The sequence below is a fragment of the Mobula hypostoma genome, chromosome 6, assembly GCF_963921235.1.
Source record: "Mobula hypostoma chromosome 6, sMobHyp1.1, whole genome shotgun sequence".
Classification (NCBI taxonomy): domain Eukaryota; kingdom Metazoa; phylum Chordata; class Chondrichthyes; order Myliobatiformes; family Myliobatidae; genus Mobula; species Mobula hypostoma.
Genome location: NC_086102.1, coordinates 90,363,300 through 90,435,388, shown reverse-complemented (window position 1 = coordinate 90,435,388; position 72,089 = coordinate 90,363,300). Strand labels below are relative to the sequence as shown.

The 72,089-nt window shown below is 45.6% G+C and overlaps 1 protein-coding gene across 1 annotated transcript; it reads right to left on the bottom strand.

Moving 5' to 3' along the window:
* Window positions 1-12,965: 12,965 nt before the first annotated feature.
* On the bottom strand, window positions 12,966-68,933 carry epsti1 (epithelial stromal interaction 1). Its single transcript, XM_063049943.1, has 10 exons — window positions 68,678-68,933; window positions 56,141-56,199; window positions 54,877-54,960; window positions 43,620-43,693; window positions 33,405-33,562; window positions 31,821-31,914; window positions 25,256-25,339; window positions 22,588-22,661; window positions 21,347-21,558; window positions 12,966-13,847 (listed from the first exon to the last, which is right to left on the bottom strand). The coding sequence occupies exons 1-10, from the start codon at window positions 68,845-68,847 to the stop codon at window positions 13,720-13,722; spliced, it is 1,137 nt and encodes a 378-aa protein (XP_062906013.1). The 5' UTR covers window positions 68,848-68,933; the 3' UTR covers window positions 12,966-13,719.
* Between the last annotated feature and the right edge of the window lie 3,156 nt (window positions 68,934-72,089).

Sequence of the window (72,089 nt, the reverse complement as noted above, 5' to 3'; positions counted from 1 at the left end):
TCCTGTAACCTCTTTCGCTCCCTTCCCAACGCTGTCACACCCGTCCCGTAACCTCTTCTGTACCCTTCCCAACGCTGCCACACCCTTCCCGTAACCTCTTCTGTACCCTTCCCAACGCTGCACACCCTTCCCGTAACCTCTTCCCTACCCTTCCCAACACTGTCACACCTTTCCCGGAACCTCTTCTGTTCTCATCCCAACGCTTCCACACCCTTCCCGTAACCTCTTCTGTTCCCTTCCGAACGCAATCACACCCTTCCCGTAACCTCTTCTGTACCCTTCCCAACGCTGCGACATCCTTCCCGTAAACTCTTCCCTACTCTTCCCAACGCTGCCACATCTTTCCTGTAACCTCTTCTGTACCCTTCCCCACGCTGCCACACCCTTCCCGTAACCTCTTCCCTACCCTTCCCAACACTGTCACACCCATCCCGTAAACTCTTCCCTACCCTTCCCAACACTGTCACACCCTTCCCATAACCTCTTCTGTTCCCTTCCCAAGACTATCACATGCTTCCCGTAACCTCTTCTGTACCCTTCCCAACGCTGCCACACGCTTCCCATAACCTCTTCTGTACCCTTCCCAACACTGCCACACCCTTCCTGTAACCTCGTCTGTACCCTTCCCAAGGCTGCCAGATCCTGTCTGTAACCTCTTCTGTACCCTTCCCAACGGTATCACACCCTTTCCGTAACATCTACTGTACCCTTCTCAACGCTGCCACACCCTTCCTGTAACGTCTTCTGCACCCTTCCCAACGCTGTTACACTCTTCCCGTAACCTCTTCTGTACCCTTCCCAACGCTGCACAGCCTTCCTGTAACCTCTTCCCTACCCTTCCCAACACTGCCACACCCTTCCCGTAACCTCTTCTGTACCCTTTCCAACGCTGCGACACCCTTCCCGTAACCTCTTTCCTACCCTTCCGAATGCTGCCATACCCTTCCCGTAACCTCTTCTGTACCCTTCCCAACGCTGCCACATCCTTCCCGTAACCTCTTCCCTACCCTTCCCAACATTGCCACACTCCTCCAGTTAGCTCTTCTGTACCCTTCCCAACGCTGCCACACCCTTCCCGTAACCTCTTCTGTGCTCTTCCCAATGCTGCCACACCCGTCCCGTAACCTCTTCTGTACCCTTCCCAACGCTGCACACCCTTCCTGCAACCTCATCTTTACCCTTCGCAACGCTGCCACACCCTTCCCGTAACCACTTCCCTACCTTTCCCAACACTGCCAGTTCCTTCCCGTAACCTCTTCCCTACCCTGCCCAGCACTGTCACACCCTTCCCATAACTTCTTCTGTACCCTTCCCAACACTGCCACCCCCTTCCCGTAACCTCTTCTGTACCCTTCCCAATGCTTCACAACCTTCCTGTAACTTCGTCTGTACCCTTTCCAACGCTGCCACACCCTTCCCGTACCCTTTTCTGTACCCTTCCCAACGCTGCCAGATCCCTCCCGTAACCTCTTCCCTACCCTTCCCAACGCTGTCACACCCTTCCCGTAACCTCTTCCCTCCCCTTCCCACCGCTGCCAGATCCTTCCTGTAACCTCTTCTGCACCCTTCCCAATGCTGGCACACCCTTCCCGTAACCTCTTCTGTACCCTTCCCAACGCTGTCATACTCTTCCCGTAACCTCTTCCCTACTCTTCCCAACGCTGCCACATCTTTCCTGTAACCTCTTCTGTACCCTTCCCCACGCTGCCACACCCTTCCCGTAACCTCTTCCCTACCCTTCCCAACACTGTCACACCCATCCCGTAAACTCTTCCCTACCCTTCCCAACACTGTCACACCCTTCTCATAACCTCTTCTGTTCCCTTCCCAAGACTATCACACCCTTCCTGTAACCTCGTCTGTACCCTTCCCAAGGCTGCCACACGTTTCCCGTAACCTCTTCTGTACCCTTCCCAACGCTGTCACACCCTTCCCGTAACCTCTTCCCTCCCCTTCCCAACACTGTCACACCCTTCCCGTAACCTCTTCCCTCCCCTTCCCAACCCTGCCACACCTATACCGTAACCTCTTCTGTACCCTTCCCAACACTGCCACACCCTTCCCGTAACCTCTTCTGTACCCTTCCTAACGCTGCCAGATCCTTCTTGTAAGCTCTTCTGCTCCCTTCCCAACGCTGTCACACCCGTCCCGTAACCTCTTCTGTACCCTTCCCAACGCTGCCACACCCTTCCCGTAACCTCTTCTGTACCCTTCCCAACGCTGCACACCTTTCCCTTAACCTCTTCCCTACCCTTCCCAGCACTGTCACAGCTTTCCCGGAACCTCTTCTGTTCCCTTCCCAAAGCTATCACACCCTTACCGTAACTTTTTCTGTTCCCTTCCCAACGCTTCCACACCCTTCCCGTAACCTCTTCTGTTCCCTTCCGAACGCAATCACACCCTTCCCGTAACCTCTTCTGTACCCTTCCCAACGCTGCGACATCCTTCCCGTAAACTCTTCCCTACTCTTCCCAACGCTGCCACATCCTTCCTGTAACCTCTTCTGTACTATTCCCAACGCTGCTACACCCTTCCCGTAACCTCTTCCCTACCCTTCCCAACACTGTCACACCCATCCCGTAAGCTCTTCACTACCCTTCCCAACACTGTCACACCTTTCCCATAACCTCTTCTGTTCCCTTCCCAACGGTATAACACCCTTACCGTAACTTTTTCTGTTCCCTTCCCAACGCAATCACACCCTTCCTGTAACCTCTTCCCTACCCTTCACAACGCTGCCACACTCTTCCCGTAACTTCTTCCCTACCCTTCCCAACACTGCCACACCCTTCCCGTAACCTCTTCTGTACCCTTCCCAACGCTGTCACACCCTTCCCGTAACCTCTTCCCTCCCCTTCCCAACACTGTCACACCCTTCCCGTAACCTCTTCCCTCCCCTTCCCAACACTGCCACTCCTATACCATAACCTCTTCTGTACCCTTCCCAACACTGCCACACCCTTCCTGTAACCTCGTCTGTACCCTTCCCAAGGCTGCCACACCCTTCCCGTAACCTCATCCCTACCCTTCCCAAAGCTGCCACACCCTTCCCGTAACCTCTTCTGTACCCTTCCTAATGTTGCCAGATCCTTCCTGTAACTTCTTCTGCTCCCTTCCCAACGCTGTCACACCCGTCCCGTAACCTCTTCTGTACCCTTCCCAACGCTGCCACACCCTTCCCGTAACCTCTTCTGTACCCTTCCCAATGGTGCCAGATCCTTCCCGTAACCGCTTCCCTGCCCTTCCCAACGCTGTCACACCCTTCCCGTAACCTCTTCTATCCCCGTCCCAACGCTGTCACACCCTTCACGTAACCTTTTCCCTCCCCTTCCCAACACTGCCACACCCTTCCCGTAAACTCTTCTGTACCCTTCCCAACACTGCCACACCCTTCCTGTAACCTCGTCTGTACCCTTCCCAAGGCTGCCACACCCTTCCCGTAACCTCATCCCTACCCTTCCCAAAGCTGCCACACCCTTCCCGTAACCTCTTCTGTACCCTTCCTAACGCTGCCAGATCCTTCCTGTAACCTCTTTCGCTCCCTTCCCAACGCTGTCACACCCGTCCCGTAACCTCTTCTGTACCCTTCCCAACGCTGCCACACCCTTCCCGTAACCTCTTCTGTACCCTTCCCAACGCTGCACACCCTTCCCGTAACCTCTTCCCTACCCTTCCCAACACTGTCACACCTTTCCCGGAACCTCTTCTGTTCTCATCCCAACGGTATCACACCCTTACCGTAACTTTTTCTGTTCCCTTCCCAACGCTTCCACACCCTTCCCGTAACCTCTTCTGTTCCCTTCCGAACGCAATCACACCCTTCCCGTAACCTCTTCTGTACCCTTCCCAACGCTGCGACATCCTTCCTGTAAACTCTTCCCTACCCTTCCCAACACTGTCACACCCATCCCGTAACCTCTTCCCTACCCTTCCCAACACTGTCACACCTTTCCCATAACCTCTTCTGTTCCCTTCCCAACGGTATCACACCCTTACCGTAACTTTTTCTGTTCCCTTCCCAACGCTGCCACACGCTTCCCGTAACCTCTCCTGTTCCCTTCCCAACGCAATCACACCCTTCCTGTAACCTCTTACCTACCCTTCACAACGCTGCCACACTCTTCCCGTAACCTCTTCCCTGCCCTTCCCAACACTACCACACCCTTCCCGTAACCTCTTCAGTACCCTTCCCAACGCTGTCACACCCTTCCCGTAACCTCTTCCCTCCCCTTCCCAACACTGCCACACCCATACCGTAACCTCTTCTGTACCCTTCCCAACACTGCCACACCCTTCCTGTAACCTCGTCTGTACCCTTCCCAAGGCTGCCACACCCTTCCCGTAACCTCTTCCCTACCCTTCCCAACAATGTCACACCTTTCCCGGAACCTCTTCTGTTCTCATCCCAACGGTATCACACCCTTACCGTAACTTTTTCTGTTCCCTTCCCAACGCTTCCACACCCTTCCCGTAACCTCTTCTGTTCCCTTCCGAACGCAATCACACCCTTCCCGTAACCTGTTCTGTACCCTTCCCAACGCTGCGACATCCTTCCTGTAAACTCTTCCCTACCCTTCCCAACACTGTCACACCCATCCCGTAACCTCTTCCCTACCCTTCCCAACACTGTCACACCTTTCCCATAACCTCTTCTGTTCCCTTCCCAACGGTATCACACCCTTACCGTAACTTTTTCTGTTCCCTTCCCAACGCTGCCACACCCTTCCCGTAACCTCTCCTGTTCCCTTCCCAACGCAATCACACCCTTCCTGTAACCTCTTACCTACCCTTCACAACGCTGCCACACTCTTCCCGTAACCTCTTCCCTACCCTTCCCAACACTACCACACCCTTCCCGTAAACTCTTCTGTACCCTTCCCAACGCTGTCACACCCTTCCCGTAACCTCTTCCCTCCCCTTCCCAACACTGCCACACCCATACCGTAACCTCTTCTGTACCCTTCCCAACACTGCCACACCCTTCCTGTAACCTCGTCTGTACCCTTCCCAAGGCTGCCACACCCTTCCCGTAACCTCATCCCTACCCTTCCCAAAGCTGCCACACCCTTCCCGTAACCTCTTCTATCCCCGTCCCAACGCTGTCACACCCTTCACGTAACCTTTTCCCTCCCCTTCCCAACACTGCCACACCCTTCCCGTAAACTCTTCTGTCCCCTTCCCAACACTGCCACACCCTTCCTGTAACCTCGTCTGTACCCTTCCCAAGGCTGCCACACCCTTCCCGTAACCTCATCCCTACCCTTCCCAAAGCTGCCACACTCTTCCCGTAACCTCTTCTGTACCCTTCCTAACGCTGCCAGATCCTTCCTGTAACCTCTTTCGCTCGCTTCCCAACGCTGTCACACCCGTCCCGTAACCTCTTCTGTACCCTTCCCAACGCTGCCACACCCTTCCCGTAACCTCTCCTGTTCGCTTCCCAACGCAATCACACCCTTCCTGTAACCTCTTACCTACCCTTCACAACGCTGCCACACTCTTCCCGTAACCTCTTCCCTACCCTTCCCAACACTACCACACCCTTCCCGTAAACTCTTCTGTACCCTTCCCAACGCTGTCACACCCTTCCCGTAACCTCTTCCCTCCCCTTCCCAACACTGCCACACCCATACCGTAACCTCTTCTGTACCCTTCCCAACACTGCCACACCCTTCCTGTAACCTCGTCTGTACCCTTCCCAAGGCTGCCACACCCTTCCCGTAACCTCATCCCTACCCTTCCCAAAGCTGCCACACCCTTCCCGTAACCTCTTCCGTACCCTTCCTAATGTTGCCAGATCCTTCCTGTAACCTCTTCTGCTCCCTTCCCAACGCTGTCACACCCGTCCCGTAACCTCTTCTGTACTCTTCTCAACGCTGCCACACCCTTCCCGTAACCTCTTCTGTACCCTTCCCAATGGTGCCAGATCCTTCCCGTAACCGCTTCCCTGCCCTTCCCAACGCTGTCACACCCTTCCCGTAACCTCTTCTATCCCCGTCCCAACGCTGTCACACCCTTCACGTAACCTTTTCCCTCCCCTTCCCAACACTGCCACACCCTTCCCGTAAACTCTTCTGTCCCCTTCCCAACACTGCCACACCCTTCCTGTAACCTCGTCTGTACCCTTCCCAAGGCTGCCACACCCTTCCCGTAACCTCATCCCTACCCTTCCCAAAGCTGCCACACTCTTCCCGTAACCTCTTCTGTACCCTTCCTAACGCTGCCAGATCCTTCCTGTAACCTCTTTCGCTCCCTTCCCAACGCTGTCACACCCGTCCCGTAACCTCTTCTGTACCCTTCCCAACGCTGCCACACCCTTCCCGTAACCTCTTCTGTACCCTTCCCAACGCTGCACACCCTTCCCGTAACCTCTTCCCTACCCTTCCCAACACTGTCACACCTTTCCCGGAACCTCTTCTGTTCTCATCCCAACGCTTCCACACCCTTCCCGTAACCTCTTCTGTTCCCTTCCGAACGCAATCACACCCTTCCCGTAACCTCTTCTGTACCCTTCCCAACGCTGCGACATCCTTCCCGTAAACTCTTCCCTACTCTTCCCAACGCTGCCACATCTTTCCTGTAACCTCTTCTGTACCCTTCCCCACGCTGCCACACCCTTCCCGTAACCTCTTCCCTACCCTTCCCAACACTGTCACACCCATCCCGTAAACTCTTCCCTACCCTTCCCAACACTGTCACACCCTTCCCATAACCTCTTCTGTTCCCTTCCCAAGACTATGACATGCTTCCCGTAACCTCTTCTGTACCCTTCCCAACGCTGCCACACGCTTCCCATAACCTCTTCTGTACCCTTCCCAACACTGCCACACCCTTCCTGTAACCTCGTCTGTACCCTTCCCAAGGCTGCCACACCCTTCCCGTAACCTCTTCCCTACCCTTCCCAACACTGCCAGATCCTGTCTGTAACCTCTTCTGTACCCTTCCCAACGGTATCACACCCTTTCCGTAACATCTACTGTACCCTTCCCAACGCTGCCACACCCTTCCTGTAACGTCTTCTGCACCCTTCCCAACGCTGTTACACTCTTCCCGTAACCTCTTCTGTACCCTTCCCAACGCTGCACAGCCTTCCTGTAACCTCTTCCCTACCCTTCCCAACACTGCCACACCCTTCCCGTAACCTCTTCTGTACCCTTTCCAACGCTGCGACACCCTTCCCGTAACCTCTTTCCTACCCTTCCGAATGCTGCCATACCCTTCCCATAACCTCTTCTGTACCCTTCCCAACGCTGCCACATCCTTCCCGTAACCTCTTCCCTACCCTTCCCAACATTGCCACACTCCTCCAGTTAGCTCTTCTGTACCCTTCCCAACGCTGCCACACCCTTCCCGTAACCTCTTCTGTGCTCTTCCCAATGCTGCCACACCCGTCCCGTAACCTCTTCTGTACCCTTCCCAACGCTGCACACCCTTCCTGCAACCTCATCTTTACCCTTCGCAACGCTGCCACACCCTTCCCGTAACCACTTCCCTACCTTTCCCAACGCTGCCAGTTCCTTCCCGTAACCTCTTCCCTACCCTGCCCAGCACTGTCACACCCTTCCCATAACTTCTTCTGTACCCTTCCCAACACTGCCACCCCCTTCCCGTAACCTCTTCTGTACCCTTCCCAATGCTTCACAACCTTCCTGTAACTTCGTCTGTACCCTTTCCAACGCTGCCACACCCTTCCCGTACCCTTTTCTGTACCCTTCCCAACGCTGCCAGATCCCTCCCGTAACCTCTTCCCTACCCTTCCCAACGCTGTCACACCCTTCCCGTAACCTCTTCCCTCCCCTTCCCACCGCTGCCAGATCCTTCCTGTAACCTCTTCTGCACCCTTCCCAATGCTGGCACACCCTTCCCGTAACCTCTTCTGTACCCTTCCCAACGCTGTCATACTCTTCCCGTAACCTCTTCCCTACTCTTCCCAACGCTGCCACATCTTTCCTGTAACCTCTTCTGTACCCTTCCCCACGCTGCCACACCCTTCCCGTAACCTCTTCCCTACCCTTCCCAACACTGTCACACCCATCCCGTAAACTCTTCCCTACCCTTCCCAACACTGTCACACCCTTCTCATAACCTCTTCTGTTCCCTTCCCAAGACTATCACACCCTTCCTGTAACCTCGTCTGTACCCTTCCCAAGGCTGCCACACCCTTCCCATAACCTCTTCCCTACCCTTCCCAACACTGCCAGATCCTGTCTGTAACCTCTTGTGTACCCTTCCCAACGGTATCACACCCTTTCCGTAACATCTACTGTACCCTTCCCAACGCTGCCACACCCTTCCTGTAACGTCTTCTGCACCCTTCCCAACGCTGTTACACTCTTCCCGTAACCTCTTCTGTACCCTTCCCAACGCTGCACAGCCTTCCTGTAACCTCTTCCCTACCCTTCCCAACGCTGCCACACCCTTCCCGTAACCTCTTCCCTACCCTTCCCAACACTGCCACACCCTTCCCGTAACCTCTTCTGTACCCTTTCCAACGCTGCGACACCCTTCCCGTAACCTCTTTCCTACCCTTCCGAATGCTGCCATACCCTTCCCGTAACCTCTTCTGTACCCTTCCCAACGCTGCCACATCCTTCCCGTAACCTCTTCCCTACCCGTCCCAACATTGCCACACTCCTCCAGTTAGCTCTTCTGTACCCTTCCCAACGCTGCCACACCCTTCCCGTAACCTCTTCTGTGCTCTTCCCAATGCTGCCACACCCGTCCCGTAACCTCTTCTGTACCCTTCCCAACGCTGCACACCCTTCCTGCAACCTCATCTTTACCCTTCGCAACGCTGCCACACCCTTCCCGTAACCACTTCCCTACCTTTCCCAACGCTGCCAGTTCCTTCCCGTAACCTCTTCCCTCCCCTGCCCAGCACTGTCACACCCTTCCCATAACTTCTTCTGTACCCTTCCCAACACTGCCACCCCCTTCCCGTAACCTCTTCTGTACCCTTCCCAATGCTTCACAACCTTCCTGTAACTTCGTCTGTACCCTTTCCAACGCTGCCACACCCTTCCGTACCCTTTTCTGTACCCTTCCCAACGCTGCCAGATCCCTCCCGTAACCTCTTCCCTACCCTTCCCAACGCTGTCACACCCTTCCCGTAACCTCTTCCTTCCCCTTCCCACCGCTGCCAGATCCTTCCTGTAACCTCTTCTGCACCCTTCCCAATGCTGGCACACCCTTCCCGTAACCTCTTCTGTACCCTTCCCAACGCTGTCATACTCTTCCCGTAACCTCTTCCCTACCCTTCCCAACGCTGCCACACCCTTCCCGTAACCTCTTGTGTACCCTTCCCAACACTGCCACACCCTTCCCGTAACCTGTTCCCTACCCTTCCCAACGCTGCCACACCCTTCCGGTAACCTCTTCTGTACCCTTCTCAATGCTGCCAGGTCCTTCCCATAATCTGTTCCCTACCCTTCCCCACGCTGCCACACCCTTCCCATAACCTCTTCCCTACCCTTCCCAACACTGTCACAGCCTTCCCGTAACCTCTTCTGTCCCCTTCCCAATGCTGCCACACCCTTCCCGTAACCTCTTCTGTACCCTTCCCAATGCTGCCACATCCTTCCCGTAACCTCTTCCCTACCCTTCCCAATGCTGCCACACCCTCCCTGTAATGCAGTGACCAGAACTGCTCACAACAATGCCAAAGATTTATACAGCTGCAACATGACAATCCGATAGTTATACTCAATGCCTCATCTGTTGAAGGTAAGCATTAAAATGTTGCTTCATTATTCAAGAAGGAAACAATAGATAACCGTGGGAACTATGGACCAGTGAGTCTCATGTCAGCAGTAGGGAAGTTACTGGACAGAATCTTAGGGATAGGATTCATGAGAATGTGGAGGGAGCCAGCATGGCTTTGTTCAGGGCAAGTCATGTCTTATTGATTTGATTGAGTTTTCTGACCGGGTCTCATCACCTGGTGAAGGTGGAGCTGCTGATGTTGTCTACATGGATTCGAGTAGGACGTTTAACATGGTCCCTCATGGGAGGCTCATCCAGAAGATTAAGCTGCATGGGATCCATGGTGAGAGTATTGGCCGTTTGGATTCAGAACCGGCTTGCCCATGGAAGAGAGGGTAATGATTGGAGCTCTGTGATTAGTGATGTTCTGCAGGGATCTGTACTTGGACCTCTGCTATTTGTGAGGTATATACTGTAAATGACCTGCATGAAAATGTAGATGGGTGGGTTTGTAGGTGATATGTAGCTGCAGAGCAGGCATAGAGAGGGAGGAACAAATGAGGTACTTATGGAGTATAAGAAATGGAAAAGAACACTTAAAAGGGAAATCAGGAGGTTCAATGAAGGCATGATATTGCCCTAGCAGACAAGGTGAAGGGGAACCCTAAGGGATTTTACTGGTATGTTAAGAGCAAAAGGATTGCAAGGGACAAATTTGGTCCTCAGGAAGATCAGAATGGGAATCTATGTGTGGAACTAAAAGAGAGGGGGAGATCTTAAATAGATTTTTTGCATCTGTATTTACCCTGAAGACAGACACAGAGTCCACTGAAGTGAGGCAACGCAGCAGCACGATCACGAACCCTATACAGATGACAGAGGAGGGGGTGGTTTGCTGTCTTGAGGCAAATTAGGGTAGATAAATCCCTGGGGCCTGACAAGGTGTTCCCTTGGACCCTGTGGGAGGATAGTGAAGAAACTATAAGGGCTCTGGCAGGGATACATAAATCATCCTTAGCAACAGGTGAAGTACCAGAGGTTAGGGGGACAGCTAATATTAGATTAGATTATGAAGACACGTAGTCCTCTTTTATCGTCATTTAGTAATGCATGCATTAAGAAATGATACAATATTTCCTCCGGTGTGATATCACAAAAAACAGGACAAACCAAGACTGAAAAAAACTAACAAAACCACATAAATATAACATATAGTTACAACAGTGCAACAGTACCATAACTTGATGAAGAACAGTCCATGAGCACAGTAAAAGTTCAAAGTCTCTCAAATGTCCCACATCTCACGCAGACGGGAGAAGGAAGAAAAACTCTCCCTGCCATACCCGACCACGGTCCGACTCTAAGTCATCTGAAAACTTCCAGCTCTGATCAGTTTTCCGACACTGAGTACTGAGCGCCATCTCTATCCAAATGATTCGACCTCAATCTCGGTCGCCAACAGCAGGCAAGGCCAGGGATTTTGAGGCCTACCCTCCGAAAGATTCCCGACCACGCAATAACGACAGCAGTGAATGAGCGTTTCAGAAATTTTTCCAGATATTCCTCTGTGCTTTCATGTCCATCTCCCTCAAATCAGAATTGTCCACGCCCCCTATTTAACGAATACGATATCATTTTTCACCGGAGGGCTGTGCACGCGCGGCGCGCTGCTTCTCTCTCCTCCCGCCTTCTACAAGCCTATTATTCTGCTGCTTAAGAAAAGCTCTAAAAATAAACCAGGAAATTATAGGCTGGTGAGCCTCATCAGTAGTGGGAAAGTTATTGGAAGGTATTCTAAGGGACTGGATATATGCATTTTTGTATACACATGGACTGATTAAGGATAGTCAGCATTGCTTTGTGCATGGTTAGTTGTGTCTAACCAATCTTAGAGTTTTTCAAGGAAGCTACCAGGAAAGTCAATGAAGGCAAGACAGTGGATGTTGTCTTCATGGATTTTAGCAAGGCATTTGACAAGGTCCTGCATGGGAAGTTGGTCAAGAAGGTTCAGTCACTCAGCATTCAAGATGAGGGAGTAAATTGGATTAGACATTGGCTTTGTGGGAGAAGCCAGAGGGTGGTAGTGGTTGCCTCTCCTACTGGAGGTCTGTGACTAGTGGAGCCCTGCAGAAATCATTGCTGGGTCTGTTGTTGTTTGTCATCTGCATCAATGATCAGGATGATAATGTGGTTAACTAGATTGGTGAATTTGTGTATGACACCAAGATTGGGGTGTAGTGGACAGTGAGGAAGACTATCAGAGCTTGCAGAGAGATCTGCATCAGCTGGAAAAATGGGCTGAAAAACGGCAGATGGAACTTAATGCAGACGAGTGCGAGGTGTTACACTTTGGGAGGATCAACCAGGGTAGGTCTTACACAGTGAGCAGTAGGGCACTGAGGAGTACGGTAGAACAAAGGGATCTGCGAATACTGGTCCATAATTCATTGAAAGTGATGTCAACAGTAGACAGGATTGTAAAGAAAGCTTTTGGCACATTGGCCTTCAAAAATCAATGTATTGAATACAGGAGTTGGGATATTATGTTGATGTTGTATAAGGTGAGGTCTAATTTGGAGTAATGTGTACAGTTTTGGTCACCTACCTGCAGGAAGGATGTAAATAAGGTTGAAAGAGTACAGAGAAAATTTACAAGGATGTTGCTGGGTCTGGAGGACCTGAGTTATGAGGAATGATTGAATAGGTTAGGACTGTATTCCTTGGACTGTAGAAGATTGAGGGGAGATTTGATAGGAGTATACAAAATTATGAGGGGCATAGATAGGGTAAATGCAAGCAGGCTTTTTTCACTGAGGTCAGGTGGGACTACAACTAGAGGTGATGGGTTAAGGATGAATTGTGAGAAGTTTAATGGGAACATGAGGGAAACCTGTCTCAGAGAGTTGTGAGAGTGGGATGACGGTTCTCCGCCCAAAACATCAACTGTTTATTCATTTCCATAGATGCGGCTTGACCTGCCAAGTTCCTCCAGCATTTTGCGTGTGTTGTCTTGAAATCTGAGTACTTGTGCACAATTTGTATCTATGTCAATGGAAAGCATCCCACTTGCATGCAAAAGCAGCTTTCAATCAGTTCAGGCAGGCAGGAATTCTACTAAACATGTAATTAGCTCCCTGCTGAATGAACCCCATGAACTGGGAGTACAGAAACTAAAGCAGTGAAGTAGAAGCCACTCAGAAGTACAGTTCTGGATGAAATAAACAAGCCGTCCTGTTGTTTTTAAACTTGAACAAATTTATTCCATATTTCAGTTTGGGCCTTTGGTTTACCTTCCATTAACTCTTTGGTTGAAGACATCTCATTAGCTGTATAAACATTTTACATCCTTGCAGCTTAATAGTCGGTGGTTTACTGAATTTAGCAATCTCCCTTCAATTAGTCATTGCTACACCAATATCAGATGTGAAGTGCCAGATTAGTAAATGTGAGTTGTATCATGCAAATGAAAATAATATTGTTAAAAGGTACTAAGTTGGAGATTAGTTGTGAATGGGAGAACAGACAATGGGCTGAATGGCCCCTTCCTGCTCCCATGACAGGAAATTAAATGTCATTGACTTGATTCAATGCTTTCTGGTAGCAGGTTGTCAAATTTAGAGTCATACAACACAGAAACAGGCACTTCAGCTCACTGAGTTTGCAGCAACCATCATTTACACTAACCCCTTTTTATTCTCCCTGCATTCCCATCAACTCTCCCCAGATTTCACCGGTCAGCTACATCCTCAAGGAAAGTCACAATTGTCATTTAACTCTCCATCTTGCACACTGAAGGAAATTGGAGCATGTGGGAGAAATTTACAAGACCACAGGGAAAATGTGCAAACTCCACACAGACAGATCTGAAGGTTGAGATTGAACCCAGGTTACTGGAGCTCTCTTGCTGTGCAGCCAAGTGAAGATCTAAAGCTTTCTGGAGGAGGGCCACATTGAAGTTGAATCAACTGCCTGCTACAGAAAAAAAGTTAATCCAAATTATTCCACTTGGTTGCAAGTTGCTTATTGTAGAAGCTGGATCACTCTGGCGAAATCTCCATCACATTGTTGCAAGAGTTCTTCAAGAAATGTCAGTTCATAGCCAGGGAAGAAAGAAGAAAGCTTCATCAAATCCCAGTCTGGATCGGTGTCTGTTCATCAAAGCATAATGTGAATAGAAACATAGAAACATAGAAAATAGGTGCAGGAGTAGGCCATTCGGCCCTTTGAGCCTGCACCGCCATTTATTATGATCATGGCTGATCATCCAACTCAGAACCCAGCCTTCCCTCACTAACATCTACTGTGTTCACATTTCTGAAATAGTGATCAGGTCTCACCGTATCTTCTCCTGAGCATAAGCTTAAACTGCACTGTGGAACATTTATATATATACATTACATGAACAGAAAAAAAAAATTTACATTCATAAAACACAGTATAGAGAGTCCCTTCACCCACGGTGTTACACTGACTTTTCAGCCTACTCGAAAATCAGTCTAACACTTCATTCCTCCACAGCCCTCCATTTTTCTTCCAACTGTGTGCCTACCTAAAAGCCTTTTAAATATCCCTAATATATCTGCGTCCACCACAACCCCTGGCAGTGTGTTCCATGCACTTACCACTCGGTGTAAAAAGCCTACCTCTTATCTCCCCACCCCCCATGATCCAATCACATTATAATGATGCCACCTTCTATTAGCTATGTCCACTGGGCAAGAGGGGCTGACTGTCCATTCTCTCTAAGCCTCTCATCATCTAATATGCCTCTGTCATGTCACCTCTCCTCTTCCTTCACTCCAAAGAGGCAAGGCCCAGTTCGTTCAACCTCTCTTCATAAGACATACTCTCTAATCCAGGCAGCATCCTGGTAAATCCCCTCTGTACCCTCTCTGAAGCTTTTACACTCTCCCTTTTTCCTATTGTAACTGAATGAAAGTAGTTAGTGCAATCTTAGCTCTGGAAAGGAAATGAAATTTGACCGATTTCACACTTGCATTTGTTCAGCGTCAGGGTGAGCTGTGAACCATCACCGACATTTTAACTGAGTACGTGTAACGTGTCAGTCGAAGCAAGCAGCTGAGAAGAAGGACGTGAAGAAATCAGGTGCAAAAAGTCTTTTTTTTAAACACTGCTCGGGGAGAAGGATCTGCACTGCGCAGGTGTGTGACGTATCGCGCCAAGGTTTAAAAACAGACCACCATATACAGTGGGCAGTGTTGTGAGTGGGCATCAAAGAGAGAGGGAGCAGAGTGGGACGGCTTTGGCTAAACAGGCTTCGGCGAGAACAGGCAGAGGCCAGGGTAGGTTCCGGTAAGTTTCTTGCCCAGTTTGTTTAGAGTAGAGAGAATGCCAGGCAGGATGTTGGAATGCTCCTCTTGCAGGATGTGGGAAGTCAGGGAGCCCTCCGGTCTCCCTGACAACGACACCTGCAAGAAGTTCATCCAGCTGCAGCTCCTAACAAACCACGTTAGGGAACTGGAGCAGGAGCTGGATGACCTCCGGACATTCGGGAGAATGAGGAGATTAATAGATAGTAGCTACAAGGAGGTAGTTACGCCAAAGGAGCAGAGCACAGGAAATTGGGTCACTTTCAGGCGAGGGAAGTGGAAAGGGCAGGCAGAGCAGGGTTCCCCTGTGGCCATTCCCCTCAGCAACAAGTATACCGCATTGGATACTGTTGGCGGGGGTGGGGATGACTTACCTGGGACAAGCTGCAGCAGCCAGATCTCTGGCACTGAGTCTGGTTCTGCAGTGCAGAAGGGAGGGTGGAAAAAGAGGAGAGCGGTAGTGATAGGGGACTGGATAGAGGTGCAGATAGGAGGTTCTGTGGTCATGACAGAGAATCCAGGATGGTTTGTTGCCTCCCGGGTGCCAGGGTCAAGGATGTCTCTGATCGCTTGCATGACATTCTGAAGTGGGAGATTGATCAGCCAGATGTCGTGGTGCACATCGGTACCAATGACATAGCAAGGAAGAGTGAGGAGGTCCTGGAGAGTGAGTATAGAGAGCTTGGTAGGAAGTTGAAGAGCAGGACCTCGAGGGTGGTAATCTCAGGATTGCTACCTGTGCTAGGTGCCAGTGAGGGTAGGAATAGGATGCTCTGGAGGATGAACAAGTGGCTGAGGAACTGGTGTAGGGGGCAGGGTTTCAGATTTCAGGATCATTGGGATCTCTTCTGGGGCAGGTGGGACCTGTACAAGAGAGACGGGTTACACTTGAACTACAAGGGGATCAATATCCTTTCAGGAAGGTTTGTTAGTGCTATTGGGGAGGCTTTAAACTAGATTTGCAGGGGGATGGGAACCAGAGTGCCAGAGCTGACAGTGTGGCTGGGGTGAAAATAAATGATGTTAAAAGTTCAAGCAAAGCCACAAATAGAAAGGTTGTGAGTGGTGGTAAAAATCTTCTGAGGTGTATATATTTCAATTCTAGGAGTGTTGCAGGGAAGGCAGACGAGTTGAGGGCGTGGATTGACACGTGGAATTATGACATTATAGCAATTAGTGAAACTTGGCTACAGGAGGGGCAGGACTGGCAGCTTAATATTCCAGGGTTCCGATGTTTCAGATGTGATCGAGGCAGAGGAATAAAAGGTGGGAGAGTAGCATTGCTTGTCAGGGAAAATATTACAGCAGTGCTCAGGCAGGACAGATTAGAGGGCTTGTCTACTGAGTCCTTATGGGTGGAGCTGAGAAACAGGAAAGGTATGGCCACTCTGGGGTTGTATTATAGACCACCTGATAGTCAGCGAGAATTGGAGGAGCAAATCTGCAGAGAGATAGCAGGCAACTGCAGTAAACATAAAGTTGTGGTGGTAGGGGATTTTAATTTTCCACATATTGATTGGGTCTTCCATACTGTTAGGGGTCTAGATGGTTTAGAGTTTGTAAAATGTGTTCAGGAAAGTTTTCTAAATCAATATATAGAGGTACCAACTAGAAGGGATGCAATATTGGATCTCCTATTAGGAAATGAGTTAGGGCAAGTGATGGAAGTGGGTGTAGGGGAGCACTTTGGTTCCAGTGATCATAACACCATTAGTTTCAACTTGATCATGGACAAGGATAGATCTGGTCCTAGGGTTGATGTTCTGAACTGGAAGAAGGCCAAATCTGAAGAAATGAGAAAGGATCTAAAAAGTGTGGATTGGGACAGGTTGTTCTCTGGCAAGGATGTGATCGGTAAGTGGGAACCCTTCAAAGGAGAAATTTTGAGAGCGCAGAGCTTGTATGTTCCGGTCAGGATTAAAGGCAAAGTGAATAGGAATAAGGAACCTTGGTTCTCAAGGGATATTGCAACTCTGATAAAGAAGAAGAGAGAGTTGTATGACATGTATAGGAAACAGGGAGTAAATAAGGTGCTTGAGGAGTATAAAAAGTGCAAGAAAATACTTAAGAAGGAAATCAGGAGGGCTAAAAGAAGACATGAGGTTGCCTTGGCAGTTAAAGTGAAGCACAATCCAAAGAGCTTTTACAGGTATATTAAGAGAAAAAGGATTGTAAGGGATAAAATTGGTCCTCTTGAAGATCAGAGTGGTCGGCTATGTGCGGAACCAAAAGAAATGGGGGAGATCTTAAGTGGGCTTTTTGCGTCTGTATTTACTAAGGAAACTAGCATGAAGTCTATGGAATTAAGGGAAACAAGTAGTGAGATCATGGAAACTGTACAGATTGAAAAGGAGGAGGTGCTTGCTATCTTGAGGCAAATTAAAGTGGATAAATCCCCAGGACTTGACAGGGTATTCCCTCGGACCTTGAAGAATTCTAGTGCTGAAATTGCAGGGGCCCTGGCAGATATATTTAAAATGTCAGTGTCTACGGGTGAGGTGCCAGAGGATTGGAGAATGGCTCATGTTGTTCCGTTGTTTAAAAAAGGATCAAAAAGTAATCCGGGAAATTATAGGCCAGTAAGTTTGACGTTGGTAGTGGGTAAGTTATTGGAGGGAGTACTAAGAGACAGAATCTACAAGCATTTGGATAGACAGGGACTTATTAGGGAGAGTCAACATGGCTTTGTGCGTGGTAGGTCATGTTTGACCAATCTATTGGAGTTTTTCGAGGAGGTTACCTGGAGAGTGGATGAAGGGAAAGCAGTGGATGTTATCTTCATGGACTTCAGTAAGGCCTTTGACAAGGTCCCGCATGGGAGGTTAATTAGGAAAATTCAGTCGCTAGGTATACATGGAGAGGTGGTAAATTGGATTAGACATTGGCTCAATGGAAGAAACCAAAGAGTGGTAGTAGAGAATTGCTTCTCAGAGTGGAGGCCTGTGACTAGTGGTGTGCCACAGGGATCAGTGCTGGGTCCATTGTTATTTGTCATCTATATCAATGATCTGGATGATAATGTGGTAAATTGGATGAGCAAATTTGCTGATGATACGAAGATTGAAGGTGTAGTGGACAGTGAGGAAGGTTTTCAAAACTTGCAGAGGGACTTGGACCAGCTGGAAAAATGGGCTGAAAAATGGCAGATGGAGTTTAATACAGACAAGTGTGAGGTATTGCACTTTGGAAGGACAAACCAAGATAGAACATACAGGGTAAATGGTAAGGCACTGAGGAGTGCAGTAGAACATAGGGATCTGGGAATACAGATACAAAATTCCCTAAAAGTGGCATCACAGGTAGATAGGGTCGTAAAGAGAGCTTTTGGTACATTGGCCTTTATTAATCAAAGTATTGAGTATAAGAACTGGAATGTTATGATGAGGTTGTACAAGGCATTGGTGAGGCCGAATCTGGAGTATTGTGTTCAGTTTTGTCACTAAATTACAGGAAGGATATAATTAAGGTTGAAAGAGTGCAGAGAAGGTTTACAAGGATGTTGCCAGGACTTGAGAAACTCAGTTACAGAGAAAGGTTGAATAGGTTAGGACTTTATTCCCTGGAGCGTAGAAGAATGAGGGGAGATTTGATAGAGGTATATAAAATTATGATGGGTATAGATAGAGTGAATGCAAGCAGGCTTTTTCCACTGAGGCAAGGGGAGAAAAAAACCAGAGGACATGGGTTAAGTGTGATGGGGGAAAAGTTTAAAGGGAACATTAGGGGCGGCGTCTTCACACAGAGAGTGGTGGGAGTGTGGAATGAGCTGCCAGACGAGGTGGTAAATGCGGGTTCTTTTTTAACATTTAAGAATAAATTGGACAGATACATGAATGGGAGGTGTATGGAGGAATATGGTCCGTGTGCAGGTTAGTGGGACTAGGCAGAAAATGGTTCGGCACAGCCAAGAAGGGCCAAAAGGCCTGTTTCTGTGCTGTAGTTTTTCTATAGTTTCTAACTATGAACCTTTCACTAAAGGACAGGATGACAAAGGCCTTTCACCATCCCGCCCATAGCACATCACTACCACCTGACAAACACGATCATGCAAGACCATAAGTGGTAGCAGCAGAATTGGGCCATTTCCCTCTCAACTGCATTCTCCTGCCTTCTCCCTGTAACCTTTCACACATGACTCATCAAGAACCTATCAACCTCTGCTTTAAATACGCCCAATGACCTGGCCTCCACAGCTGCCCGTGACAATGAATTCCACAGATTCAACACCCTCTGGCTAAAGAATTGTAACTCATGGAGTTCCACAGGGATTTCTGCTGGGCCTCTGCTGTCTGTGATGTATATAAATGACCTCGATGTAAATGTAGATGGGTGGGTTAGTAAATTTGTGAACGACACAAAGGTGGTGGAGTTGTGGATAGTGTAGAAAGCTGGCAAAGAATACAGCACGATATAGATCAGTTGCAGATGTGGGCTGGGAAATGGCAGATGGAGTTTAACCCAGATAGATGTGAGATGTTGTACCTCAGCAGGGCAAATACAAGGAGGCAGTACACTGTTAAGGGAAGATCCTTATCAGCGTTGCAGAGCAGAGAGATCTTGGGATCCAAGCTCATAGGTCCTTGAAAGTGGCTACAGAGGTTGAGAGGGTGGTTAAGAAGATTTACAGAATGCTTGTTTTTATTAGTCAAGGCATTGAGTTCAAAAGTCAGGAGGTTTTGTTACAATTTTATAAAACTCTGGTTAGGCCACATCTGGAGTATTGTATACAGTTCTGGTCACCCCACCATAGGAAGGAATTTGAGACTTTGGGGAGGGTGCAGAAGAGATTTACCAGGATGCTGCCTGGTTTAGAGGGCATGTACTATCACTACAGCCTAGATAAACTTTGGTTGTTTTCCCTGGAGCGGTGGAAGCTGAGGGGCGATCCGTTAGAACTTTACAAGATTATGAGAGGCACAGATGGAGTGGACAGAGAGTATCTATTCCCCAGTCTAATATTAGAGGACATGCATTGAAGGTGAGAGGCGGTGGGTTCAAAGGGGATGAGAGGGGGTAACCTTTTTCTTCAGAGAGTGGTGGATGCCTGGAATGTACTGCCTGGTCTGGTGGTAGAGGTAAATACATTAGAGGCTTTTAAGAGACGTTTAGATAGGCACATGGATGTGAGGAAGATGGAGGGATATGAACATTGTGTAGGTAGGAGGGATTAGTGTTTGGGTGTCGATTTGCTTTTTAGCTGGTTCAGCACAACACTGTGGGCTGAATGGCCTGTTTCTGTGCTACACTCCTCTATGTTCTATGTTCTAAATAAACCCCTCCTCATCTCCATTCTAAATAGACATCTCTCTTTTCCAGGGGTTCCCAACCTTTTTTACACCATGGACCAATACCATTAAGCTGGGGGTCCATGAACCCCAGGTTGGGAAGTTCCGCTCTATCCTGAGGCTGTGTCCTCTGGCCATAGACTCCCCCACTGTAGGAACCTTCCTCTCCACAGCTACTCTTTCCAGGTCTTTCAAAATTCAATAGGTTTCAATGAGATCTGTCATCATTAGAAACGTAGAAAACCTACAGCACAATACAGGCCCTTCAACCCACAAAGCTGTGCTGAACATGTCCCTACCTTAGAAATTACCTAGGGTTACCCATAGCCCTCTGTTTTTCTGAGCGCCATGTACCTATCCAGGAGTCTCTTAAAAGACCCGATGGTATCCGCCTCCACCACTGTCGCCAGCAGCCCATTCCACACACTCACCACTCTCTGCGTGCACAATTTACCCGACATCCCCTCTGTACCTGAATTCCAGTGAGAACATGCCCAGAGCTCCTCATGCGATGACCACTTCATTCCCAGGATCTTTCTGATGACCCTCCTCTGAACATTCTGCGACGTTAGCAAATCCTTTCTTAGGCAAGGGGCTCAAAACTGCTCACAGTACTCCAAGTAATGCCTCACCTGTGCCTTATAAAGCCTCCATCTTACATCCTTGCTTTTATATAGAACACAGGGGAGTGCAGCACAGGAACAGGCCATTTGGGCCACAGTGTTGTGCTGAACCAGCTAAAAAGCAAATCAAAAACACCCAAACACCAACCAGCGATCTCCCCCCTCACTCTAAGAACCATTCCTCCCCTTCTTCCCATTGTTTACTGGCAAGGCAGTTTGGGCTAAAGCATGTCAAAATTTTGTGATGACTTTATCTCTAACCCTGGCTGAAACAGAACAGTTTCCTGTTTTGGAAAGCTGAGATTCTAGTCCATATCCTTTCGATCACTATTTACCTCAAAATAGCAGTAACACTGTTTTTTAAAATACTGACTTTAAACTGTCTGAATTTCTGCAGATCATCCATTACCTTCAGGTGAACTTCTACCAATTTCGGGTTCAGCCAAAGTATCATGGAGGTTTTCTTCTTCCTGAACATCTCCATAATATTTTGATGCAGTAACATACTCCTTGGTATCCTGTCCAAAGGTTTGCTCATCAGGTACATCAAGTGACGTGAGGTTGGAATTCTGACTAGACTGACGTCTTCTTTCAAGGTTGTCCAAGAAAGCACTATTCTTCCTATTAGAAGAGAGAAAACCCATCAAGAGTTGAAAACATTGATTATGCACTTAGTGAGGGCAGTAAGTCAATGCATAAAAGTATGCAGATATGGTCAAGAGGAACAGCTGTTGTTCAGACCAAACATCAGAGTGGGGGAGAAATGTGATCTAAGTGATCTTGACCGTGAAATGATTGTTGGTGCCAGATGAGGTGGCTTGTGTATCTCACAAACTGCTGATCTCCTGGGATTTTCACACACAACATTCTCTAGAGTTTACAGAGAGTGGTGCGAAAACAAAAAACATCTGGTGAGCAGCAGTTCTGTGGGCAAAAACACCTTGTTAATGACAGAGGTCAGAGGAGGAGGCCAGACAGGTTCAAGCTGACAGGAGGATGACAGTAACTGAAATAACCACTTGTAACAACAGTAGTGTACAGAAGAGCATCTCTTAACACACATGTTGAACCTTGGAACGAATGGACTGCAGTAGTAGAAGCCCATGAATACACACCATTAATAATTAAGTACAAAACAATGAAAATATGATTTATCAATGACAAGCACTTGTAAAATACAGACAACAGGCAAGCTTCACTCACTACACAGGTGACAGGCACATTTACCCACTCCCATGCTGGCTCTGGTCTTTCAGCTCTCCCATAATGGTTCCCTTCATCACCTTCCTTGACAGATTCCAGTACTGGAGCCTTTGTGTTCCTAGCTGTCTCCCCTCTCCTGGTGCAGGGTTTGAACCTGGAATGTTGGCAGTTGTTTTCTCCCCACAGGTACTGCTTGACCCACTGCGTTTCAGCAGTTGTTGCTGCCTCACTATCCGGCTGCATAGAGGAATGGGCACACCTCCCTCACAACACCGCTACACAGAACAACAGGCACAGCTGAAACACTAGAGCAAGTGAAGAGCTTGATAGGCACACTTTACTGTTCAATATATGACAATTGCTTTGTGCTGCTTTACCACAGAGGCTCCCAACCTTTTTATGCCAATGGCCAATACCATTAAGCAGGTTAAGCAGGTTTATACACACCTCCTACGATCTTCATTAAGCCTTCTTAGCTGCTCAGCTTCCTGTTCGGATTCCTTCTCTGCTAAGTATTCACTCTAGGAAAGGAAATTACATCATTATTATTTGGTTTTATATATATTTAATTCACGGGTAAAGCCCTCCCAACCTCTGAGCGCATCTATGTGGAATACCGTCGTAGGAAAGCAGTATCCAGCATCAAGGATCCCCAGCACCCAGGCCCATGCTCTTTTCTCGCTGCTGCCATCAGGTGGAAGATACCGCAGCCTCAGGACTTGCACCATCAGGTTCAAGAGCAGTTACTAATCCTCAACCACGAGGCTCTTGAACAAAAGGGGATAACTCCACTCACTTGCCCATCCATTGAAATGTTCCCACAATCAGTGATCTCCCTTTAAGGATTCTTTACCTTGTTATCTCACGTTCTTGTTAATTATTGCTATTTGTTGTCTTCTGCACTCTGGTTGAACCTGATATAGTTTCTATTTGCTGAGTATGCCCTCAGGTTGTATGTGGGGACACATATGTACTTTGATAATAAAACTTACTTTGAATTTTGACCTTCGGTGTCGATCCTGCTCTTTGAATAAGAGGATTCCCTGTCCAAAGTATATGTGCTGTTCTGAAGTAACATCTAATACTTGATCTGCCTGCTATTTGCAATTGTTACTTTGATTACTTTGCTGCTGAATGCCAGAACATGCCTGGGAGTGATGGGAAATGTGTCTATCAGATACCACACGAGGCAGCCTCCAATATTTAAAGGGGATGTCCCTTTTTGGGCAACAGTGTCAGAGACATTGAGTGGGCTTCCTGAGATGGCAGCAGTAATAGAACCCTGGGTCAGTGACCAGACCTGCCCAAGACCAAGCAGGGATGGGAAGTCTCCCAAAGGTCCAAAGATACATCTCATCACAGCGAGAGGAGATGCTCAAGTGCTTCCGTGCAGGAAGAAGTGTATTGTCTCTACCAAAGATGACAAGACTATCACTCAGCTTACACTAGCTCAGTGTATTAACAAGACTCAGTCAACGTCACCCCACCCTTCCACAGTCCTTGTGATTCCTTTCTCTCATACTGGTGAGTATCTTGCAACCAGTTTACCCCCAACATGAAATTTTAAACATCCAGGGTTGAAATCTCTAATACCAGAAGGTATGCATTGAAGGTGAGAGGGGGTAACTTCAAGGGGGATGTGATGGGTAAGTTTGTTTTGCTCAAGAGTGGTGGATGCCTGGAATGCACTGTCTGGTTTGGTTGAGAGGTAAATACATTCGAGGCTTTTAAGAGATGTTTGGATAGGCACATGGATGTAAAGAAGATGGAGATGATGTAGGTAGGAGGGATTAGTGTTTGGGTGTTTTTGATTTCCTTTTTAGTTGGTTTGGCACAGTATTGTGGGCCGAATGGCCTGTTCCTGTGCTGTACTCTTCTATGTTCTATATAGGCACAGATACACACACACACAAACACACAATGAACTATTCCTATTCCAACATGAAAGTTAGAATCTCCAAATCCCTCATGGGAATCTCAGTAGAACTCAGCCTACAGTACAAAGCCAGGGGATTGCCCCAGAAGAGGAAGAAGCAGCTTCTGAGCAGAGTTTGCTCCTCAGAAAGCCCGTGCTGGCTGTCAAGTGCAGGTTCCTGGCAGCTGCTGAGGAGACATGCAGGGTCCCTCGCCCACAGACTCGGTAGGACCGGGCATATCTGATGGTTCTTTTCAGCTCCAGCCTGAAGTGGTGGATGCAGATGCAACAGTTAAGTGAGTTTTAGATAGGTCCACGGATGAGAAGGCTATGGTGGGCTATGGTCCAGTGCAGGAGGACGGGGCAAGGCAGAAACCGACTAAATGGGCTAAAGGATCTCTCTCTGTGCTGTAGTACTCTTTGACGACTTGGGCCCACAATGCATTAAGAGCATGATGCTAACTACCAACGTAGAGCCTCTTTTGCCAGCTCCTGAAAGCTGCTGCTCTGGAATCTGCTTCTTTGGGCTTGGCTGCTTCTGTTGTCATGGAAACTAGATCGACACCCTATTTCATTCTCCAGGAGAGCACTAGGTGCCATGGAGAGTGCTCTTGGTAGGGCTCCAGTTATTCTTTTCAGAACAGCAGTGTGCCTGCTTCCTTGGGAGCTGAGGGAAATGTGGGGTGGAAATCAGATTAGTGCAGGATTACTGTAACTGGGTGGTTAATGGTCAGCATGGGCCTTTCCCATGCTGCATTGCTCTACATGCCCCTGGCAGCATGAGGCGGCATTTGCCTGGGCTCAGTCACTGTCTCTGCCACTCTGTCTGAAATGGTTAGGCCTCATAAAAAGGAAATGTTAGGGTGAAAGATGAGGCCACAGCTACCTTTGGGGAGGAGAAGGAGACTCCATTCACTGCAAGTCCCTTCAACTGCTGTACCACAAACACTCTCCACTAAAAGGTGACCCATCTGCTTGTCCCCACCTTAATATAAATAGAAATGAAAGCATCTTGGTATGGGCCACTATGGTGTGCTGCTGAGAACATTCAGCTATTTTTGGTCTTGACAAGAAAAAAATATGCTCTTTGCATAGCAGCCGAGTATCAGGTCATTTTGATGGCAGTCACTTTATATTTTGTGTTCCTAAGGTATTGCTCTGACGAAGACGTAGGCTGCCGTGATTTTAAGGTGTGCTTACCTTTTTCCTTTGTTCATTCTTCATCTCCTGTAGCTTTTGGTCTTCAGCCACCTTTTGATGCTCTTTATAAACGTGACTCTTGGCCTAGAATGCAAATGAAATATACATATAGGTATCTGGTAGTCTCATGAGACCATGGATTTGCACCTTGGAAGGTTTCCAGGGCGCAGGCCTGGGCAAGGTTGTATGGAGGACCGGCAGGTGCCCATGCTGCAAGTCTCCCCTCTCCACGCCACCGATGTTGTCCAAGGGAAGAGCATTAGGACCCATACAGCTTGGCACCGGTGTCGTCGCAGAGCAATGTGTGGTTAAATGCTTTGCTCAAGGACACAACACGCTGCCTCAGCCAAGGCTCGAACTAGCAACCTTCAAATCACTAGACAAACGCCTTAACCAAAACACCAATGTTAATTGTTCATCAGATCGGATCAGTGCAGGAAGCCTCACGCATTAGCAAGGGCAAACAAATATAAGACAGGGACAAGCGGAGCTGCCACTGTGTGAGTGGACCAGTGCTAGAGTGGGGAGGTTTGGGCGAGGTACAAATCTGGTAAGTTTTCTCTTATTCATTTTTCATTCTTTGTCTGTTAGTGCACACGTAGTCATAGCAGTGGAATTGGCTCCAGGGACTGTATCGTGTTCTTTACCTGAGATGTGACAGACCTCCACCCTCCTGGATAACCACATCTGCACCAGATGCACAAAGCTGCAGTGCCTCAGAGAACGTGTTAAGGAATTAGATTTGCAGCTCGATGACCTTCGGCTCATATGGGAAATTAGGCAGATGATAGATGGGAACTACAGCGAAGCGGTCACCCCCAAGTTGCAGGAGGTTAGGAAATGGGTGACTGTCAGGAGATGGAAGGGAAATGGGCAACTAGCACAGAGTACCTCTGTGGCCATTCCCCTCAATAATAAGTATACCATTTTGGATATCGTTGAGGAACGACATACCGGGAGAGCCGCACTGACTCAGTCTCTGGACCAGGCTGGCACTGTGGATCAGAAGGGAAGGGGGGAGGAGAGGACTGCAGTACTAATAGGGGATTCCATAGTTCGAGGAGTAGACTTGAGATTCTGTGGACACCCAGATGGTATGTTGTCTTCCAGGTGCCAGGGTCAGGAACATCTTGGATCAGCTCCAAAACATTCTAAAGGGGGAGAGTGAGCAGACAGAAGACTTGGTACACATTGGCACCGATGACATAGGTGGGAAAAGGGAGGAGGTCTTGTAGAGAGAATTAGAGTATCTAGGTATAAAATGAAAAATGGGGCCTCCAGTGCAGTAATATCTGGATTGCTGCCTGTGCCACATGCCAGTGAGAATAGGATGATTTTGCAGATGGATGCGTGGTTAAGAAATTGGTGCAAGGGGCAGGGTTTCAGATTTCTGGAATATTGGGATCTCTTCTGGGGAAGGTATGACCTTTACAAAAGGGACAGGTTGCACCTGGGCCCTAGAGGGACCAATGTCCTTCTGAGCAGGTTTGCTAGAGCTGTTGGGAAGGGTTTAAGCTAATTTGGCAGGAGGAAATGGAGCCGGGGTGATAGTACTGAGGAAAGGGTTGTTGGTTTACAAGCAGAGGCAGTGTGTAGTGAGACTGTCAGGAAGGGCAGGCAAATGATAGGGCAAAATTGCGGTCAGTGGGATGAGTCGCAGTGTAACGGGGGACAAATTGAAAAGGGTAATGAACACAGGACTGAAGGTGTTTTGTTTAAATGGATGCAGTATATGGAATAAGGTAGATGATCTTGTAGCACAGTTAGAGATTGGCAGGTATGACATTTTGAGCATCACTGAGCCGTGGCTGAAAAAAGATTACAGTTGACAGCTTAACATCCAAGGATGCACATTATATCGAAAAGACAGGCAGGTCAACAGAAGGGGTGGCACGGCTCTGTTGGTAAAAAAATGAAATCAAATCCTTAGAAAGAGGTGATATAGGACTGGAAGATGTAGAAACCTTGTGGGTAGAGTTAAGACACTGCAAGGGTAAAAAGACCTCAATGGAACTTACATACAGGCCTCCGAAAAGTAGTCAGAATGTGGGGTACAAATTACAACAGGAGATAGAAAATGCATGTCAAAAGGGCAATGTTACAGTTGTCATGGGGATTTCAATATGCAGGTAGATTGGCAAAATCACATTGGTGCTGGATCCTAAGAGCGAGAATTTGTAGAATGCTTGTAGAATGCTTTTAGAGCAGCTTGTGGTTGAGCTCACTAGGGATCAGTTATTCTGGATTGGGTGTTGTGTAATGAACAGGATTTGCTCAGGGATCTTAAAGTAAAGGAACCCTTAGGAGGCAGTGATCATAATATGATAGAATTCACCCTGCAGCTTGAGACAGAAAAGTGAAAATCAGATGTATCAGTATTACAGTGGAGTTTAGGGACAGAGTTAAGAGAGAGGAGCTGGCCAAAGTTGATTGGAAAGACACACCAGCAGGGATGATGCAGAACATCAATGGCTGGAGTTTCTGGCAGCAATCTGGAAGGTGCAGGGTAGATACATCCCAAAGAAGGATGATGCAACCGCAGCTGACAAGGGAAATCAGAGACAGCCTGAAAGCCAAAGAGAGGGCATATAATAGAACAAAAATTAGTGAGAAGTTAGAGGAATGGGAAACTTTTAAAAATCAACAGAAGGCAACTAAAAAAGCCATAATGAGGAAAAGAAAAATATGAAGGTAAGCGAGCCAACAATAACAATGAGAAAGTCAAACATTTTTTTCAGATATTAAGGAGTATAAGAGAGGCAGAAGTAAATATTGGACCGCTGGAAAATGGGGAACAAGGAAATGGGAGACGAACTAAATAAGCATTTTGTATTAGCCTTCATTGTGTAAGACACTAGCAGTATGCCAGAAGTTCCAGAGTGTCAGGGAGCAGAACTCAGTGCTCTTGCTATTACTAGAGAGAAGGTGCTTGGGAAACCAAAAGGTCCGAAGGTAGATAAGTCACCTGGTCGAATGGACTACACCCCAAGGTTCTGAAAGAGATAGCTGAAAAGATTATGGAAGCATTAGTAATGATCTTTCAAGAATCACTAGATTCTTGAATGGTTCCAGATATCTGGAAAATTCACAAATGTCACTCCACTCTTCAAGAAGGGAGAGAGGCAGAAGAAAGGAAATTGTAGACCAGTTAGCCTGACCTCAGTGGTTGAGAAGATGTTGGAGTCGATTGTTAAGATGTGGTTGCAGGATACTTGAGGCACATGATAAAACAGGCCAAAGTCTGCATGGTTTCCTGAAAGGAAAATCTTGCCTGTTGGAATTCTTTGATGAAATAACGGGCAGAATAGACAAAGGAGAGTCAGTGCATGCTGTTTACTTGGATTTTCATAAGGTCTTTGACAAGGTGCAGTACTTGGGTCTACTTAGCAAGCTAAGAGCCATGGTATTCCAGGAAAGATACCAGCATGGATAAAGCAGTGGCTAATTGGCAGGTGGTAAAGAATAGGAATGGAGGGCGCCTTTTCTGATTGGCTGTTGGTGACCTGTGTTGTTCCACCTGTGTTGGGACTGCTTCTTTTTATGTTGTACATCAGTGATTTGGATGATGGAATTGATGACTCTCTGGCCAAGTTTGGAGATGATGTGATCATAGGTGGATGGCCAGATAGTGTTGAGGAAGCAGGGAGGACTTGGACAGTGCTCTTATAACCGGAGGTGATAAGAGAGCTTAAGTTTAAGGAACCCTTAGGAAACAGTGATCAAAATATGATCGACTTCACATTGAAATTGGAGAAGTAAAAAATAAATTCAATGTGTCGGTATTTCAGTGGAATAAAAGAAATTACAATGGCATGAGAGGGGTACTGATTGAAGTTGACTGGAAAGGGATATTTGCAGGAAGGACAGCAGGGCAGCAATGGTTGGGTTTCTGCAAAAAAATGAGGGAAGTGCAAGACAGCTATATTCCAAATAAGAAGAAATTTTCAAAGGGAAGAAGGACACTACTGTGGCTGACAAGTGAAGTCAGAGCCAACGTAAAAGAAAAAAAAGGGCATACAAAGAAGCCAAAGCTAGTTGGAAGATAGAGGATTGGGAAGTGTTTAAAAATTTGCAGAAGAAAACTAAGAAGGTCACTAGGAAGGAAAAGATGAATTATGAAAGGAAGCTGGTGACTAATATCAAAGAAGATACTAAAAGCTTTTTTTAAGTATATAAAGGCTAAAAGAGAATTCAGGGTAGATATAGGACCAATACAAAATGACACTGGAGATATTGTAATGAGAGATGCAGAGATGGCAGAGGAACTGAATGCATATTTTGCATCAGTCTTCACAGTGGAAGACATCTGCGGTATACCGGACATTCAAGAGTGTCAGGGAAGTAAAGTTTGTGCAGTGAAAATTACCACTGAGAAGGTTCTGAGGAAGCTTAATGGTCTGAGGGTGGATAAATCTCCTGGACCTGATGGAATGAACCCTCAAGTTCTGAAGGAAGTAGATGGAGAAATTGTGGAGGCATTATCGATGAGCTTTCAACAATCAATAGATTCTGGCATTATACCAGATGACTGGAAAATTGCAAATGTTACTCCGCTATTTAAGAAGGGTGGGAGGCAGCAGAAAGGAAACTATAGACCTATTAGCCCGACATCAGTGGTTGGAAGTTGTTGGAATCAATTATTAGAGATGAGATTACGGAATACCTGAAGGCACATGACAAGATAGGCCAAAGCCAGCACCGTTTCCAAAAAGGAAAATCCTGCCTGACAAACCTACTGCAATTCTTTGAGGAAATTACAAGCAGGGTAGACAAAGGAGATGCAGTAGACGTGGTGTACTTGGATTTTCAGAAGGCTTTTGACGAGGTGCCGCACATGAGGCTGCTTAGCAAGATAAGCGCTCATGGAATTACAGGGAAGTTACTAGCACGGGTGGAGCATTGGTTGGTCGGCAGAAAACAGACAGTGGGAATAAAGGGATCCTATTCTGGTTGGCTGCCAGTTACCGGTAGGGTTCCACAGGGGTCCGTGTTGGGACCACTGCTTTTTACGAAGTATGTCAATGATTTGGACTACGGTATTAATGGATTTGTGGCTGAATTTGCTGATGATACAAAGATAGGTGGAGGAGCGGGTAGAGTTGAGGAAACAGAGAGCCTGCAGAGAGACTTAGATAGTTTAAGGGAATGGGCAAAGAAGTGGCAAATGAAATAAAATGTTGGAAAGTGTTTGGTCATGCACTCTGGTGGAAGAATTAAACGGGCAGACTATTATTTAGATGGGGAGAGAATTCAAAATGCAGAGATGCAAAGGGACTTGGGAGTCCATGTGCAAGATATCCAAAAGGTTAATCTCCAGGTTGGGTCAGTGGTGAAGAAAGTGAATGCAATGTTGGCACTCATTTCTGCAGGCATAGAATATAAGAGCAGGGATGTGATGTTGAGGCTCAATACAGCACTCGTGAGGCCACACTTAGAGTATTCTGTGCAGTTTTGGGCTCCTTATTTTAGAAAGGATATACTGACATTGTAGAGGGTTCAGAGAAGATTCACAAGAATGAGTCTAGGAATGAAAGGGTTACTGTATGAGGAACATCTGGCAGCTCTTGGGTTGTATTCCCTGGAGTTCAGGAGAGTGAGGGAGGATCTCACAGAAACATTCTGCATGTTAAATGAACATATTAAGTATGGTAAACATAAGGTAGGGGAGTCTAGGGCAGGAGGGCATGACTTCAGGATTGAAGAACGTCCATTTAGAAGAGAGATGCAGAGAAATTACTTTAGTCTGTGGAATTTGTTGCCACGAGTGGCTGTGAAGCCTTGTGTATTTAAGGCAGAGATAGGTAGGTTCTTGATTAGCCAGGGCATCAAAGGGTGTGGGGAGAAGGCAGGGGAGCGGGGATGACAGGAAGAATTGGATCAGCCCGGGATTGAATAGCGGAGCAGACTTGATGGGCCAAATGGCCTACTTCTGCTCCTATATCTTATGGTCTTATTAGCCGAAAGGGCAAAGAAGTGGCAGATGGAATACAATGTTGGAAAGTGGTTATGCAATTTAGTGGAAGGAATAAAAGCACAGACTAGTTTCTAAATGCGGAGAAAACTCTAAAACCTGAGGTGCAAAGGAACTGAGGAGTCTTTGTGCAAGATTTCCTGAAGGTTAATTTTCAGGTTGAGTCAGTGGTGAAAGAAAGTAAATGCAATGTTAGTATTCATTTCAAGAGGACTAGAATATAAAAGCAAGGATGTAATGCTGAGGCTTTATAAAGCACTGGTGGGGTCTCACTTGGACTACTGTGAGTATCTTTGGGCCCCTTATTTAAGAAAGGATGTGTGCAGGATTCAGAGGGGAGAGAAGTGAAACCTCCCAGATCAGGCTGATGTAACACTCTAATCTGTATTCAGCTCGTTTATAGTCAGATAGTGACTCTGATTGTCACCAGCTGGGATGAACAATCAACCAGCACGAAAAAGGACTGGGTTTCCTCGAACAATCATTGCAAGAACTGGCTACTCCAAGCAAAACTGCAGCAGGAGAGAGAAAGAAAGATAACCAGTTGAATATTTCAGTTTGTGGATAGTACATGAGCTGCCTTAAGACACTTACCCATGATGTGGTTGAAAATGCCGAGCTGGGACGCTGGCACAGCTGACTGTAAGATCTACTGGCATCTATCCTATCAAGGAACTTCTGGTTTGCTCTGTTAAAATATCAGATCACAATACGTATGAACCATCACTTCAACAGCCGAAGGGAAGACAGCCACTAGTGAGAAGCCAATTTCCAATATACCACAGCTGTGAAGGTCCCGAATGGGCAGCACTTCTAATTATGAAAGGCAGCAATCAGTGGCTGAGGTATCTGCTGACCGACGTGGCCAAGGTGGGGTCTTGAGTTTCACTGCTGATATAGTGCAATAAACCACCTCGGTACGAAGATGAACTGCCACTTAAAAAAGGCCATCTGGATATTTACTAAACAGGTAATTTCTGTTCAATTTTTCATACACATTCATTAAAAAATTCTCCATGGCATGTTGTAGTCAGATCTTGCTTCAACTAACACTCTTTCCCAACAGCAACTCCAAGAAGGGAGTAAATATAACATTCGTAGAAATTTCAAGCACAATTTACAAAGATGTTCATTCTTTAAAAGGTCTTCCCACCTTTTCATGTTCATTGCTGTTGGAATTGTAAAGTTGACCCTGATTTATATTGGAAGGCTTTCACAAACACACTATTGGCATTTATTCCTGCAATTTTCTGAAAGCTGCTACAACAGTAATTTTTTATTACTCCACTTTAACAAGCATTATGTAGGACTCACCAGGAGAAAGTCACGCGGACGAGGAATGGCAGAACCTAAGGCTAGGGAGAGAGTCATTAGCAGCTGCAAAAGAGATGGATAGAATGGTGAATTGGGCAAAAATGTCTCTTTTCCACCACTGGCAAGTGTATCCTCCTCCTCCTCTGGACCCCTCAATCTCGGGTCAGTGCCTCATCTGCAAACCCATGCAACTTGCTGTTTGACCAAACTTACAATGCCCTGAAATGTAGTAACAGGGTACCATTGAGTGTTGTGTTTAGCGTCAGTGGGCACAAACTGCCCACGTACACTTCTCCATGAAGTATTGCTGAATTTTCAACCCCTTGAGGGCACCTTCAGTAAAAACAACAGCAAGCACAACCAAAACTACTGTATCTGACATATGAAGACTTTCAAACGGACATGTAGTTTGGCCAAAATAAGCCCAATAAACTCGAAGGTTTAGTTTCCAGGATTTATATTTTAAATGCAAATTCCCAAATAGAAAAATATCCATCTTGGCAGCTCCTGATTGTATGCACTTAATGCTCAGAACATACAAATCCCAGGAGTTTAAGAATGTCATTACATGATACCCAGTGTGTGTGAGACAGATGCCTAAACAAGTAAGCACACTGGGATTTCCACAGGTGACTGGATCTATTGAGGAGACAGACCTATAGGCTGGGTAACAGATCTCTTGAACCTGGAGTTGGTGAATATCCCAGCTGAATGGCTACATTTCCTCAACTGAAAATCTACCAAACCCCTCAATTTCTATTGTCTGGAGTCTCTGCTCCAGTCTGCAATCTGCCAGTAAGTGCAGGAGGTGTAAAGTTTCACCAGGCATTAAGGAACCACCTCACAGTTGTTTCTGACACTCACTGGTGGTGCTGGGCCTGCTGCTGTGCTCTCCTCTCCTCGTCCTCCTGCCTCCTTCTTTCCGCAAGCTTATTGGCTTTTTCCCTCTGGATTTCCTTCATCTTCTGATATTGGAGTTCTTGGGCTTCCCTCCTTTTCCGGTCATATTCTTCTTTCTTAGCCTGATGGCAGGAAGGAAAATCAGTGAGGTGGTGGGAATATGAAATGTGCAGCCAGAGGAAGTGGCAGAGGCAGGTACATCTACAACATTCAAAAGACATTCTGACTGGTACATGGATAGCTATAGAGGGATAAGGGCCAAATATAGGGAATGTGGGATTGACTCAGGAAGGTCAACGTACATGAATCAGTTTGAAGATCCTTTATCTGTGCTGTGTACAACTCCATGGACACTCATTCACTGCAAATATAGACTGCAGGGGGAACAGAACATTGGCTGCAGGTAGAGAATCTGATACCCCGGGTGGGCAAAGGGGTCAAGGATGTCTGTGCATGGTACATGGGGAGTGGGTGAGGAACTGAGCTTGGGCACATAGCTGAGGCCCAGACAAAGAGAACTCTGCCAATGGTTCCTCTGAGCTATGCACGCGCACACATCTTTTGCTACTAGTACAAAAAGGGTTGTCACCCTCTACCTCGTTGGTATGTTAGGTGTATTTCACAATCGTACACTATCAGAATTCCCTTTCCAGTTTGACAGTGTGGAGTTTGCGATGGTTTGTCTGCAGATTTTAGAACCAGCTTATTTGCACTGTTTCAATTGAAGTTATTTAATCAATAACTCAGTGTACAGATGTTGTTGTCACTGGACAGCACAAGATTTTTGGGCACAGTGGTCATTACAAAGCAAAGGGAACATTGAGCCCCGCTCTGCCATGTGCTTTGCTCATGCCGAGTAAACGTAACTCTACCTCAGTCAGGAATCAGAGAGCTTGGGTGAGGTATGGAGTGTACATTTCAGGATATACACAGTTACATGCAGACTGACCTAGGTGGTCTAATATGTGTCTTTATCTGCCCATGTACTCTAATTCCATTTGCCAACATCAAGATTGTGTTCTTCCATAACTTTTCAAACATAGTGATTGTGCCCAATCCACTACCTTCTCCAGCAGTGAGTTCCTGACGTCAACATCTCTCTGTGTAAAACACTTAACCCTCAATTCCCCTTAAAATATTATACTCCTCACCTTGAACCTACGCCCTTTTGTTTCTAACACCCGAAGCCTGAAAGGAAAGGTTCTTCCCTATCTAGGCATTGTCTAATTTTACATCTCTCTCTCAGCATCCTTTATGCCAGGTAACACACACAAAATGCCGCAGGAACTCAGCAGGCCAGGCAGCATCTATAGAAAAGAGTAAACAGTCGATGTTTCAGGAGAAAAGAGAAGTCAGTGAAAGAAGGTGGGAGGAGGGAGGAAGAAGTACAAAGTGGAAGGTCATAGGTGAAATTAGGAGGGTGGGGGAAGGGGTGAAGTAAAGAGCTGGGAAGGCGATTGGTGACAGAGATAAAGGGCCGGAGAAGGGGGATTCTGATAAGAAAGGAAACAGACCATGGAAGAAAGGGAAGGGGGAGGAGCACCAGAAGGAGGTGATGGACAGGTAAGGAGATAATGTGAGGGATGGAAATGGGAATGGGGAATGGGGAAAGGTGAAGGAGGTGGGGCGGGGGCAATTACTGGAAGTTCGAGAAATCATTGTTCATGCCATCAGGTTGGAGGCTGCCCAGACGGAATCCTCCAACCTGAGTGTGGCCTCATTGCAACAGTAGAGGAGGCCATGGACTGACATGTCGGAATGGGAATGGGAAGTAGGACTGAATTGGAGGAGCAACACCTTATATTCCATCTGAGTAGCCTCCAACCTGATGGCATGAACAGATTGTCTCTTGTTTTTACTCCAGGTAGAACTAATCCAGCCCAAACAAACTCTCTCCTAACTACAAACAACAGGAATTCTGCAGATGCTGGAAATTCAAGCAACATACATCAAAGTTGCTGGTGAACGCAGCAGGCCAAGCAGATTCTATAGGAAGAGGCGCAGTCGACGTTTCAGGCCGAGACCCTTCGTCAGGACTAACTGAAGGAAGAGTGAGTAAGGGATTTGAAAGCTGGAGGGGGAGGGAGAGATGCAAAATGATAGGAGAAGACAGGAGGGGGAGGGATAGAGCCGAGAGCTGGACAGGTGATAGGCAAAAGGGGATACGAGAGGATCATGGGACAGGAGGTCCGGGAAGAAAGACGGGGGGGGAGGTGACCCAGAGGATGGGCAAGAGGTATATTCAGAGGGACAGAGGGAGAAAAAGGAGAGCGAGAGAAAGAATGTGTGCATAAAAATGATTAACAGATGGGGTACGAGGGGGAGGTGGGGCCTAGCGGAAGTTAGAGAAGTCGATGTTCATGCCATCAGGTTGGAGGCTGCTCAGACGGAATATAAGGTGTTGTTCCTCCAACCTGAGTGTGGCTTCATCTTTACAGTAGAGGAGGCCGTGGATAGACATGTCAGAATGGGAATGGGATGTGGAATTAAAATGTGTGGCCACTGGGAGATCCTGCTTTCTCTGGCGGACAGAGCGTAGATGTTCAGCAAAGCGGTCTCCCAGTCTGCGTCGGGTCTCACCAATATATAAAAGGCCACATCGGGAGCACCGGACGCAGTATATCACCCCAGTCGACTCACAGGTGAAGTGATGCCTCACCTGGAAGGACTGTTTGGGGCCCTGAATGGTGGTAAGGGAGGAAGTGTAAGGGCATGTATAGCACTTGCTCCGCTTACACGGATAAGTGCCAGGAGGGAGATCAGTGGGGAGGGATGGGGGGGACGAATGGACAAGGGAGTTGTGTAGGGAGTGATCCCTGCGGAATGCAGAGAGAGGGGGGGAGGGAAAGATGTGCTTAGTGGTGGGATCCCGTTGGAGGTGGCGGAAGTTACGGAGAATAATATGTTGGACCCGGAGGCTGGTGGGGTGGTAGGTGAGGACCAGGGGAACCCTATTCCTAGTGGGGTGGTGGGAGGATGGAGTGAGAGCAGATGTACGTGAAATGGGGGAGATGCGTTTAAGAGCAGAGTTGATAGTGGAGGAAGGGAAGCCCCTTTCTTTAAAAAATGAAGACATCTCCCTCGTCCTAGAATGAAAAGCCTCATCCTGAGAGCAGATGCGGCGGAGATGGAGGAATTGCGAGAAGGGGATGGCGTTTTTGCAAGAGACAGGGTGAGAAGAGGAATAGTCCAGATAGCTGTGAGAGTCAGTAGGCTTATAGTAGACATCAGTGGATAAGCTGTCTCCAGAGACAGAGACAGAAAGATCTAGAAAGGGGAGGGAGGTGTCGGAAATGGACCAGGTAAACTTGAGGGCAGGGTGAAAGTTGGAGGCAAAGTTAATAAAGTCAACGAGTTCTGCATGCGTGCAGGAAGCAGCGCCAATGCAGTCGTCGATGTAGCGAAGGAAAAGTGGGGGACAGATACCAGAATAGGCACAGAACATAGATTGTTCCACAAACCCAACAAAAAGGCAGGCATAGCTGGGACTCATACGGGTGCCCATAGCTACACCTTTAGTTTAGAGGAAATGGGAGGAGCAAAAGGAGAAATTATTAAGAGTAAGGACTAATTCCGCTAGACGGAGCAGAGTGGTGGTAGAGGGGAACTGATAGGTCTGGAATCCAAAAAGAAGCGTAGAGCTTTGAGACCTTCCTGATGGGGGATGGAAGTATATAAGGACTGGACATCCATGGTGAAAATAAAGAGGTGGGGGCCAGGGAACTTAAAATCATTGAAAAGTTTAAGAGCATGAGAAGTGTCACGAACATAGGTCGGAAGGGATTGAACAAGGGGTGATAAAACAGTGTCGAGGTATGCAGAAACGAGTTCGGTGGGGCAGGAGCAAGCTGAGACAATAGATCGGCCAGGACAGGCAGGTTTGTGGATCTTGGGTAGGAGGTAGAAACGGGAAGTGCGGGGTGTGGGAACTATAAGGTTGGTAGCAGTGGATGGGAGATCCCCTGAGCGGATAAAGTCGGTGATAGTGTGGGAGACAATGGCCTGGTGCTCCTTAGTGGGGTCACGATCAAGGGGTAAATAAGAGGAGGTATTCGCGAGTTGTTGCTGCGCCTCGGCAAGGTACCCCACTAAGGAGCACCAGGCCATTGTCTCCCACACTATCACCGACTTTATCCGCTCAGGGGATCTCCCATCCACTGCTACCAACCTTATAGTTCCCACACCTCGCACTTCCCATTTCTACCTCCTACCCAAGATCCACAAACCTGCCTGTCCTGGCCGACCTATTGTCTCAGCTTGCTCCTGCCCCACCGAACTCGTTTCTGCATACCTCGACACGGTTTTATCGCCCCTTGTTCAATCCCTTCCTACCTATGTTCGTGACACTTCTCACGCTCTTAAACTTTTCGATGATTTTAAGTTCCCTGGCCCCCACTGCTTTATTTTCACCATGGATGTCCAGTCCCTATATACTTCCATCCCCCATCAGGAAGGTCTCAAAGCTCTCCGCTTCTTTTTGGATTCCAGACCTAATCAGTTCCCCTCTACCACCACTCTGCTCCGTCTAGCGGAATTAGTCCTTACTCTTAATAATTTCTCCTTCGGCTCCTCCCACTTCCTCTAAACTAAAGGTGTAACTATGGGCACCCGCATGGGTCCTAGCTATGCCTGCCTTTTTGTTGGGTTTGTGGAACAATCTATGTTCCGTGCCTATTCTGGTATCTGTCCCCCACTTTTCCTTCGCTACATCGACGACTGCATTGGCGCTGCTTCCTGCACGCATGCAGAACTCGTTGACTTTATTAACTTTGCCTCCAACTTTCACCCTGCCCTCAAGTTTACCTGGTCCATTTCCGACACCTCCCTCCCCTTTCTAGATCTTTCTGTCTCTGTCTCTGGAGACAGCTTATCCACTGATGTCTACTATAAGCCTACTGACTCTCACAGCTATCTGGACTATTCCTCTTCTCACCCTGTCTCTTGCAAAAACGCCATCCCCTTCTCGCAATTCCTCCATCTCCGCCGCATCTGCTCTCAGGATGAGGCTTTTCATTCTAGGACGAGGGAGATGTCTTCATTTTTTAAAGAAAGGGGCTTCCCTTCCTCCACTATCAACTCTGCTCTTAAACGCATCTCCCCCATTTCACGTACATCTGCTCTCACTCCATCCTCCCACCACCCCACTAGGAATAGGGTTCCCCTGGTCCTCACCTACCACCCCACCAGCCTCCGGGTCCAACATATTATTCTCCGTAACTTCCGCCACCTCCAACGGGATCCCACCACTAAGCACATCTTTCCCTCCCCCCCTCTCTCTGCATTCCGCAGGGATCGCTCCCTACACAACTCCCTTGTCCATTCGTCCCCCCCATCCCTCCCCACTGATCTCCCTCCTGGCACTTATCCGTGTAAGCGGAGCAAGTGCTACACATGCCCTTACACTTCCTCCCTTACCACCATTCAGGGCCCCAAACAGTCCTTCCAGGTGAGGCATCACTTCACCTGTGAGTCGACTGGGGTGATATACTGCGTCCGGTGCTCCCGATGTGGCCTTTTATATATTGGTGAGACCCGACGCAGACTGGGAGACCGCTTTGCTGAACATCTACGCTCTGTCCGCCAGAGAAAGCAGAATCTCCCAGTGGCCACGCATTTTAATTCCACATCCCATTCCCATTCTGACATGTCTATCCACGGCCTCCTCTACTGTAAAGATGAAGCCACACTCAGGTTGGAGGAACAACACCTTATATTCCGTCTGGGTAGCCTCCAACCTGATGGCATGAACATCGACTTCTCCAACTTCCGCTAGGCCCCACCTCCCCCTCGTACCCCAGCTGTTACTCATTTTTATGCACACATTCTTTCTCTCACTCTCCTTTTTCTCCCTCTGTCCCTCTGAATATACCTCTTGCCCATCCTCTGGGTCACCCCCCCCCCTTGTCTTTCTTCCCGGACCTCCTGTCCCATGATCCTCTCGTATCCCCTTTTGCCTATCACCTGTCCAGCTCTCGGCTCTATCCCTCCCCCTCCTGTCTTCTCCTATCATTTTGCATCTCTCCCTCCCCCTCCAGCTTTCAAATCCCTTACTCACTCTTCCTTCAGTTAGTCCTGACGAAGGGTCTCGGCCTGAAACGTCGACTGCGCCTCTTCCTATAGATGCTGCTTGGCCTGCTGCGTTCACCAGCAACTTTGATGTATGTCTCTCCTAACTACAGTAGTCCTCTAATCTAGACAGCACTGATAAATCATCTCTGTACTTCCCCAGTACAACTGCATTCTTCCTATAGTGTAAACAAGAACACAAGAAAATTGGCACAGGAGTAGGTTATTAGGCCCTTCAGGTCTGCCCACTATTTACTATGACTATGGCCGACCTGAACTCCTCTTCGCTACAATTACTCAATACTCTTTTATTCCTCAATCAAGTATCTATCCACACTCACTTTAACAACTTCACTACCCATCGGGGCAGGAAATTTGAGAGATTCACCTCCTCTGCAAGAACTTTAAATGGCCGGTTCCTTATCTTGTCTTCCATCAGTGAAAACTTTCCAACATCTGCCCTGTCAAATTCCCTTAGGATCTCGTATCTTTGAATAAAATCACTTCTCATTCTCCTAGACTCCAAGGAATATAGATCCAAACTATTTATTCTTTCCTGGTAGGACATCCTTCTCACCCTCGGAATTAGCCTGGTGAATCTCCTTTGTACAGCTTCCAATGTTACTGCTGTGCATTCCAGTTAACTAGACCAGCAGTTAATCGGGACAGCGCTCATTTAGGACAACTCTTAAAGGACAAAAACTAATCAAGAAAATAGCCGGGATTCCCTTCATTTATTTGGGACACTATGCTGCTTAAGTGGTAAAGGAGACTGTTGGTGAACAGTTTCTAACTAGCGTCAGTGTAGTCGTTAGACACAACACTGTGCTTCAAGCAAACATTTTTTATGTTCGTGTTCAAAAAGCACAGCATTTATTTATTATTTATAGCTTGCAAGAAATAAGCAGTAAGACAATTCAGAACTGTTTTACTCACTACGGCTTGAGGCATTTAGGCTTGGAGATGCCAGAAATGGCCAGGAGTGAAAATAAAACAATTTCATTACTTCAACAAGTTAGAAACTGTGAAGAATTTGACAGTATCGACAATCATCTTGAATATTACAATGAAAATAAAGATTTGGAGGATGCAATTGTTGAAAGCATTGTATGAAGACAGTCCATTATCTGTAATAAGCATCTGCACTGATTTTGTTCATTTACAGTCAAAAGAAGGCGAGGTGAATAAATTGCTGTGTTGATAAGTAGTAGGAACTAATGCACAGTTTTAAGTACTGATGCAGTATTGGTAGATTTCTAATTTGTTCTATATTTAAGTTAAATACATAATTTGTTACTCCATTTGTCTTTTTCATGCCTTTTAACTATTTCCATGAAATTTTGGCTAACTGGGCAGCTGCTTAATTGGGCCAAAAAGCACTGGTCCAAACATGTCCCAATCAACTGGAATATGTATCTTTTATATATCTATATATCTTTTTTGTTAAAGATAAGAGGACCAAAACTGTATGCAGTCTTTCAGGCATGGACTCACCAACACTCTGTACAATTACAAACTCCAACCACTTTGCAATGAAGGCCAAAGCACTATTTGCTTTCTGAACTATTTGATTCCTCTTTGGATTCATCTTACCAAATTCCTCTTACCTCATACCTCCCCATATTAAGCTCCATTTATCAATTGCTTTTGTCCAGAAACTTAACTGACTGTGTTACCGAATCACACTATCCTTATGCCATTTCAGCCATTTTTGCATCAACAGCAAGTTTGTAAACCTTACCTACCGTTCCTTCCTCCAAGTCATGAACATAAATAATGAACTACTGTGGGCCAAGAACTAATTCTGATGGAATTCCACAAAACTGAAAAGGACCTATTTATTCCAACTAAATAGTGCAGTGACCAAAGATGTGGTCTAATCAGTGTTTTGTAAAGTTGTAACAAAACATCCCAACTTTCAAATTCTATGCTCTGATCTATTAAGGCCTTCTATCTTTTTCATCAATCTACCTACCTGTGTTGCCACTTTCAGAAAACGATGTGTTAGAGTCCCAAGGTGTCTCTAATCATTAACATGCCTTAGTGCCCTACCATTTACAGTATATGTCCTCTCTCTATTTAAATTCCCAAAATGCATCATCTTGCACTTGTTGAGATTAAGTTCCATCTGCCAATGATCTGCCTGACCTTCCATCTAATTTATAGCCTCAGACAACCTTCCTCACTATCCACAACATCACCGTGCCATGTTGTTCTCTTTAATCAGTAGCGCATTCTTCACTGTCACATCTGAAGCTTTTATCCCAGAACATTAAGCTGCTAGTTCTGGCCTTTCTTCAGCCATGATCCTGAGATGACCGTAACATCGTAATTCCAAGTAGATCAGCTGACTTAACCACAACCTTGTTCTGCTCACTGGATTAGCTTGATATATCCTCTACTTCTTTCACCCGGTCTGTTGAACTACACCTCCCAACCCCCAGCTAAATCCATTTAAATCCTTCCAAACAGTGCGAGCAAATCTCCCTGCCTGTCCAGTTCTGGTGCAGCCTGTCCTTTTCGTACAGGTCCCACCTACCCAGGAAGCAACTCCAGTTATCCAAGTACCTAAAGCACACTTGCCACACCAACTCTTTAGCTACACATTCATTTGTCCTATCTTCTGACTTCTGCTACCAGTGCTCACCTGCTTCTGCCAATTGTAGTGGGAAACAAAATAATCAATCAGACTAACATATATGGATGGGGGATTGGGAAAGGTTTGGAGGCCAGGAAGCATGATGGAATTGAGTGGAGGGTCATGGGGTGAGGCTGATAATCAGCAAGTGTTGGAGGTCGATTATGGGGTGGGAATAGATTCATCGGTCATTGTACGGAACCATTTCACATTCGACCAATTAATGTTGAGAGTGATGGCAGATTATTTCAGAATGATGTTGTGGAACTTATTTATTTATTGGCATGCAGTGCAGAGTAGGACCTTCCAGCACCGCCCAGCAATCCCCCAAGTTAATCCTACTCAAATCACGGGACAATTTACAAAGACCAATTAACCTAACAACTGGTATGTCTTTGGACTGTGGGAGGAAACCAGAGCACCCAGAGGAAACCCACACAGTCACGGGGAGAACGTACAAACTCCTTAAAGGCAGTGGCGGGAATTGAACCAGGGTCACGGGTAATGTAAAGCGTTGTGCTAACCACTACGTAGCTGTGCCACCCCTGTTTCCCCTACACAGTCTAGAAGGAGCAATGCCTGGTGAACAACAACATTCGTATGGAGATTTAAGGCTGATTTATACTTGTGCATACTAGCTTGAGCTCTAGCCTACGCAAGTGGGCTGCGCCATTGTGAGCATTTATACTTGTGCATTGGTGTGTCTGCGTCGCTCTGCAATTCGGGCATGTACACGCATATGCACGTCACGTATTCGCATGACACGCATGCGCACTCACCTGCCTGTGCAAGGCTTCATGGTCATGGTAGTCTTTCTCGGGGTAAACAAGTTTAAAGCGAGCATCTCCATAAGGTGACCTTATGGAGTTTTATAAAATCATGAGCGGTATAGATAGGATAGTCAGCCTTTTTTCTAGGGTAGGAAAGTCTAAGAGAAGAGGGCATAGATTTGAGGTGAGAAAGGAAAGATTTAAGAGGGCAAGTATTTCACACACAGGACTGTTTTGCATATATAATGAGCTTGCAGAGAAGGTAGTGGAGGCGAGTTCAATTACAACATTTAAAAGACATTTGGACGCATACATGGATAGGAAAATTTTTGCAGGGTATGGATCAGATACTGGGAAATAAGATTAACCTAGAAAGGCACCTTGACCAATATGGACAAGTTGGGCCAAAGGAATGGATTCTGTGCTGTATAACTCGACGCTTCACTCATAGGAGAAAATGTAACTGCTTGTTGCATGATATTGGAAAAATTATGCATGGAATCAGATGGGAAGAACCAGGAATACACTGCCCAAAAGAGTGTTGTAAACAGAATCAATAATAAAGAGGAGGAAAATTGCATGGATATGGGAAAAGGGCTTGGGGTAAAGTACAGCCCATTGACAAAGATGGCACATGCACAACAGACAAATATTCTCTTCATGTGCTGAATAATTCTATGATATCTATTGGAGTTGAACACTAACTCTTTGTTGAATCTTGGCCCCCAGGAGATTTATCTGTTGTTTCCGTCTTACTTCATGCTCCGAAGCGAGCCCACCTAAAAGGAAAGAAATTGACAAATCAATATGGAGATGGGAGAAAAAGAGTTTAGAAGACATTAGGGAAGGATGGATTACTGGGTGAGAATATCTTATGGTGTTAGATGTTGGAAGAATTAAGCTGCCTATCAAGGCAGGGATAAACAGATTACTACATTTTTCTCAAATGGATAGAAAATACAGATCATCAGTTAAAAATCACTGTGATGTTATTGAACCCAACATTTTTCAATCAAACTCCAGAGATTTTATAAGAGGAAACAAGGAAATCTCAGACAACTGATATTGGATATTGGTCAATAATGGGCCAGACTATTGACTATGAAGATACTGCAAAGCTGCTTAATGTAAATGGAACAGTAAATCAGAAACTGAAATGTATGCATGTATCACCAGTAAAGTGTTAGTTTATTGGCAAAGACCTGGTGCGGGTTAATGAAGACACAACAACAAAATGGTGGTTGCTTTGAATCCAGGAGTATTTTGGGTCATAGATCAGCAGTCATGTAACTGAAGTCTAGAACAGGCTAGCACATCCATTGCTCTTCCTGCATCACATATTCCTATATTCTGATGGAACATCACACTGGTACTAATCATTCTTCACTTCACCAAACTCATCTTTCCTCCCTGGAGACCCCTGCACCATTAATCAGCCATTAAGATTGAGATGCATGTTTCCCCATAGTTTTCTGAACAAGCACAAGTTCCTCCTGCCCGACACACACAAAATGCTGCAGGAACTCAGCAGGTCAGGCAGCATCTCTGGAGGGGAACAAACTGTTGACGTTTCGGGTTGAGACCTTTTATCAGGACTGGGAAGGAAGGGAGCAGAAGCTAGAAAAAGAAAGTGGAGGGAAAGAAAGGAGTGAAACCAGCTGAGGGGAAAGTGGGTGGGTGGGGGAGGGTTGATGCAGTAAGAATCTGGGAGCTGATAGGTGGAAGTGGTAAGTAGCTGGGAGCTGATAGGTGGAAGTGGGTGGGTTGGGGAAGGTTGATGCAGTAAGAAGCTGGGAGCTGATAGGTGGAAGTGGGTGGGTTGGGGAGCGTTGATGCAGTAAGTAGCTGGGAGCTGATAGGTGGAAGTGGGTGGGTGGGGGAAGGTTGCTGCAGTAAGAAGCTGGGAGCTGATAGGTGGAAGTGGGTGGGTTGGGGAGCATTGATACAGTAAGTAGCTGGGAGCTGATAGGTGGAAGTGGGTGGGTGGGGGAAGGTTGCTGCAGTAAGAAGCTGGGAGCTGATAGGTGAAAGAGGGAAAGGGACAAAGAAGGAATCTAACAGGAGAGGACAGTGAACCATGGAAGAAAGGGAAAGGTGAGAGCAGCCAGAGGGAGATGACGGACAGATAAGGAGGGAGAGTAACCAGAACAGGGAATAGAAGTGAAGAGAGGGGAGTGATTACTGAAAGTTGGAGAAATCAATGTTCATTCCATCAGGTTGGAGGCTACGTAGACAGAATATGAGGTGTTGCTCCTCCAGCCTGAGTTTGGCCTTGTTGCGGCAGCAGAGGAAGCCATGGACAGATGTGTCAGAATGGGGCTGGGAAGTCAAAGTGAAATGGATACCCCTTCCACAAATCACTTCCCAGGTTCTTACTTCATTCTACCCACTCACCTTTCCCTGCACCTTGTCTCACCTCTCACCTACCAGCTTGTACCTCTTCCTCTCTCCCTGCCTACTTATTCTGCATTCTTCCCCCTTCTTTTCCAGTGCTGATGAAAGGCCTCAGCCCAAAACACTGACTCTTTATTCCTCTCCATAGATGCTGCCTAACCTTTTGAGTTCCTCCAGTATTTTGTGTGTGGTGCGCAAGATTTCCATCATCTGCAGAACACCCTGTGTTCGCGATTCTCCTTGGGGAACGTTTCCTGTCACTGTAATGTCTGAGGGTGAGAAACTAGCTTGAAGACAGGAGAATATGCCTGAAAAATACAAAATCATAATCATACCTTTACCTTCTACTAGTGTTTTAAAAATTTTTTTATATAATTTAAATTTTTTTTTTGCTCAGCATAACAAAACCTTCAATTTCCAGATACACTTACATTTACATTTCTTCCCCTTATAGATATCAGGCATCAGAACACTTCCATCAAAATATAGACATCACCACAACATCCTATACAAAAGCCCTTATTAGTATAGCAGACAAGTTTACACCTACATACTGCAGAAAAAGGTTGCCATGTTTTATTAAAACTATTTGTTTTTGAGTGTACCATAAATGTCAAAAAGTCCAAAGGAATGCATTCCATGATTACTTTACGCCAACCAAAAAGTCCAGGGCCTTATCAGATATCCAACAGAGTAAAATGTTCTTCCTCGCACAAAAAGTCAGTTTGTTAAAAAGTTTTTTCTGATGTGCATTAATAATACGACTGCTGGGTAACCCCAAGAGAAAAGACACTGGGTCCAGTTCAAGCTCCATCTACAGAATCTTTTTCATTTCACCCAAAATATCACTCAATATGCCTGAAGCTTGGGACAAGTCCTAAACAGTGGGTGAAAGTTCCAGTATTTACCTTGCATTTAGAACAGATTGGAGAAACCCCTGTCTTAAATTTTGAGAGACTATCTGGAGTCAGATGGGCTCTAAGCAGAATTTTGAGTTGCAGTGCTTTAGTTCTATTACAAATTGAAATTTTCTTTGCATTATCACAGATGTCTTCCCATGTTTCAGCTGTAATTTCTACTCCCAGCTCTTCCTCCCAGACCCTTCCCAGCTGCTCAGTCTCTCCACAAGAACATTCCCTCAGGATGCTGTAAAAAGTACTAATACAGACTTCACCCTTAGAACGAAACACCCTCTTTTCTATGTCAGAACTATAGAAATCAGTTAAAAATGATATTTTTTTTCTGTATATAATCTCTTATCTGAAAGAATCAAAAAAGATCCTTGTTGGGTATGTTAAATTTATGTACTATTTGACTAAAAGACATCATCGTTCCTTCATCAAACAAATCTCCTAGATGGAAAATACCCTTAGAAATCCAGAGTTTAAATCTAGAATCCATTAATCCAAGCTGAAAATCCAGACTGCCGGTTATTGGAGAAAAAGGTGATATTTTCGCTGCGTTGCCCTCAATTTGCCGCACCGTCCTCCAAGCCCTGACTGTATTAATTGTTATTGGATTGCGACAATATTCCTTAATTGGTTTCATCTTATTGAGGAAAAGCAAATTAATAAGAGGGCATTTTGCTTGTGAAGCTTCAATGTCTAGCCAAACTGAGGAGGGGTCCCTGCAAACCCAGTCAACCACACAACATAAAAAGGAACTTAAATGATATTTTTTAATGTCTGGAAAATCCAGACCCCCGAGACTACTTGGTTGTTACATCCCTCAGACAAAGACTTCACTTTTTTTTCTAATCCACACAAGTGTTACACCAGAATAGACTTTTTTCTAACCCCCTAAACACTCCTAGATTTAGTTGTATCCTGCACAATTGGAAATATTGCTATTTCTGACCATGCAGCAGTATATTTAGATATTAAACCCAAAGATAATTCAGCACGATCTAGACATCGGAGGCTGAATCCTTTTATTCTAAAAGATAATAAATTTATAGACTACTTTACTTCTGTATTCAAAACCTTCCTATCTATTAATTCCAAATCAGCTAGTAGTCTGTCGATGCTCTGGGAAACCAGGTAGGTATTTGGCTTATTTAGCTAGAAAGAAAAATGCCTCTCAGACTATTGCTTCAATTAGGGATGGGACAGGACAGGCGCCCTCACTCGTAATTCTAAAATGATTAATGTTGTGTTTAAGAATTTTTATTCTGAACTGTTATCAATTTGAGCAATGTAATGATGGACAATCTAGGATGGAGTCCTTTTTCAGGAATTTAGGTCTCCTAGGCATTTCTTCTGAACAAGAGTCCCTCCTCAATGCTCCGTTATCTATACATGAGATACAGGAAGCTGTGAGACAGCTCCAAAGTGGGAAGACCCCTGATCCTGATGGACTCACCAGTGAATTCTATAAATAGTTCACAGGGTTATTATCAGAGCCAATGCTAAACATGTTCAACCATGCATTTAAATGTGGTCTCCTCTCACCATCATTGAGAGAAGCTAATATCTCCCTAATTCTTAAGAAAGGAAAAAGCCCTGAAGATTGTGCCTCCTACAGGCCTATTTCATTGTTAAATGTTGACTTCAAAATCTTATCTAAAACCTTAGCATTGCGATTAGAAACTGTGTTACCTTTTACCATAAAAGAGGATCAAAAGGGTTTTGTAAAAGGCCGTAGATCATCTAACAATATCAGAAGATTACTTAATGTGATTCAGGCATGTCAGCAGCAGGCAGTGGACCTGGTGGTTTCCTTAGATACAGAAAAGGCCTTTGATTGTGTCGAATAGCCGTATCTTTTTTTCACTTTAGAACGATTTGGTTTGGGTAATAATTTTATTAAGTGGGTGAAGGTTCTTTATAATGACCCTTTGGCTGCGATTCTCACTAATGGTATTAGGTCGGACAATTTTAGTATTCTGAGGGGTAGCCGGCAGGGCTGCCCTTTATCACCACTACTTCTCACACTAGTGATCGAGCCATTGGCTGAGGCTATTCAGTGAGACCCCAAAATATCTGCTCCAGACATAGGACTAAAGTCACATAAAATTACATTGTATGCGGATGATGTTCTAATTTTCTTATCAAACCCTGCTATATCAGTGCAGCACCTTATACAATGCATCAATTAATTTAGTGCCTTTTCAGGTTATAAAATCAATACTAAATCAGAGGCTATGCCTCTGGGGAATCTGCAGCAGGTACCTGACACTCAGGGTGTTTTCCCCTTTAAATGGTCACAGACAGGTTTTGTTTACTTAGGCATATTTATCACACCTACTTTTGATCAATTGTTCAAAGCTAACTTTACATAGTCATTTGACAAAATCAAACAGGACCTTGAGCGATGGAGCACTCTTCCCATTTCTTGGCTTGGCCGAATATCCTTGCTCAAAATGAACATTCTTCCTCGTCTGCTCTACCCAAGACGAATGATTCCAGTCATTTTTACCCAACAAATACTCAAAAAAATAAATGGCTGGTTTGTTTCTTTCATCTGGAACCAAAAAAAAGACCCTGTATTAAAATGTCTAAGTTACTTTCTACCAGTGTTGCACAAAGGTGCCACCTTTAAGTGCTGGGGAACCTGTTTCAAATCAGAGATCAGATAGGAAGTGGGCCCTGCACTATTTGGCTTTCAGCTGCTGCCAAGTAACTGGAATCAGAATAAGGTCTCTACTGTAAGCAATGCTCCAGAGTGACGAGTGCGAGGTAGGAAACAAGGCAGGTCAATGCAATAAACAAAATTCCGCAGTAACACCATACAACTTGGTTTATTATTTTTATATAGGCGAGATTAATGTTTGATGACAGTGAGGAATCATCCTAATGAACAGTGCATTGCTGTTCTGATTGGCTGTGGGGAAGTGATGTGGTGTGGGATAGATACAGCAGGCAATCCATGACAGACCTGTTAGCTGGAATACTTTTTTTTAACAAAACTACAAAAGTTTATTCACTCACAATCAGCACACAATGATAAGAGATTCACAAAACTTTACAAATTAAAATTAAAATATCACCTACAAAATACTCAATTCCCTGGGGTGGGGGGAGGCCGTCCATTATTCTTGGAACTCCTCCACTGTGCCCATAGTGACTACATGCTCTCCCCCTATGGACTTTTGGACATGAACGTAACCCTCAACTGCCTGCTGCCTGGACCGGTGAATGGCCACCTTAGCCAGGCCCAGGAGCAAACCCACCAATCGGTCTCCCGAGAGACCCATCCCACTCTGTCCCGAGTAACCATATATCGAGAGCAGGGCTGAAGTTCCACCAGAGCTTGAGGAGCAGCCCCCTTCAGACACTCCACATAAGCATGGTACACTGACTCTTCCCGGCCACAGATAGACAGGTGGACGGGGTGCGAATGAACCAGCTCAAAAACCTGTTGCACAGCACCGCACTATGCAACAGCTTCCACCCCAGATCCCCAATGTACAGGGGAAGAACCCCTGCATAAAGAGGCTTCCAGTGTGAACCTCCCTCACCACTGGATGGTAAAACAGACTGCCACATCATTTCTGGTTGGCAGATGACGGCAAGGAAGTGAAAGATGTGCAGGAACAGCCCATACAAGATCTGCCTTGGCGCATTGGGTAATGGCACGGTAGGCAACTCCTACCAAAGTGACCAGCCATAAGCCATGGTATGCCTTCCCCGTGATAATTATTTGGACGTTGTTTGATGATTACATTCATTTGTTTGACTTCTCCTGAAGACTTGGGTTGATGTGGACAATGAAAAGACCATTCAACGTTGATCAGTCAACATAATTCCTGACAAACACATGGCAGCCAGAGTTTCTGCTATGTGTGCGGCAGTGGTTCCCCTTGCCACCCATCTTGAAATCTTGTCTGCTATTACCGGTATGTCTGAGTATCCCTGACACTTTGGCAAAGTAATGTAAAAATGGACCACCCCAAGTGGGTCGGGGCACTTAATTGTGGTAGCTTTTCCACTGCTCCAGGATTTGTTTTCTGGCACTCCATGCATCTTTCAAACGTTTGTACCCTGAACTTTGGATGCCACTACCACTGGGAAAATCTGTCAATCATCTTTTGCACTCCAATATGTCCTAGGGAGTGTCTATACTGTGCCAGATAAGGAAGCAGTGCAGCTGGAGCTAATCGTCTACGACTAGTGCCATATCTCCATTCTCCATCACTGCTTAACTTCCCACCATTCTCCACCCAGAACTACTTTTCCCATCTGGAGCATTGAGCTTGTATCTCTCCGATATCTTCTATGTTCATCTGTGATACAGAGTTCAACTTTGTTCCCATAACTCCAGTTGTCAGATTCACTGCCTATGTTCTCAGCACTGTTTTACTTCCCTTACTCCTTCCCATGCTGCCCTCTTTGCAAATGCATTTTCGCAGCTTCCTATTGCAGTCACTTTAGAATGACTTTTACATTTTAATACGGCAACTTCTGACATCCAAAAGTTCTTGTTCTACACGGCCATTCTTGACAGGGGTTCCTACAGCCGTAAGAAATCCTCTGTCTCTATAAGCTTCCAAAGTCATGGACAACTCCAAAAGCATATTGAGAATCAATGTAGGTATTAGCTGATCTTCTTTCTGCCAACTTACAGGCTTTTAGATCTGCCTGTTGTGCAGAGGATCAACAGCCATGCTTCCTGATGCCAGTACTCCAGTTTCAGAATCAGCCATTCAAATTCTCTCTCAATCGTCAAGGAACCATCAGTATACAGAATTAGATCTGGGCTCGATAAAGGTGTTTCTTTGCAATAATTTGCATCTTCTTGCCACATTATTGTTCTTGCACAGTCATGATCATCATAGTCTTTCATGTGCGATGGTGACAGTGTAGCTGGATTTGCTGGGCTCACCTGCTGAATGGTGGCATTAGTGCCTCTAGAACAGTAGACCAATTGGATATCCAAGCAGATGTTACTTGAGGGGCCAGTTCATAGTCAATGAAGCGTGCACTGATTCATCAAACGTTCAAGCTTTGACTGAGCACAATGCTAGAAACAGCCATGACTACCAGATAGGTTGCAATCGATCGAGAATCAACTGGGCCTACTAGATAGAGTTGACCCATGCTCCGTAGTAGTTGCACAAACCTAGAAATGACCAAAGATGCTGAGCTGTTATAGGAGACTTTTAACAACTTAGCACAATCCTCAGTGATTTCCTGTTTACCTTGGGAATTTTTTTGGAAATGAATTACTTCCTCTTGTTGCAATTGTGCCTCGTCTAGATTTGCTTTGTGACCTTGGAAGATAGGTAATCGAGGAAGTAAAGTACATCATGTTCATGTCAGTCCGCAGCTTCAGATGAAGGAGTCCAGAAGACATAAGAGCAGAATTAGGCCATTCAGCCCATCGAGTCTGTTCTGCCATTCCATCACAAGTGATCCTGGATCCCACTCAACTCCATATACCTGCCTTGTTGGCATAACCTTTGATGCCTTGACCAATTAGGAAACTACAAATTTTTGTTTTAAATATACCCACAGACTTGGCCGTCACAGCTGTCTGTGACAGAGCATTCCACAGATTCACTACTCTCTGGCTAAAAAATTTTTTTTTACCTCTGTTCTAAAGGGTTGCCCCTCGATTTTGAGGCTGTGTCCTCTAGTTCTGGACACTCCCACCATAGGAAACATCCTCTCCACATCTACCTTATCTAGTCATTTCAACATTCTGTAGATTTCAATGACAGTCCCCCTGCCAAACACTGCTCATACGTTAACCCCTTCATTCCCAGACTCATCCAGTGAACCTCCTCTGGACTTTCTTCAATAACAACATATCCCTTTTGAGATATGGGGCCCAAAACTGTTGACAATGCTCCAAGTAAGGCCTAAGTAATGTCTTATAAAGCCTCAGCATTATCTGTTTGTTTTTATATTCTATTCCCCTTGAAATGAATGCTAATATTGCATTTGCTTTCTTTACCACAGACTCAACATGTAAACTAACCTTCTGGGAGTCTTGCATGAGGATTTCCAAATCCCTTTGCACCTCTGTTGTTTGAACCTTCTCTCCATTTAGATAATAGTCTGCACTATTGTTCCCTTTACCAAAGCGCATTACCATACATTTCCCAACATTGTATTCTATCTGCCACTTATCCCCATTCTTCCAATTTGTCTAAGTTCTGCTGCAATCACATTGCTTCCTCAGCACTACCTACCCCTCCACCTATCTTTGTATCATCCGCAAACTTTGCCACAAAGCCATCAATTCCACTATTTAAATCAATGATAAACAATGTGGAAATTAGCAATCCCTAACACAATCTCTAAGGAGCTGCATCTCGATGCAGCTGGTGCAGATGTGGCCATCGGGGAGGCTGGAAGTCTCCTGGAAATCCAACATCTGACACCCAGAAAAGAACTCTGGCTCTGCAATCAGGATATCAACCACATATTGTATGACAGTTGAATCACTGGCTGATAAATCCATCAGATGTTGCCTTAAAGCTACATGATAGATAGTGGGGCTGTTGTAGAGCCCTTGTGATAACCTCATCCACTGGTATTGTTGATCATCAACTGTAGAAGCCAACCACAATTGGCATTCAGGCATCAGTGCTACTGACCAGAATCCATCGCCCATATCAATGGCTGTAAACCACTTACGTGACAGGTTCAGTGCATTGAAAATAGCTGATAGATTTTCCACTAAAGGGGTTAGCATATCAATACATCAATTAGCAATGCTTTCATCTTCAGTCCTGTATGTTTTTTTCCCCCTTGATCTTATCTGGAGCAAGCTGTGACATTCAAGAATCTTGGGGTTGGTTCTTAATGAGAGGGATCTGTGGGCTCAGGGTAGTGGGGGTAGTACAAGTGAGAATAAGTAAGGGCACTGGGAAAATTAAGAGAGTAGTTGTTGAATTAGTTGTTAATGAAGACAGCAAATGTGATACCCTTATTCCAGAAAAAAAGCTAGGATAAGGAAGACAACTATAGGCTTTTGAGTCTAATGTCAGTGGGAAAGGAAATCTGACAAACGGATTTGAGCTACAGTTGGAAAGGCAGGAATTAGTCAAAGCTAGCCTATATGGCTTTGTTAAGGTGAGGTCCTGTCTGACACATTTTTGTTTTGTTATTTATGGGATAGGCCCTTCCAGCCCTTTGAACCATGTCACCCAGCAATCCTGATTTATTCCTAGCCTAATCACAATGATCACTTACCTTACCAACTAGTAGGTCTTTGGATTGTGGGAGGAAACTGGAGCATATGGTCACGGAGAGAACATACAAACTCTTTACACAATTCCCAGTTTAATCCTAGCCTATCACAGGACAGTTTACAATGACCAATTAACCTACCAACTGGTACGTCACTGGACTGTGGGAAAAAACTGCAGCTCGTGGTCACGGAGAGAACGTACAAACTCCTTACAGGCAGTGGCAGGAATTGAACCCTGGGTGCCTGTACTATAAAGCACTGTGGTATCACTATGCTACCATGCTGCCCTACTATTTGACTGAAGCTTTTGAAATGATACCAAAAATGTATTGATGAGGGCAGTGCAGCGATGTAGACTACATGGAGTTCAGTAAGGCCTTTGACAATGTCCCACATGGAAGATGGGCTTAAAAGGTTAGAGGTCATGGAATACAAAAGAAGCTGGTAAATTGGATCCAAAATTAGCTCAGTAACAGGAGGCAGAGGTTAATGGTGAAGAGTTGTTTTTGTCATAGGAAAAGTGTGATACTTCCCTTCATTAGTTGGGACACAGAACCTGAAAGGAGGGAAGTTTTGGTACAATGGTCAGGATCAGGCTATTTGTTGGGTACATTAATGATATGGAACTGAATATGGTAGATATCATTATTAAGTCTGTGGATGATGTGAAAATTAGTAATGTTGCTGATAGTGAGGCGTTGGGTACAGAATGATATTGTAAAATAGGCAGAGCAATGGCAATGGAATTTAATCCTGAGGTGAGGTGATGCACTTTTGGAAGATGACCAAGGGCCTGATTGAGCAGTAAGGAATTTGGGAACATTGGTGCACAAGGAAGGATGTAATTGCACTGGAAATGGTGCTGAGGAGAGTCACCAGGGATGGAGCATTTCAGTTATGAAGAGATTGTATACTCTGGGTTTGTTTTCCTTAGAGTAAGGGACGCTAAGTAGGGAGTGGAGGTGGACCTGAAAGAGGTATACAAAACTATGAAGAGCACATTAGAGTAGATAGTAGGAAACCTTTCCTCATAGTGGAGGTATCTAGAATGGGAGGGTATAGATTTAGGGTAAGGAGTAAGAGTTTTAAGGGGATCTGAAGGAAACTTTCTCTTCCACCACATGAGCAGTTGAATTATCAATGAAAAGAAGACTACAGATGAAGTGTTTGGTAATTGGGATTGATCAAGACAGTCAGCATGGAGAGAATGGACCGAAGAGCCTCCCTCTGTGCTGTGGCTATATGATTCTCTAACACCAAATGCATTAAAACAAACAATAATCACATTTATACAACTAGTCATAGCACACAAAAAGTGCACCAAAAACTTGTTTTTGTAGGTAAGACCACCTCAAAGATGAAAGAAGGCAGCAGCCTCCCTCCATAACAAGGACCACTGAATGGGGTTTATGTCTACCCTAATTCTTACCCAATTGTGTGGGGTCCATGCTGATTGGACCCGGTTTGTGAGCTTCCCTCCACTGCCTCAGCTCCTCCAGTTCCTTGTTGGCCACTGCAATAAAAAGCACCAGCTTAGAAATGACCTCAGCATGTGAATGGTGTGTATTCAAACTGCTAAGACCCCTGCAGGGTACTAGTCTAAATGGCGACTGAACTGCAGATAATGCACACAATACAAATTCATTGGAAGGAAAAGAAGTGAAATTGACTGTTATCATGGTCCTTCCACACATCTTAATTAGCTTCACAACAGGAATTCTGCAGATGCTGGAAATTCAAGCAACACACATCAAAGTTGCTGGTGAACGCAGCAGGCCAGGCAGCATCTGTAGGAAGAGGTGCAGTCGACGTTTCAGGCCGAGACCCTTCGTCAGGACTAACTGAAGGAAGAGTGAGTAAGGGATCTGAAAGTTGGAGGGGGAGGGGGAGATCCAAAATGATAGGAGAAGACAGGAGGGGGAGGGATAGAGCCAAGAGCTGGACAGGTGATAGGCAAAAGGGATACGAGAGGATCATGGGACAGGAGGTCCAGGAAGAAAGACAAGGGGGGGGGGTACCCAGAGGATGGGCAAGAGGTATATTCAGAGGGACAGAGGGAGAAAAAGGAGGGTGAGAGAAAGAATGTGTGCATAAAAATAAGTAACAGATGGGGTACGAGGGGGAGGTGGGGCCTTAGCGGAAGTTAGAGAAGTCGATGTTCATGCCATCAGGTTGAAGGCTACCCAGATGGAATATAAGGTGTTGTTCCTCCAACCTGAGTGTGGCTTCATCTTTACAGTAGAGGAGGCCGTGGATAGACATGTCAGAATGGGAATGGGATGTGGAATTAAAATGTGTGGCCACTGGGAGATCCTGCTTTCTCGGGCGGACAGAGTGTAGGTGTTCAGCAAAACGGTCTCCCAGTCTGCGTCGGGTCTTCTCTCCTTAGAATAGTACGGACTACAGAGGTTGCATTTAATGTTGCAATTGGAGAATGCAGAAATCCTGGAGACTTGTGGGCTGGGAGAGATTGTACCATCCTAAAGATGGAATGCAAAGCTAGAATGAGAATGTAAAATCAGAAGTGAATGCTGCATTGGGAGAAAAACTAGCTCACCATTAAGCAATGGGTATCTATGAGCTGAGGAAAATAATAGCACCAGAGCTTCACAGGAGTTCTGGCTTACAAAGGGTGAAAAGGCAAGGTGATCACCAAGTTAAAACAATATTACATTTACTGTTGAAATACTTACTCTGCTGTATCTGAGATCGCTTGCTCTCATTTGGTGCCATCATTGAATATCCACCTTGACTGCAGATTTAAAAAGAGAAATATTGTTTAAATAAATTATACATTAGAAGAAAAGATTTGACCTTTCTCAGAGGGCATAGAACCATGGACTCAGAGGGTTTAGTCTTCTGGGGTTTGGTGTATGTATGTTGTTTCTGCTAGGAGGAGGGCAAATACCTCAGTATGGCTCTTTGAACACATTGTCTCTCTGTCTATGTACCATGTATTTAATAACTGTGGACATGCCCAACAGAACTGACTATACTAGAAGAGAGAGTGACAACAAGATAGTTTCCACTAGTAGAGAAGGTGGAAGAGGAATGTGTAGACAAGGAAATACCTTTGACTGGGTGAGACGGGACAAGTTAATAAAGAGGGTGCAGAGGAGATGTATCAGGATTTTTATTGCTTTTGTAATGAGCTCTTCTGGCCTGTGCGGGGTGCCCAAGAACATTGGACTTTGAGGTTTTAGAACACCTGAATTGGTTAATTGTTGTTTAATGACTGTCATTAATCATTTAGAGTCCATTGTGTTTTACTTGAGCAACTCACTCTCTGAATTGCGGTCTCCTAGTGATTTCTGTTTAAGCTTGTTAGATTTGATAGGCTTGGGGATTCCACGTTATCTGTATTTTTTAAGTGGATGCCTGATTAGTAATAATCGCAGGGTTCTAGTTTTGAGAATGTTACTTTCCGCAGTGTCATTCGGCCGAGCCACTGACATTCTTTTGGAATTATTATGAATAAACTCTCGTTGCCATCTCTGCATCAGCATCTGGTTTTTCTCTGCATTGCGTTCCGGTATTGTCAACACACATGTGACAGAAGGACCCTACCAAGTAATGGACTTAAAGGAGGTTGAACAGTGGTGCTTTGACATTGATCAGCTTCAGGCGAGAATGCAAGTCCACAATCTGAGTTCCTCAAGTTTACGTTTTGAGTGTCTCTAGACTATGTTCTGAGCTCTCTATATTCTGGGTTTCTTCAGTCTTTGTTCTGTGCTTTTCAAGTTGTAAGTACCCAGTTCCCAGCTTCAGGGTCCCATGACTCAGGTCTGCATAACAACTGAGTGCTTCAAGTAAAGTTATCAAAGACGTTCGTTTGATTAAACTAATCAGCATTAATTGAGGAGGGGGTTGCACTACTAATCAGGGACAATATCACAGCTCCACTCAAGGGAGACATGATGGAGGGGTCAGACACTGAGTCTATTTGGGTGGTACTCAGGAAGGGTGCAATCACACTGATGGGATTGTACTACAGACCCCCTTATAGCCACCAGGACATTGAGGAATCGATGGGTAATAAAATTAAGGGAATCTGTAAAAATAATAGGGTTGTTGTCATGGGGGAATTTCAACTTCCCTAATATAAACTGGGACCTTCTTAGTGTAAGGGGTTTAGATGGGGCAGAATTAGTTAAAAGAAGGTTTCCTAATTCGATATGTAGTGTCCAATGAGAGGAGGGGCTGTATTGGACTTAATGTTGGGTAATCAGCCTGGCCAGGTGACTGAACTTCCAGTGGGTAAACATTTAGGAAAAAGTGACCACAACTCCTTAAATTTCATGATAAGAGTAGATAAGGGTTGGCATGGTCCTTGTGGGAAAGTTTCAAATTGGGGTAGGGCAAATTACAAGGCATTAAGCAGAAACTAAGAAGCATTAACTGGAAACACCTTTTTTTCTGGCAAGTCCGTATCAGACCTTTGGAGGGTGCTTTGAGATCAATTGCACAAGAACGGGAAAGGTATATTCCAGTTACAAGGACGGACAGGGATGGAAAGATAAGAGAACCTTGGATGTTTAGAGAGATGATGAATTTTAGTCAGGAAGAAAATAGGACAAGCCTTGGAAGTCAGGATCAAATGAAGCAATGATGACTATAAAGAAGCCAGAAAAGAACTAAAGAAGGGAATTAGGAAAGCCAGGAGGGGACATGAAAAGTCCTTGGCAAGTATGATTAAAGTGAATCCCAAGGCATTCTCTACAAACATCAAGAGCAAGAGGATAACTAGGGCAAGAGTAGGACCACTCAAGGATAAAGAGGGAAACAATTTCTTGAATATGGAGAATGTGAGTGAGGTACTTAATGAGTACTTTGCTTCAGTACTTACCAAGGAAAAGGATGTGGAGGACCAGGAGATCAGTACTGAGTGTAGAGGTCAAGGAGGAGGAAGTGTTGAGCTTCCTAAAGAGTGCTAAGGCGGATAGGTCCTGGGGCCTGATGGGATTTACCTCAGGTTATTGAAGGAGGCAAGAGACAAGATTGCTGGGCCTTTGACCAGTAGCTTCATGTCCTCTGTAGCCACAGGTGAGGTCCCAGAGGACTGGAGAGACTAATGTTGTACCTCTATTTAAAAAGGGAACAAGGGAAAATCCTGGGAACTATAGACTAGTTTGTTTCATGTCAGTTGTAGGAAAATTGCTGGAGAAAAGTCTTAGGGATAGGATATACGAGCATTTGGAATTACATGGCCTAATTAGGAAGACCAGCATGGCTTTGTGCATGGCAGTGGATGTTGTCTACATGGATTTTAGTAAGGTGTTTGTCAAAGTCCCTTATGGGAGGCTAATCCAGAAAATTAAAATGCATGGGGTCTGTAGCAGATTGGCTGTGTGGAGTCAGAACTGGCTTGTGGATAGAAGACAAGAGGGTAGTGGTTGAAGGAACTTATTTGGGGGCTTGAAGTCTGTAATTAGTAGCATTCTACAGGGGTATGTGCTGGGATCTCTATTGTTTGCGATGCATATAAATGACCGGGATGAAAATGTGGATGGGAGGGTTAGTAAATTTGCAGTTGGTACCAAGACTGGTGGAGTTGTGGACAGTGTAGAAGGCTTGCAAACAATACAGTGCAATATAGATCAGTTGCTGATCTGGGCCGAGAAATGGCAGATGGGGTTTAACTCAGATAAATGTGATGTGTTGAACTTCAGCAGGGCAAATGCCAGGAGACAGTACACTGTTAAGTGTAAGGTCCTCATCAGTGTTGCAGAGCAGAGAGATCTTGGGGTCCAAGTTCATAGCTCCTTGAAAGTGACTACATGGATTGATACAGTGGTTAAAAAGGTTTATGGAATGCTCGCTTTTATCAGTCAAGGCATTAAGTTCAAAGTCAGGAGGTTATGTTGCAAGTTTATAAAATTCTAGCTAGGCCACGTCTGGAGTATTGTGTACAGTTCTGGTCACCCCACTATAGGAAGGATGTTGAGGCTTTGGAGAGGGTGCAGAAGAGGTTTACCAGGATGCTGTCTGGTTCAGAGGACATGTGCTATCATGAGAGGGTGGATAAATTACGGTGGACAGAAAGTATCTGCTTCCCAGGGTTGAAATGTCTACTACAAGATGGCATACTTTGAAGGTGAGAGGGGAAAGTTTAAAGGGGATGTGAGTGGTAAGATTTTTACTCAGAGTGGTGGATGCCTGGAATGCATTGCCTGGTTTGGTGATAGAGGCAAATACATTAAATGTTTTTAAGAGATGTTTGGACAGGTCCATGGATGTGAGGAAGATGGAGGGATAGGGACATGGTGTAGGTAGGAGGGATTAGTGTTTAGGTGTTTTTGATTTGCTTTTTAGCTGGTTTGGGTCGAATGGCTGGTTCCTGTGCTGTTCTGCTCTAGGTTCTAAGTCAATAGTATAAATTCTGGAGGAGCTTGCCCTTTCCTAATGTTGATCCTTGCTAGTAATGGTATGCCTTTGCTAATGTCCAGTCGATGTTTGGCAGGACACTATCGGGAATAATTGAAATAAGCTAACAGCTGCAGAGGGGTAGCTTATCCTTTTACAATGCATAATTCCCATCTGTTTGTTCTGATAGGCGATGCTAATTGTAGCGAACTTTCCAATGTTCAAGTGTCTCCTGACACAAGTAATTTGAATTTACAACAGTGAGGGGCCCTGCTCCAAAAACGAATACCCGGCTCGAGTGTGCAGTCACACAAATAAAGTGACCCTGTCAAGAGTAAGTTACCTTATATTGACCTTCTTGATGGAAGTCATGGTTCAGACTGCGAATATTGAACTTCCATGTAACAAATGAAACAGATCTACAATGAGCCAGCAAGCTTGGTGATGAGGCGCCTGTCTATGCTGTTTCAATCTATAGAATTGGGAGTACAGCTTTCTGTATCTTAATTACCTTGGAAAAATTGTGAAGAGTAAAACACTGTGAGCAAGGTCCTTCCCAGACCCTTCCCTAGGTTTTGAGTTTCATGTTTTCAAGGACTCAAGTTTCCGGATCTCTTAGCTTTTTCCAAGTCTAAGCATCCCGGACAAAGTGTTCAAGGTTGTCCAGGTCAAGGTTCTCAAGGTCTCCATAGCGCTCAAGGTTTCCTAAGGACTTTTCAAGGTTTCCAATGACTTATCAAGGTTTCCAAGGTCTTCTTAATGTTTCCATGGTCTTTACAATGTTTTCCCATCTCAAGGACTCTAAAGTCTGTCTCGCGGACTCCCAACCCCGTCTCAGGGCACCTCTCAAGGTTCCCTGGTCTTGCTTGAGGTTCCCTGGTCCCTGAATCTCTTGGGGTTCCCAAATCTCTCTGCCTTTTGAGGTCCCCAAGTCTCCCTGCCTCTCAGGGTTCCCAGACCCCACTCGAGGTTCCCAGGCCTGCTTGAGATTCTCTGGTCTCTTAGGCTACGTCCACACTAGATCGGTGGTTTCGCGTAAAGACGATAGGCGTCCACACCAGGCATTTTTGAAAATACCTCTGTCCACATTAGAATGGATATTTGGGTGAATCTCCCCCTACTAGGCATGCGTGAGACACAGAGAAAACAAGCGAAGAGGAAACAGTATACCTGGTGTGCGTTTGTCCAGAAACATTTCCTACAGCCAAAGTCTCTTCATCGATGAAAGGGACCACAGCTACAACTAAATACAATAAGGCTTGTTACTGGGCAAAAGTGACATTTGCTGTTACCTCATTTGTTTGCCTTTACTTTTGCCATGTCTTTGTGTATTACTTTGCTATATTTAACATGTGGAATAAAACGAGTTACTGGGCAAAACTGATAATTGCATCTATTGAATGCTTGCACAAGCAATACATTAATAATGTTACAGGAGCATGGCGGTGGACGGACTCAAGTGCAGAACACGGGCGCGAGGGCAGAGTCCGGAAGCGTTATCGCCATAGCAAGCGTGGAATCAGTTTCCAGGAGAGTCTTTACCCAAAGTCTTGGGTTTGGAGAGAATCCAGGAGTGATGTTAGACTTAGAACTAACAGCCCTAAGAACCATGAAACGAGGTTACTCACACCGCAGTCGACCAACAAACTGGCAGCTCCTTGTTGTGATCACAGGGTCTTTATCCTGCATTTTCTGATGGAAAGCAGGTGTGTGTAGTTCGTGGAACCTGGGAATGATTGGAAATTAAACGAGGGGATTGAGGCCCAATTCCTGAGGTAAATAGTAAGGTGGGGGTTTGCCAGAAGGGACTATGACAAATAAAGCGCCTTGTTAAATGTATAAAACATGTCTGCATCAGTGTTATCTTGTATTTCCATACAATGTTACAATAGGCTGTTACACATCTATTGTCAGGTATTGTTGTTGTGGTGTTGGAGGTTGTGTTCAACAAAACAATGAAATACCGCGCTGCCACCACCATTTGTTCCGGCACATCATGACAGCGTTTTTAAAATTAGCCAGTTATCCCCGTACACACTACAACCGACAACCGGCGTTTTCAGATTTAAACACTCTGGAGAGTGTTTTAGAAAAGCTCCATTTTCGGGGGAGGAAATCGCCATTTCATTGTGGACGGAGGGTCAAAACTAAGAGAGAAAGCTTCGGTTACGGATTTATCTGGTCTAGTGTGGACGTAGCCTTAGTCTCTTGGGGTTCCTCCCTCGCAAGTTCTCCATCCCTTCCTCTTGAGTTCTTCAGGTCTCTCGAATCATCCCTAGATCTCGAGTTTTCAGGTCTCCCTAGGCATCAGGTGTCAGCCATAGGGAAAGGGGTACTGTAATGAGCTCTTTGGGCCTATGCGGAGTGTTGGGTTCTGAGGGTTTTAGAGCACCTGAATTAGCTAATTTTTGTTTAATGTGAGCTGTTAATTGTTTAGAGTTCTTTGAGTTTTTCTTGAGCAACCTGCTCTTTGTAATGCAGTCTCCTGGTGCTTTCTATCTAAGCTTGTTGGGTTTATTTTGATAGGCTGAGGGATTCCAGGTTACTTGCATTATTTAAGTGGATGCCTGATTAGCAGTAATCATGGGGTCCTAGTTTTGAGAATGTTACTTCTTGCGGTGTCACTTGGCCAAGCCACCGATGGTCTTTTGGAATTATTGTGAATAAACTCTTGTCACCACCTCACATCGGAATCTCTCTTTCCTCCGCACTTGGGTTCCAATATTGCCAGCTCACATCATGACAGTTTCAGATATCAGGAGACACTGAATAGGCTGAGTTTGTTTTCTTTGGAGGTATACAGAATTATCAGGTGCAAGACAGAGGCAGGCAGTAAGAAAGTTTTCCCCACAACACAGGCAATTAAAACCAGAGGATATATATGTAAAGAGTGAGGGAATTGAGAAGGAACATTTTCACCAAGGCAGTGGTGACAGCTACTTTTGCAACATTTAATCATTCATACAGCCATAGTGTTATAGAGCAAGAGCCGGTAACTGGGGTAAGTATAGATGAGTACTGGATGATTTGCCGGACAGGATGGGCTGAAGGTCTGTTTCTGTGGTTCTATCATTCAAAGATTAATGTAACAGAGGTAAATTGAGCTGTTTTTTTTTACCTGCATAACATGTTTCTAATCGCAGAGCTGTGGAAAATGTCCAGCAAACCAGGTTACCCTAACATCCAATATCAGAGATTGATATCTGGTAGCAGTGGCCAGTTCCTGTTACTTGTTCCAATCAAAAGTACTGTATTTTGTAATTGCAACATGGTCTTCTATACACTAGAGAAACCAAATACAGATTGGATAACTGCATCGTAGAGTGCTTGTGTTTAGTTTGTAGGTGTGATCCTAAGCTTTCTGCTCCCTGCCACTTTAATTCACCATTCCACTCCCAATCTGACAGATCTACTCATTGTCTCCAGCAAAAGCTTAAGGAACAACACTCATCTTCTATCTGGGCATGTTTAGAGCCTTCTGGACCTGATATTGAACGTCCCCCTCCCCCTCCTAACTAATTCACATTTTCTTTCTGTCTGTCTCAAAAGTAGCCATTTACTGTATGTCTGCCACCCATCTATAACTTTAGCTCAGTTTTTTCTCTTTGTCTGTAACCCAGCCAGAGAACCAGAAGCCTGGAATGAACCAAGAGATCTGCAATCTGCTAAGAGCTAGATCAGTGATGTTCGGGTCTGGTGACTGATGAAAGTACAAGAGATCCAGGTATAATATCTGGGAAGTCATCTCACATATGAGGTGCAATTCCAGACCAAACTTCCTCCACCTCCTTCAAAGTAAAACCAAGCAACATATGTGGTGTGACGACAAACCAACTTATCAGAAGATTGATGCTGATGAGAGAGATAAGGGAGACAATGGAGAAACACTCAAAATGCTAATAAGAGAGAAGAGAGAGATTAACGAAAAGAGACACAGTTCCGAGTATTGACAGACCGGTTGCTTTGAACCTGAAATGTTTGAAGGTTGATGGACAGGTGATACCCCAGCAGGGGGATAAAAAGAACAGGTTCGCTAAGGCACGACACACATGAGATCACGAGATAACGAGACGCTGGAAGAGCGGTGTGCCCCCACAAGTTGGTATGAGTTGGAGGTCTGGTCGCGGGAACCGACCATAGATGCACAGGGTGAAAAGGGTACGATCGGTGGGAACCTGGTGTGTGTGTCCGCCCTTGCCTGGGTGCCGGATTCACCGCGGAAGAACGGTCGTATCCGGAGCGGAGGGGTCACAGTCGGTGACCACAGAAGACATAACAAAGGGTCTGCCCGAGAGCTGCGAAGAACATTAAAGGTCTGTCTGAATCAGATTTGCATATTCTCTCTCTCTCTCTCTCCAACGGCACAACAGCGATTACTGTGAACTGTACTAAGCTGAACTGAACTCTGCGTCACTTGAGACTGATCATTTTACGCCTAGTCTGCGATAGAGCTTGATTGATTCCTCTTACCCTAGTTCTGTGTACGTGTGTGTTTTATCATTGCTAACCTGTTGCATTTATATCCCTACGATTAGAGTACTGTGTTACTTATTTCTGTAATAAAACTTTATTAGTTTCTGTTAACCAGACTCCTACTAAGTGGTCCATTTCTGCTGGTTTGGCAACCCAGTTACGGGGTATGTAACAGTGACAACAAGATCTTGCTCCCAGAACAGCTCAATGCCCTTTATGCTCGCTTTGACTGCCAGAACATGGAGGCACCTTCACGAACTCCCAAAGCCCCCATATGACCCTGTGATTTTAGTCTCTGAGGCCGATGTGAGATCATCCTTCAGGAGGGTGAACTCCTGACCCAGGTGGTGTGCCTGGACAAGAACTGAAGACCTGTGCTAAACAATTGGCTGGAATGATTACTGACATCTTGAACCTTTCATTTTGGCAGTCGGATGTACCCACTGGCCTCAGTCAGGTTTCATTCATGCCAGTGCCCAAGAAGAACATAACCTGCCTCAATGACTATTGTCCATTGGCACTTACATCATTGTGATGAAGTGCTTTGAAAGGTTGGTGATGAAATCTATTAAATTCTGCCTGAGGAGTGATTTGGACCCTAGTCAGTTTGGATTGGCAACAATATCTCCTCCTTAATCACCATCAACACAGGGATCCTCAACTTCGTAACCGGAAGACCACAATCTGTGCGGACCAGAATTAACATCTCCACCTTGCTGACGATCAACACTGGCACACCTGAGGGGTGTGTGCTTAGCCCACTGCTCTACTCTCTACACTCATGACTGTGGCTAGGCACAGCTCAAGTGCCATCTGTAAATTTGCTGATAATACAATGATTGTTGGCAAACTTTCAGATGGTGACAAGAGGGCATACAGGAGTGAGATACATCGGCTAGTTGAGTGGTCTCGCAGCAACTCAGCATCAGTAAAATCAATGCACTGATTGTAGACTTCAGAAAGGGCAAGATGAGGAAACACACACCAATTGTCATAGAGGGATCAGAAGTGGAAAGAGTGAGCAATTTCAAGTTCCTGATTGTCAATATCTCCGAGGATCTAACCTAGACCCAGCATATCGATGCAGCTACAAAGAAGGCATGATAGCCGCTATATTTCATTGAGGAGATTTATTATGTCAGTCGCAGACATTCGTGAATTTCTACAGATTTACTGTGGAGAGCATTCGAACTGGATGCATCACTCTCTGGTATGGGGATGGGGGTGCTCTGCACAGGATTGAAATAAGCTGCAGAGAGTTGTAGTCAGCTCCATCATGGGCACCAGCCTTCATTAATGAACCCATCACAGAGGTGATGCCTTGTTCTTTTTGCCATTACGAAGGAGGTACAGAAGCCCAAATGCACACACTCAGTGATTCAGGAACAGCTTCTTCCTCTCGTCCATACAATTTCTGAATGGACGTTGGACCCACAAACTACCTTTTTTATTTCTATTTTTGCACTACTTATTTATTTAATATACTGCATATACATATATACAGTATATGTAATTCACTGTTTTTTCCTATTATTATGTATTGCATTGTACTGCTGCCACAAAGACACATGCAGGTGATATTACACCTGATTCTGATATAGGAGGGAGACTAAAAATCTAGTTAAAAATCTGGCCACAACAACGAATCTCACTCAATATCAGTAGGCTGATCATTGACTACAAGGGGAGGAAGGCAGAGGTCTATGAGTCAGTCCTCATCAGAGGATCAGAGGTGGAGAGGGTCAGTAACTTTAAATTCCTCATTGTATCATTTCAGAGGATTTGGCCTGGGACCAGCACGTAAGAGCCATTACAAAGAATGGCACGGCAGCACCTCTACTTTTTAAGGAGCTTGTGAAGATTCAGTATGTCATCTAAAACTTTGACAAATTTCTATAGATGCAGAGTGGAGAATGTCCTGACTGGTTGCATTATGGTCTGATATGAAAACACCAATACCTTTGAACAAAAAAGCCTACGAAAAGGAGTCAATACGGTCCAGGCCATCACAGAAAAAGAAGTCCTCACAACTGTTAAGCACATCTACAAGGTACACTGTCACTGGAAAGCAGCATCCATCACCACGGACTTCCACCATCCAGGTCATGCTCTCTTCTCACTGCTACCATTAGGAAAGAGGTACAGGAGCCTTAGTTCCTAAACCACCAGGTTCAGGAACAGTTATTGCCTCTCAGCTACTGGCCCCCTGAACCAGAGTGGATAACTACACTCATCCCAAAACTGAACTGATTCCACAACCTATGGAGCCACTTTCAAGGACTCAACAACTCATGGCTCAATATTTATTTATTTATCATTATTTTGTTCTGCTTTCTTATTGACACAATTTGTTGTCTTTTGCACACTGGTTGTTCGTATTTTTGTTCTACTACAAATGCCTGCAAAAATGAATCTCAGAGAAATGTATGGTAATAAATTTGCTTTGTACTTTGAACTTTGTAAGGACTGTACGTCTTGTTTGGCAAGGTCCACACCCCAGCTATTAGTAACAGATAACAGCTTCCTTGACAACAACATTAGATTTGTTTCTCCTTCTTTTTGACTGGCTGAGTATTTCCAGTATTTTGTAATTTCATTATATAACCTATACTTCTGTTTAACCCGAGGTGCTGTAACTAGACAGAATCTGCATCTACCAACTTTGTCTATCTCTGCTTTCAAGCATTTGCATCATACCACCTTGTTCTTTTTTCATTAGCACAACAAAATTTACATCTTTATTTTTATTTCCTCATTCCCATCTCTATTCACCTTAACATACTGAATGTTTCATAAAATGAGAGACCTTTAGCAGAGTACACCTTCTTCACTTCAACTCTGGTGGTAAAGTCGCTACATTTCTGCCTGTATTTTTACATAACGTGCTTGGCAATTTGGCAGCAAATCCGCATTGTGTCTCTTCCATCACTTTCACATCCCTCTTAAACAATCCATCATTAATGCACAGCAGTGCAACAGTGACTCTGTGGTTTCCCATGGCTGCTTTCATTTCCCTCTTGCTTCTCGTTAGCTGAATTGTCCACCGTAGTCCCTAGGGCAGGAAGATAGTAGGAGAATTGTGTGTGTGCGTGTGTGTGTGGGTGGTGGAAGAGACAAAGAGGCGTAAAGGGAGTATGTTTGAGAGGTTTGACATCTGTCACTATTCCTATTCTCTCAGCACCATTCAGAGCCTCAGAAGTCCTTCCAGGTGAGGAGACAATTTGCTTACATCACTTCCCCGATGTAGATTGGGGATCCATTTCCTCCACTTGCTACAAAGGACGGGATTTCCCGGTGGCCACTCATTGAAGTTTGTCTTCCCTTTCCCATTCCAACATGTTGGCCCTTGGCTTCCTCCACTCCCATAATGATGCTAGTCAGGTTGGAGGTTCAACACCTCATATTCCCTCCGGGTAGCCTCCAACCTGATGGCATGAGCATTTACTTTGTGAACTTCCAGTAATCCCCTCACCCCCCTCCTCCTGTCTCTTTTTGCATTCCCTTTTGGGCTCCTCTCATGCCCCTTGTTTTCTCCTCACCTGCCCACACCTCCCTCTGGTGCCCTTCCACCATCCCTTTCTTCCGTGGTTCACTCTCAGCACTTCTCAGATTCCTTAATCTAGAGTCCTTTACTTCTTCCACCTCCTGGTTTAATTTTTCATCTCCACCCCTCCCCAACCCCGTAGTCTCATTTCCTTTTCACCTTCTTATTCTAACTTCTGCTTCCTTCCTTTCCAGTCCTAAAGAGGAGTCGCGGCTGAAACGTCCGCTGTTTATTCCCCGCCTGACTTGCTGAGTGCCTCCAGTATTTTGTGCGTGTTGCTTAATGCACTAATGCTGAAAGTAAGTTTTCTTGGGAATAAAGAGTCTGCTGAGTGAAACTGAAAATTGCGCTGCTCCCGAAGGCTGTATGGATGCAAGCGGTTAATGTTGTCTTCCACCGGATGCCAGCTGAGCTGAGTTGAATAAGCCGCGGCGCTCTTTTCGCCTCCCTCGCTTCTTGCCATCACAATTTTCCATCAGTGGACTCTGCGGAAACGAAACTGAAACCCGAAACTGACTCTTTTGAATCTCATTAGCTGATTTAAAGCATTAATGTTGTTCAGCTAAACTACGGGAACATAAAGAGGCAACTCTAATACAGCCGTTCCCAATTTTGTTTTACGGCACGGAATCTTATGCCGAGAGAAACCCCGCTCTAAAAGAATTTTTTTATGGAATTTCTGATATTTACTTTATATTTCAGCCCATTTTGCATTTTTCAATGTAAAGTATTTGTAGTCTGAGACGGCACATAAATAAACAAAATAAATACATTGCGATCCCCAAGTTTCTCTCTATCTATACACCTGTTTGTCTCCTGACCTACTGAGGTGACGGGGATCTGTACTTACTACTGAAGTTGGCGCGCCTCGGCTTTAGTTGTGTTCGGGTCGGTTCCCAGTTCCGGATTCTCCAGCCCGGTGTCTCCCGGGTTATCTGGCTGGTCGGTAGGCTCACCGTGTGGATTCATCCTGCCAGGCTGTCCCAGCTGACTGGTATAAAGTCTCCTGTTGTAGGACATCAGTGAACTTGCGGAATGCCGGCCGTCGACTGCCAGCAGAGGGGAGGAGCCCGGTGCAGTTAATGAGCCAGAGAGTCTCGACGTTAGCACAGACGAGCTACTCCTGGACCCAAAAATGAGGAATATGCTTTCAGGTCCCTGATTATACCAGTGACTCATCTCAATGGGCGAATCCGTACAAGAAGGGAAAATCCAAAGAGAACTAAATTACATTGGAATGTCACCTAGTGCTCTGGCTCCCTTCACATGTACAGAGAGCTAATGAAGTCTGCACTATTAAAACTAACAACAGTCTGTTAGAGAAATAAAAAAAAAGAAACTGGAGGAACTTAGTGTGTTAGACAGCATCTAGGGAGGGAAAAAGACATAAGATGTTTTGGGTTGAGATCCTTCTTCTGAACTGAGACCAAATGAAGGGTCTCTACCCTAAAAGTTGGCAATTCCTTTCTTCTCCACAGATGCTGCCTGACCCACTGAGTTCTTGTAAAGCCCAGGTGGATAAGTATGTGGGTGATGGGCAGTTGAAACCAGGTGGGGGAAGGGTGATGAGTCTCTGTAACAAAGAGGGATGGAAAAGGCAAAGAAAGGATGAGAGACCCTGCGAGTGGGAGAAGATTATAGGATTACTTAAAACGGGAAACTTCAGTGTTTATAACATTGGATTGTAAGCTACCCAAATGGGACCTGAGGTGCTGTCCTGCTGGTCTGTGTTATAGACATCCGTTAGTTTCATGAGACCATGGATCGCACCTTGGAAGGTTTCCAGGACGCAGGCCTGAGTAAGTTGTATGGAAGACCGGCAGGTGCCCATGCTGCAAGTCTCCCCTCTCCAGGCCATCGATGTTTGTCCAAGGGAAGGGCATTAGGACCCATACAGCTTAGTACTGGTGTCGTCGCAGAGCAATGTGTGGTTAAATGCCTTGCTCAAGGACACAACACGCTGCCTCAGCCAAGGCTCGAACTAGCGATCTTCATATGACTAGTTGAATGCCTTAACCACTTGGCCACGCACCAACACAACTGTGTTATGCCAGTGCAAAAAGCAGAGAACAGGCAGGTCTGTATGGGAAAAGGAAGAGGAGTTGAAATGTCAAAATGATAAGAGAGACCATATTGGATTTGGTATTAAGAAGGTGTCTGTAGGAAACCATTTTGTTGGCAGTGACCACAACTCCCTGACCTTTACTATCATCTTGGAGAAGGATAGGAGCAGACTGTAGGGGGAAGCATTTTAATGGGGGAAGGTGAATTGTAAGGCTATTAGGCAGGAATGGGGAGCATAAATTGGGAACAGATGTACTCAGGGAAATGCAGAACTGAAATGTGGAGGTTGGTTAGGGAGCACTTTCTCCAGGTTCTGGATAGGTTTGTCCCAATAGGGCAGGGAAAGGAGGGTAGGGTGAAGGAACCTTGGTTGACAAGACGTGTGGAACATCTAGTCAAGTGAAAGAAAGAAGCTAAATTAATGTTTAAGAAGCAAGGATCAGTCAAGACTCTAAAGAGTTACAGGGCATCCAGAAAGGAGCTGAAGAATGGACATGAGATCTAAAAGGAAGCAAGAGAAAGCCTTGGTGAGTCGGATTAAGGAAAACACCAAGGTGTTCTACATGCATTTGAAGAATAGGAGGATGGCCAAAGTGAGGGTTGGACCAATTGGACATAGTAGAGGAAACGTGTCTGGAGTTGAAGGAGGTAGGAGAGATCCTTAATGAAAACTTTGCTTCAGTATCCACCAGTGACTGGGACATTGACTATTGTGAGGACAGCAAAAGACAGGCTGATATGCTTCAACTTGTTGACGTTAAGAAAGAGGATGTGCTCGAACTTTTGAAAAACATTCAGATAGGTAATTCCCCAGGGCCAGACATACTACAGGTTTCTAGGAGATGTGAGGGAAGAGATTGCTCTGCCCTTGGTGATCATCTTTGCAACTTCACTGGCCGGACGAGCAATATTAGGTGATTGGATGGTGGCAAGTGTTATTCGTTTGGATACCAAAAGTTTTGTTTGTTTAAGAAAGGAAGTAATGATAACCCAGGGAATTATAGACCAGTGAGTCTTAGACCGTAAGACCATGAGACACAGGAGCAGAATTAGGCCACTTGGCCTATCATGACTGCTCTGCCATTCCATCATGGTTGATTTATTAATACTCTCAACCACATTTTCTTGCCCTCTACCTGTAGCTTTTGATGCCATGACTAACTAAGAACCTATCAACCACTGCTTCAAATACACAGAATGTCTTGGCCTCAACAGCCATCTATGGCAATTAACTCCACAGATTCACCACCCTCTGGCTAAAGAAATTTCTTCTCATCTCTGTCCTAAATTCTGAGGCTGAGCCTCTTGTCCTAAACAAACCCTCTGCATGAAATATCCTCTCCACATCCACTCTATCTAGGCCTTTAATCTGATAGGTTTCAATGAGACCATCCTTATTCGGTGAGCACATACCCAGAACTATCAAATGCTCCTCATATGTTAACCCTTTCATCCCCTGAATTATTTTTGCATACCTCCTCTGGACCTTCTCCATTGCCAGCACATTGTCTCTTTGATAAGGGGACCAAAACTGATCATGATAGTCCAATTATGGTCTGGACAATGCATTATAAAGCCTCACCATCACATCCTTGCTTTTATAGTCTAGTCCTCTCAAAATGAATGCTAACATTGCATTTGCTTTCCTTACCACTGACTCAACCTGCAAGTTAACCTTTAAGGAATCCTCTTAAGGACCTCCAAGTCTCATCGTATCTCTGATTTTTGAATTTTCTCCCCATTTAGAAAGTAGTCTACATATTTATTCCTTCTACCATACACTATATTCCATTGTCATTTCTTTGCCATACTCCCAATCTGTCTATGTCAATGGTTTCCAAACTTTTTTTTACCATGCAGCTGACCCATTAACCAAAGGGTCCATGTACTCCAGGTTGGGAATCCCTGGTCTAAGTCCTTCTGCAGACTCCCTGCTTCCTCAATACTACCTGCCCCTTCACCTATCTTTGAATCATCTGCAAATTTAGCCACAAAACCATCAATTCCATCATCCAAATCATTGACATATAACATGAAAAGAAGCAGTCCCAATTCCGATCCCTGCCAAACACCACATCGCCGGTGGCCAACCAGAATAGGCCGCCTTTATTCCCACTCTTTGCCTCCTGCCAGTCATCCAATCTTCCATGCTAGTAGTTTTCCTGTAATGGCATAGGCTGTTATCTTGTTAAGCAACC

Coding starts and splice junctions, on each gene's coding strand:
- epsti1 (XM_063049943.1), bottom strand. CDS start 68,847: ATGTCCTACAACAGGAGACTTTATACCAGTCAGCTGGGACAGCCTGGC. Junction 43,694..54,876: donor CATGGACCCCACACAATTGG/GTAAGAATTAGG, acceptor CTTTCCTTTTAG/GTGGGCTCGCTTCGGAGCAT. Junction 13,848..21,346: donor TGGTAGAAGTTCACCTGAAG/GTAATGGATGAT, acceptor TTTGATGAACAG/ACACCGATCCAGACTGGGAT.